This window comes from Porites lutea, chromosome 11, assembly GCF_958299795.1.
Source record: "Porites lutea chromosome 11, jaPorLute2.1, whole genome shotgun sequence".
Lineage (NCBI taxonomy): Eukaryota > Metazoa > Cnidaria > Anthozoa > Scleractinia > Poritidae > Porites > Porites lutea.
In genome coordinates, this window is record NC_133211.1 from 12,561,812 (window position 1) to 12,633,900 (window position 72,089).

The following is a 72,089-nucleotide window of genomic DNA, read 5'->3' on the forward strand; positions in this document are numbered from 1 at the left end:
GGCCTTGTCCTCTCTTGCACCAATCCCTGTCAATCAATCAATCAACTTTATTTAAACACGGTAAATGGCTCAGCAAGCTGGTTTTCAGACATGCCGTGTGATAATTACAATTTATAAAAATTAAGACTAGTGATTAACTAACAATACAATATAACAGCAAGAAATGAATATTAGAAATAAGATAAAAACATGATAAAAGTTATATCCTAAGATATGGCGAGTTTAAAGCTACTAAGATCCCCCATCTCACGTGTTTCATTTGACAGTTGGTTCCAAGCCATTGCACCCCGATAAGAAAATGAACGCTTGAGAAAATTTGTTTTTAGGTTATGGTAGTTGGAGATCATAGTTAGATCTATAGATCTATAGATCTCCTGTGTGGAGAACTTACTCTTGGCTTTTTCTAGAAGAAGTTCCTGATGAGGTGTGACCAGAGTGGGAGAGGGGGAGGGTGGTGAGGATTCAAACCCCATTCTCCTCATCAATTGTTTTACAGATCCCAGTGTCCCATTTGAAGTTTGCTTGAAATCCCAATCCCAAACTGTAAAAATGCACAGGCAATTATAATTCCCTGTGACGTAAATTCCATTTTCCCAGTCCAAAAAAAATTCCTCGCCCTCAGTCAACCTGTTCTGGGAAGAAATAGTTAAGGTCATTGAATTTATCCTGAGTACATAATCTAACACTTGCTATTTGCCCTCACACCCTCTTTCAGCACTCTGTTCAACACAAGATGGCCTACAGCCCTATTCTGGTTCGTTTAGCTTGTGGCACAACATCTACTGAACCTTTTGGCTACTGGGAATTTAATGGTTTAGGATTGATGGCTTTGTACAAGAGTGACTGGGACAAAATTGGAGGAATGAACGTCAAGGAATTTAAGGATAAGTGGGGTGGGGAGGACTGGGAATTGGTGGATCGGTTACTGGAAGCTGGGATGGAAGTAGAAAGAATTAAAATGGTGCATTTGTTTCACCATTTCCATTCAACAAAAGGCATGTGGAATCGAAGAAGAAACCAAACAAATGCTGAAAGTAACTCAAGCAAATATTGGTATTAATGGCTATCATAAATATTGGTCAGTGTGGGTAAAGTGAAACTTTTCTTGTTGGTTAAAACTGCACTGCACATATCCCACACAGTGGAACTTCTATAACTAAGGGCCAGGGAACTTTTTGAAAAAACCTCAAGATATTACAAAGAGTGTATGAGCTCCTTAACGTTTTGCGTCCCAGTAATTTTGCCGTTTTTAATTGTTGGAATTTTCCTAGTTACTGATTTCAACTTGCACAAACCGCATAAATTAACCAGCTCTTTTAATTTTAGCACCTTATTGGTATATACGGCCACATCGTCTATGGATTAACTCTTATTCTAATGAGCAACAATGTAAAAACAATGACGTCACGATGAATCCGCCTATAGTGAGGACTTCGTTACATGGAGGTTATTAAAATAATCAAGGTTCCTTTGCATTTTGAGGTTTCATCATAAAGCACAAAAGTTCTTCAAAGGAAACAGGAAACTTTAGGTAAGCAATCTGTAAAAATTATGTGTACCGGCAGGTCTACTACTATAAATAGAGACTATTACAAAAAAATTCTTTTAATCAAATCAAGGGCTGAAAAGATTCTTTTTACAAGAAAAAGTAAGGTCTGAGTTTTGTAACATTTGAATCTCCAGAAAAATTGTTAGTATATATACAGTTTGACCAATCTAATAAAATCTTTTCATTGGTGCTTTCCCTTTTTTGATATCTTACTGTGAAACTCACACAACCGTGAACACCAGAAATATTTCTGGAATGTTATTGTGTTGCAAGGCAAAAGCCAGTCAGACATGAGAAATGTAAAGCATAAGCAGCAACAGAAGTTTGTTTGTTGTTTTGGGGGCTTCAGGGACGTAGCGTGACCATTTTGGCAAGTGCGCACACGGGTCCTTATGGTCTTTAAAACTTAGTACAAAATAAGGTTTTTGCTTTCCTTTAATACATATTTCGGCAGTTTATGGGTTTGTTTACAATTAAACGTGATATTAAAAAAAGCTTTTAAAACTAGCTTGCGTAGCAGGCGCTTGAAAGTAGTGGCGCAGGAGAGAACGGGCACGTGCGGAGGAGACAGACAAATGGTGAGCTCGTTTTTTCTTGCGCCCATTACTTCCAGGCGCTTGCTACGCAGGCTGTTTTAAAACGTTCTTCTTTGAGCTGGTACTGGAATGTTTACAAGCACAAGGCGGGGCGCCTCCCCTTTTGTTGCACAAATTTAGTGATGACGTTATCAACATTAACATATTCATTGTAAAATCGCCAAGGATGGAAGTCGCTCATCTGTCATCGTAATTACGTAAATCATCTTCCAAAGCGCTAAATAAATTCACGCGAAATTCAAAGATGTTTCGTTCAAATGCTAAACGAAAATTTACCAAAACATTATCTTAGGAATAAAAGATTACACATGCAGCTCTACTGTCGCTTTAGGTTTTTTTTGTTTGTCGCTCAAGAAAAATGACCACTTAAAGCGTACTGTTTTGTGCAGACTTTGGAGTTTAAAAGCATCGGTTGAAAGAATTGCAGCGTGTGTGTTTCTGTTAGACTATGAGTAGTCCCCCATTTTTCCTCAGGGACAGTAGAGCGAGCGAAACGCGAGCGCGCGTGAAAAAAACACTCGCGTTCGCGTTTCGCTCGCTCTACTATCCCTGAGGAAAAATGGGGGACCACTCGTAGTCTAGTTTCTGTAAATTTTCCGCACGCTTAGTCCTTTGTTGATTTTTGAGTTTTCCCCTTATTTCGATCATGAGCTCGAGAACGGAACACAATTAAAGTCAGCATTTATTTGTTTTCAGTTGTTCTGAATATCTTTAAGGTTTGTCATTGAAAACAATATCTCATTTGTGTGCTAGGAGTATTCCTGCAAAATTCTTGTTGATACAGCGCCACACGAGGAATATCGTCGACATGGTCGGGACCATGATTTCCCAGTTGAGCGAGATTAAGGTAGCCTATGATACACTTTTCCGACATTTATAGACAGAGAGAAAAAAACTAAAAAAAAAATGAATAGCTTTTAAATGGGAAAACTTTCCAGATAAATCTTGAAAACTATGTCAGGGTCGATTCTTTGTGGCGAAAAAGTGTTGCATTAATTTCCCCAGTCCCCCTTCGTTTTTTTATGAACACGCAATGCATTGTGGGATCACCTGAAGGCAATGATTTCAAGATTGTTTCGAATTTATCACATTCCATAGACTGCAAAACAGTCCGTATTTTTGCGTATTCGAGTACTTGCGAGCAATCAAACAAAAATGGGAAAGTTTTGGTGTTTTGGATTGGTGGTCGCTAATAGGAGGTGGTTGCTTACGAGATGATGGTCGCACATGGAGGTTCGACTGTATGATTTTATTTTTTGACCAACAAGATATTTGTTTATGATAATCACTATAGTCATAGTCTGAAAAAACCATCTGTTATAGCTTTAATTTTAGATTCAGATATAAAGTTTAAGAACATCTGCTCTCAAGAGAAGACAAAATTTTTGGGCAACGTTGACCTTGCTTTTTTCTTTTCTCGGAGTTGTTCTAACGTCGGAATAACCGCGGTAGTAGTCAGGGCGGATAAATGTTGGGCGGTGAAACGAGCGCTCCGCTCTTCATTTAATGTGTGATGCGGAGTAGGACTGGCACGAGCGCTCTTTCCGCGCTTCCGGTGCGCTTGAAGGCCGGCGAAATTTTCTTTTTTGCAAACCGGAAATCCCATTTTCTTTCTGTAATTTCAGGCTATAATGTTAAATAGATAAATTCGTTTCATAACAATATCAATAAACAGTTTCATATGTTTTTATCTGTATGCCTATAAGTCAAACTTGTTGGTTGTATAATGCCAAAATTTGAGTTTAATTTGAAAGTGTTGAATACCTCCTCCTTCCACTAAATATCACCTAATCGTCTTTCGCCGTTTCGTTTGCAAAAGCTTAACACTTCTTAACCTCAATTTTTACATATGTTAAAGGGGGCTAAATTTTATATAACATAACAAAAAATTAGATTGATATATTTTGATATAGTGGCGTTGTACTGCTTCAAACTTTGCTTCTCGGGTGCAACGCGCCATGGCGATTCGCGCAATGCGTCGCAAATCCGGCAACCGCGTGTAAACAAGATTTATTGAGGTTAGTTGTAAGGTTTTTTTTCCGTTCTTCTCTCTAAAACAAAACAAGGTAAACAGTAAAAACTGAGGGGAAACTAATTTTGAAGTTTCGAAGAAACAGAAAGACGTATGAGATGTTTTTTTCAAAATTAAAAAGAAGGATAATGGTGATTGAAATTTGCATAATTTCACCTTGCACGAGCTGCACGCATTTATAAAATACACGTCATCAAGTTTATCACACGATCTGCTCTCTTTTAGTTTTGCCATAGATGACATTTTTCTTCGTGTTTTAGACAGCGCTTAGTTGTTTTTGTTTTGGAATAACATCGACATTGGCGAGTAGTAGAACGAAAATATAATTCAGTGGTAGAGTCATGGAAGTAATCAGAGAAACCCTTTGAAAGAGATGTTTGTCTACTCCAGGGGGGGGGCCACGACTCCAATAGCGCCCGGTACTTGTTTCGTGTACCTATGATCCACCGATTTATGACATCACATCCGGTTGCAGAGTTGCTCCTCTGTTTTCGCGCGAAGCACCAAGATGGATGCTCGATGCTATTTGGTTTTCTCGTTATTTTAACCCACAGGCTAACGGAATTATGTATCTTGAATGCCGAGAATCTTGAGAAGGTATCTAGCCGGCCTTTCAAGCAAATTTCATGACCAAACAAAGAAGTTTTAGTATTATTTTAACGATAAATATCATGCAGCTGCGTGGAATGTCATGGCGAGTCTTGCGATGTTTCAAAACGAATGTCGTTAACGTTTTTCGGCTGTTGCGGCCTATGATTTAGAGAAGTCATCAGTCAAAATATAATTTCCTGGGGGAATAGAATGGGGAAAACGCCGATGGCCACAGTTTAAAGTGTTCACCGCTGGAAGGCTGGATCACGCCCCGTAAAGTTGCAGAAACTTCCACTCAACTGCATGGTTTTGAGGAATGTCATGGCGAGTCTTTCGCTGTTTGTAATCGAGCGTCACTCAAGAGTTTGGCTTTCGCGGCTTCTGATTCATCGAAGTCATCAATCAAAATTGCCTATCCTGAGCGAAATACCGTGGAGAAAAAGCTTATGGTCACAGTTTAAAGTGTTAACAGCTGGAAGGCTTTATAACTCGACGTAAAGTTGCTGAAAGCTCTTCTCGACTGTACGGTTTGAGCAATGTAATGGTGAGTCTTTCTCTGTCTAATCGACCGTCACTCAAGACTTTGGCTTTTGCATCTTCTGATTCACCGAAGTTATCAATCAAAATACCCTATCCTGAGCGAAATACCGTGGAGAAAAAGCCTATGGTCACAGTTTAAGGTGTTAACAGCTGGAAGGCTTTATAACTCGACGTAAAGTTGCTGAAAGCTCTTCTCGACTGTACGGTTTGAGCAATGTAATGGTGAGTCTTTCTCTGTCTAATCGACCGTCACTCAAGACTTTGGCTTTTGCATCTTCTGATTCACCGAAGTTATCAATCAAAATACCCTATCCTGAGCGAAATACCGTGGAGAAAAAGCCTATGGTCACAGTTTAAGGTGTTAACAGCTGGAAGGCTTTGCCACTCGACGTAAAGTTGCTGAAAGCTCTACTCAACTAATTTCGAAATAGTCACATGTTGCGTGCTTCTGGAAGGTTAGTGTTGGATTTTTAGCTTTTAATTTGTCTTTGAAGATTTATGTTTAGAACAAGCCTTAAGCCCAAAAGTAGTCCAATTGCCATTATCTGAGAGAAATCAAGAAAGTTTGTGTCCTTCCTTTTTTTCTAAGCTTGCAAGTATAACGCACCTGAAAAGAAACCCTTATGCACTACAAGACATATTGTCAAAATGACTAGTTCGAAATTACTCCTAATCTTAACTGATAACTACAACGCTTATTTAAAAATGTATCGCTCCCGAACATGTGTTGATTGGTTCTTGACCTTTACAGTTGAAAAAAATACTACGATTTACAGTTATTATAGTTATGTAATTTTTAAAGACTTCAATATATGCTTACTTTTGAATTTATAAACAATATATATTTAAATCCTACACTGTAAGTCTGGTTGTCAGTGTAGCCTGTGTCGCAGACATAATCTATTGCCGGTTAGTAACATCTGCAAAGCCGTGCCAATATTCTGGGCTGCCAATCACAATGTGTTTCGATATTCCATTCAACCTGATTGGCACACTGATAATGGTATTTTTAAGAGGCCAATCATAGCACATATGCAAGTGCTAGTTCACAGGTGGGCCACAGGGTGCCCAGAAGCAGGATTTCAGTGCTGTCTCACAGGGGGACTTAACCAGAAGTTTAGTTCTGTCTGTGGCACAGGCTAGTCCTCTGGGCATTAATGTTTAAATTATGTATTTTATGTTGCTTAGCTGGGAAGACAAAAATAGATGACAGAAGAGCCCAAACAAGAGAATATCAAGAAGGATTAAAAAGTATATCTACCACACAACTGATAAAGAGAGGTGAAAGTCCATGAGGACAGAAATGTTGTTACAGAGCCATAAAACATTAATGTTAAGTACAACTCACTGTCAAATAAGTTAAAAGGAAGGAAGAATGCTGACATTTCGAGGAATACACTTTGCTGGTTTATGGAAAATCTGCAGCAACAGGAGACACTGAAATCATGTTGAGCTGCTTCAGGATGTCAATTCTGTTTAGATGGAATCCTCTGACAGTGTCTAGGCCAGTGTACAGTAGTGTGCTTCGAAGCTGGTCCTTGGTAAGACATTTCTTGACTTTACATGCCAACTCTCTTTCAAGGACCTCAAGGCTAAGTGTCTGTTTCCCTGACATTTACTTTCTTGTCAGGGATCAGCAAATTTTAACTAGACGACTGTGTTAACTGTAGTTTTTTTTGTAAGACTTAAAAAACTTCACAGGAAAGACTGAAACTAATGATCTTGCACTAAGCAGCTTTGAAGAAATCAAGGTTTCTGGGGGGGGGGGGGGAGGCTGTGCTGCACATATTTCCCTTGGAGATACGAAGGCAAACACCCTAGATGCAACTATAGGAAACCAAACTAACCTTGAATTTAATAGAGAGTATTCACTCACTTGGTCTCTGTTTCATTGTTTTGGGACACCAATATGGCCACCGTGACATCATGTGAATGCTCTCTATACTTCAGTCAGTTTCTAAAGTTTATTTTCCATCCCTAAGCATTCTGTTCCTCCTGTGGAAAGGAGTTGGTGGTTGTGTTATGACAACTTCATCCCTTAGTGTTCTTCATCCCTCAATTAATCAGTCAGAGTAAAGGATGGTTAATATGATCCTGATTAGGAGAAGAAAGCTTTCTATTAAAGGCAACATGGTCTAGAAGACCAAATGTAAATCCCTATCTGACCCCATTGACATGGAGAAACAAAAAAGGGATAGGAAGCATAGTGATGTGCTGTATTAAGCTCAACAAGGATACAGGAAAAATCCACAACTGAGAAACTGGTTTTTAAGAACCTGTCAGGCTAAAATTTTCCAGTTAGGCTGTCTTTATAAAAGAGCACTCAAATTTGAAACAGGTTATTAATCATAACCATTACAATTTCCTCAAATTTGATTGGTGCATTAACTGCTTTATTTTTCTTTAATCATTGTGTATAGTTGCCTGTAATCGGACAGTTATGTTAGCCAATCATATTAAATGCACTCAGTTAAATCCACCAATCGCAGAAGTTATCATGATAACCATAGCAACAATCACTTACCCAAACAAACTGGGGATTAATCCAAAATGGATGAATATGCAACATTTAGGCAGTGTCTCCACCAGTGATATTTTCCCTTACTTTGGACATTTGGTATGAACAAACACTCTTTCACCAAAAAGGAATGCATCTATTTTCTTGGAAATTGTAACGGTTATAATTATTAATTGGTAACAGGACTCTGTGTCATCCAATTCAATCTGTAATCATACTCACGATTAAACAAATCTGACTCCTGCTTCGCGGTTTTCCAAGTTTGTAACACTTGTATGATTACAGACTGAATTGGACTCCCCTCAGTCCTATTACCATTATTTGTAAAATCTCTTAGAAAAAGCTTCTGCACAGTGTACACTTGGGAAAGTAAGATAAATCAACATTCAGGGTCCTCTTTTGAGACATAGGTGTCTAATAATATTTATTATTACTCGGACTGCAATGTGATGGCGTACAGGTTTTACATATACTAAGGAAAGAGCTGAATGCCACTAAATACTTTTAGCTCAAAGCTACAAAGGAATTTTTTTTTTCCAGAAAATAAGTACCTATTTGAGACTGAACCTAAATAGCCTAAATCTGTGCTAATTAGTTTTTCTTTAAGAACCTGACTTGTTTAGGCTTACTTGGGAAAATACAGGTTCTTGGTTGCAGGTTTTTACTAGTAATTAAATTTGATGGAAAAAAAGATTATCGAAAATTAACATAGCCAGATGAGCTTATTTACAACTCCATTTTTCAGACCTGCAATTTATTTAAGGCTGTCTTTTAAAGGAACCACAAGAACAGCATATACTTTTATTTTCAGCTTTAATAAATTCCAGACTATTTTAATGATCTGGGGCCAGTTGCTCGAAGCCTGGTTAGCACTAACCGTTGGTTAAGAGGTATCAAAATGTATAGGTTTCCATGGTATTTAACACTGGTTAGCACTAACCATGCTTCGAGCAACCCGGGCCTGGTTAGAAAATCCTCGTAACAGATGGAATAGCAAAATGTGAATTAATAAATCCTTTGATCAAACTGTCTTCTGCTTTTCTCTTGCCAAACCATCTTTCCCTACAGAGGAGCAAAGGTTGTAGCAAATCAAAAAAATAAAACAAAGACAAGAGGCTACACCTGAAACCCCTCTTTACTGTTACTTTAACACCCAGGGAGAAGGTTATGGTACTTCTATTCAGGTATGTGCCATGGAATAGGGAGTGGGTTTTGAGATGATCAGTCTTTATCCTACACTACTTGGCTTGGCTTTCTGATCCTTTGGTAGGGTTCCTTTGTAAAATTATACTAGCTCACCGTCAGTAGATAACCTTCAGGGGTTTCAAAAATATGTGTTAAAGTAGGCAGCCGAATCTGGAGGCTGGGGGCACTGGAATTGCTGGCAACATACAATCAAGTAGCCGATGGAACTCCGGTGGTCACTGGCTTGTTTTGAAACCACTGAAACATCTGGTAAAAACTGAAGATACATTGATGGGATCAAGATATGAACTTGAGCCGAGAGCTACTGAACAATAAAAAAAACACTCTTTTTATGCAAATCAAGCTGTTTGAAGATTGAAATAGGAGTGTAAACGCTTTTTGACAGAAAAAAGATGTTTATAATTATCTACATTTACCCAATATTTCCTAGACCTTCACTTGTTGGGGGATTGTGTGTTAAAAAAATTGAACATTGCATTGAAAGCCTGTTGTCAAGGGTACAACTAAGAAGAGATGGTATATATTTGACTGTATTTTTCAGTAGATACTGGAAAAGAATCAAAAATGCATTGTGAATCTAAGCACTAAGATTTTGAGCCAAATACAGGATCAAAGGACGTTAGTCAATAACAAGGAATGTGGATATTTTTTTGGAAAAAGGAAATAAATACAGCTTGAATATCTCAGGGCTGGTTTGCACATTTCTAAAATTCATACATGTAATTTATTGAAAATATTTTGATGTTTCTTTTTTTTAGAACAATAATAATATCATTGATCAATCAAATAAAGTAGGTGAATAAAATTTCAGTATTTCCTTTAACACTAGAAGAAAAACTGTTGTATACATACTAATTATACACAGCTGTATATCATTATTATTATGGTTCAATTTTATCCCTGGATAATTTTAGTTTCCTTCGTGTCATACTCATTATCATACATTTTCATACCCAAAAACACAGGAAAAAATTTAAATTGAAGTATAAACCAAAAAATAAAAATACTGTCCATGTATGGCCAAAACAAAAAAAATGATCACTGGCTCACTCAAAGCTGCACTGGGTGACTGTTTGTCCTAAGAAGGTTTGAACTCTCTGTTGGATACTCCCTTTTGCCCCACCAGCTACAGGTACATACCCCTCCCCCTCAGGCATGCCATTCAACATTGTAATAAAAGAAGACCACTGTCAACCTTATTAAAAAGTTACAGAGTAAAAAACATTGTTATTAGGAAACAGAAAAACCATTCTACTGAAGTGAATTATTGAAGTAACCTTCGAATTTTGGTTCCATTGCTTACATGTATTGTTTCTAGTAACAAAAAGTGGAAGTCTTAAGATGAAATTTTCATATTACAGAACCAAAAAAAACCTTCCTTTTTCCAGGGAGGCCATTTTCTCCCAACAACTCCCTACCAGGTAGAAATTTCATTCAAGTTTCATATAAAATACTTTTTGTTTGTTCTGGCCATGAAGACCCCCTCTCCTTACAACTTTTAAGGATCCTAGAATCAAATAATGCAAATATCCCTTATGCACAACTGTCTTACAATATGGATTTTTAAGGTGCGGCAAGGGAAAATTGGCAAAAAATACACTTCCAGTCCTTCACATGTAATTGAACTGTCTATCCCCTACCACACAGAGAGAAAATAACTGTCAATGCAATTTTGCTTATCTGTGCAAATTAAGTTTGCTGTCATTAAGTTTCACAATCCCCCATAAGCAACAATGCACTCTTGTCATACAGTGTAGCTGTGCTGTTACCACCCCTGAAATCCCCTAAGCAAAAACCTTGCGTGCCTCCCTCTAAAACAATAAATTATGATCACAGCAATTGCAGGCATGTGGTATCTTTCTGGTATACTATCGTACTCAAAAAAGGCTACTAGTAATAATAATTGATCAACAAGATTATTGTTTTTGTTATAATATTGTTCTTCTTGGTGTAGGCCCTCTTAATAGAGAGATTAAGATTCACGTTTACGCCAAACGGCAAACGTGAATTTGTACCACGTGACCAAGTTTTCCCCTTATTTTTCGTTTACTGTTTATTGCTTCTACACAAAAATAAGTGGTTTTATACCAGTTTTATCCAAAGGAATCGTTCTGGACTGTTTTTATCTGCTTATTTTCTATTCTGAGAAATTCTCAACTGACGTTTGCCGTTTGCCGTGTGCCGTAAACGTGAATCTTAATCTCTCTACTATCTCCACCTCTCCTGGGGCACCACCTCCCAAAGCAAACGGTCTATTCTCTGTCACATTTTTTCTATTTTATGTGTTTCTTACACAATAAAATACAGTTTTAGAGAACCAGTAGAAAGTGCTGTGAGAAAAAGGGTAGTTCTTTCGGATGTTTTACTGCCCTTTTCTAATAGTAACCACCTGTTCTTTAAGAATTCCCCTGTCATCAATCATTTAAAAAAAATATCTAATTCTCTTATAAACTATTAAAAGCTCACGCTCTAACATTGAATAACTCTAATATTTCGCTACTCTACGCTCCTTGTAATTCTCTCACGTACACTAAAAGAAAAATCAGCAAACCTACTAACCTTATCTATGCGACATCATGCCAGAGGGTCTTCGAACAGCAGAAGACTGAGCCCTTGCAGCAACTTTACGTCGAGTTATAAAGCCTTCCAGCTGTTAACACTTTAAACTGTGACCATAAGCTTTTTCTCCACGGAATTTCGCTCAGGATAGGCAATTTTGATTGATGACTTTGATGAATCAGAAGCCGCGAAAGCCAAACTCTTGAGTGACGCTCGATTACAAACAGCGAAAGACTCGCCATGACATTCCTCAAAACCATGCAGTTGAGTGGAAGTTTCTGCAACTTTACGGGGCGTGATCCAGCCTTCCAGCGGTGAACATTTTAAACTGTGGCCATTGGCGTTTTCCCCATTCTATTCCGCTTAGGAAATTATATTTTGATTGATGACTTCTCCAAATCATAGGCCGCAAAAGCCGCAAAACGTTAACGACACTCGTTTTGAAACATCGCAAGACTCGCCATGACATTCCTCGCAGCTGCATGATATTTATCGTTAAAATAATACTAAAACTTCTTTGTTTGGTCATGACATTTGCTTGAAAGGCCGGCTATATACCTTCTTAATATCCTCGGCATTCAAGATACATAATTCCGTTAGCCTGTGGGTAAACATAACGAGGAAACCAAATAGCATCGGGCGTCCCGGGCATCTTTGTGCTTCGCGCGAAAACAGAGCAGCAACTCTGCAACCGGATGTGATGTCATAAATCGGTGGATCATAGGTACACAATTAGGTACACGAAATTTCGCTAAGTCGTGGGCCCCCCCCTGGTCTACTCCAAATAAACCTCCCGCAAAAATAGCAACTTTTGCCTCTGGGAGACAGCGTACCAGCACAAAGGAACGAGGAAGAAGTGCAAGAAAACAAATCAAGCCGCCATAATTCAGTGACAGCGGTGGTGTCTAATGGACAAACCACATCGTAAGCCCTGACCGAAGTCGAAAACAAGCGACATTTCTAAGCAGAGTCCCAGTCCACTGCATCACACCTTTTTGCTCGGACGCGCTCGCCCAACCTTTATCCGCCCTGGTAGTAGTGTTAGCCGGAGTAGACGTCAAAGCGGTCTTTAGCGATCGAGAGGTTCAGCAAAGCAGTTTCCAATTTCGCCAGCTCTAATTTGGCCTTGGTGATCTCCAACTCCACTTTAAGGTTCTGGTTTTAAAGCCTCTCAAGTTCCAAGAGAGATTCAGTAGACGATGCGGGTGTTTCGGGGTGGTCTAATTTTCCCGCGATGCGGGTGTTTCGGGATGGTCTAATTTTCCCGCGAATTTTGCTGCGAGACGTTTTGACTTCTTAGGACGGGCACCGGGCCCAGCGCTTTCTGTAACCAGGGATGCTATATGCGCGGATAATTGGCCTTCGTCATAGATATAATCATCCTTGTTCAATTGACTGGCCATGATGAAGATAAACAAGGAGGTGCTGGATAAAGGAGGATAGCACCAAATTGACGAGGAAGAACCAGTTGCTCCCTCTTACGAGGAATCACAAGAATGACTCACTCGATACAAAAGTGCCTTTCTAAAAGGGGTTATTTGAATAAACTATCTGTTACGGAAGTTCTAAACATATGTTACAGTCAAGGCAGGTCAAGTGTACCCCCCAAGATTCTATTAATGAATTGATTATTCGAAAAATTAATCCGTTAGCCGTTCCCGTAACTGGTGTCAAATTCAAATTGGCATTTCTGCATGCGTAATGAGCAGTGAATATTTTACGAGATCTCTCTGTATTTGGTCAGATTGAAAATCTTTGAATGCATTAAATTTCTTGGAAGTAATTTACATCAAATTCAGGGAAATTGAGCTGGTAGAAATTTCGTAACTGCCTCGCGTGAGAATTCGCCGCTCATTACGCATGCAAGAATGCAGAGATGACAAATCAGCATTCCTGCATGCGTAATGAGCAGTGAATACTTTACAGTCAACTCAAGTCAAGCGTACCCCCCAAAATTACATTAATGAATTTATTATTCGAAAGTTGAATCCGTTGGTAGTTGTAGATTTCTGAAATTATGGGATTTGTCAGGATATTCTGAAAGAACAATGTCCAAGAGGCCTACTTGCCAAAAATGAGCATTTGGGGGCAAATTGTCTCTGAGATCGTAGCCCAGTTATACTCAGAAAACTCCATACAAACCCTTCTAATTTTTTTTTGGGTCGACCCCAAAAAAATTTAGAAGGGTTTGTATGGAGTTTTGTAAGCATAACTGGGCTACGATCTCAGAGACAATTTGCCCCCAAATGCTCATTTTTGGCAAGTAGGCCTCTTGGACATTGTTCTTTCAGAATATCCTGACAAATCCCATAATTTCAGAAATTTCATTTTTATGACGTCACACTTTAGTACTCTGTTGGCTAGGAGCTCCTCGCAAAACGACCGCGTGGAAAGTTTATGACGAAAGAAGGAGAAAGCGAAAGGTCTTTCTTAAATTGATTCGGATTCATCCGCTAAATCGCACGGTAAGGTTGTACAGCCCATACTACTGCGTACTAGGATCTGTCCCGGATCTGTTTAATACGAGGCAATGCAATTGTGGAGGTATAAAAGAAAATTGGTTTTCGTAACATTGTTGATAGTAACAGTTGTCTATGTGGGCTTCATTGTCCACAAACGTGATAAACCCAGAAGAGGCAGTGAGGTACCGATCTTTCCTCCTTTGATTTCGCATCAGAGAGCTGGATCTTTGAATGTAGACATTTGGGAGGACATTTGCGGACACAAGATGCAATCACTAAAACATTTTCCACTTTTTCCGCATTGGCCATCGACACGGTTACGAACGTCAGATCTGCAACTCCATTTTCGGCCAGAATTCGAAAATTTTGGACTTCGAATATTTGGATATCTGTCCCCCATTGAATCCGGGCTTTACAGTTTTCATGTAGATACAAGTGAGACCTCCGAATTGTGGTTAAGTCCAGATTCAAAGCCAGAAAACAGCGTATTAATCGCAAATACAACTGCCGGGATAGCATCAGAATTAGACAGCAACAGAAATGGGATCTCGCTTCTTGCAGGAAAACATTATTTCTTGGAAGTTTTACTGAAGCATGGGAAATATGAAAAAGGGAAGCTTCATCGCTTGGAAGTCAAATGGAAATTATTTCCTGGAAGAGGAAACGACATGAGGAAAATTCCCCCTGATGTGTTTGTTCATGATAGGTTTGGTCAACTTGATGGAAAAACAAATGCCGTTCTTCCTATGCACACAAAACGCCCGGATCCTAGCTTTGCAACAGATAATCTACAGCACCGTTCAGAGATGTATCTCCTTCCTTTCATTAGTGAAAGTGATTCTAAAGATCTTTTTCCTCCATGTGACTACAATCCTTCATACTTGATGAAAGGACCTTTAAAGAGGTACGGGGCCATTTGGGAGATGCACTATACGTCCATTTATCCTTTTGACTACAGTGATGTTCTTGACAAGGAGAAAGATTTTGTTTCTTTTGGCAATGACAAGTTGGATGAAGTTATCGCAGAAGCAGTTGCCTCCCAAGTCTGGATACAGCTCAAGAAAAAACAACCAGGGTAATTATGTGTGCTGGTGTATTTCAGTGTTGAGGGACTTAATGATTTCTACCCAACTTTCAAGCTCTCCATTACAGTCGAGGGTTGTCCAATACTCACAAATAGACTCCATTGGTGTTAGTGGTGATAAGAAGGGTCTCCACTGGTACCAATGGTACGATTGGTACCAATAAAAAAGCATCCTATTCCGATGGTTCTATTGGTGAATATGCATCTCATTAAGGACAGTTAGATTATTTTCTCATATGGTCTACCTGGGTACAGGGCAATTCCAATGGTCCATTGGTACCAATGGTACGATTGGTACCAATGGAAAAGCACGCTATTCCAATGGTTCTATTAGTGAATATGCATCTCATTAAGGAGACTTAGATTATTTTCTCATGTGGTCTAGCTGGGTACAGGGCAATTCCAATGGTCCATTGGTACCAATGGTACGATTGGTACCAATAGAAAAGCACCCTATTCCAATGGTTCTGTTGGTGAATATGCATCTCATTAAGGAGACTTAGATTATTTTCTCATGTGGTCTAGCTGGGTACAGGGCAATTCCTATGGTCCATTGGTACCAATGGTACGATTGGTACCAATAGAAAAGCACCCTATTCCAATGGTTCTATTGGTGAATATGCATCTCATTAAGGGGACTTAGATTATTTTCTCATGTGGTCTAGCTGCGTACAGGGCAATTCCAATGGTCCATTGGTACCAATGGCACGATTGGTACCAATAGAAATGCACCCTACTCCAATGGTTCTATCAGTGAATATGCATCTCATTAAGGGGACTTAGATTATTTTCTCGTGTGGTCTGGCTGGGTACAGGGCAATTCCAATGGTCCATTGGTACTAATGGTACGATTGGTACCAATAAAAAAGCATCCTATTCCGATGGTTCTATTGGTGAATATGCATCTCATTAAGGACAGTTAGATTATTTTCTCATATGGTCTACCTGGGTACAGGGCAATTCCAATGGTCCATTGGTACCAATGGTACGATTGGTACCAATGGAAAAGCACGCTATTCCAATGGTTCTATTAGTGAATATGCATCTCATTAAGGAGACTTAGATTATTTTCTCATGTGGTCTAGCTGGGTACAGGGCAATTCCAATGGTCCATTGGTACCAATGGTACGATTGGTACCAATAGAAAAGCACCCTATTCCAATGGTTCTGTTGGTGAATATGCATCTCATTAAGGAGACTTAGATTATTTTCTCATGTGGTCTAGCTGGGTACAGGGCAATTCCTATGGTCCATTGGTACCAATGGTACGATTGGTACCAATAGAAAAGCACCCTATTCCAATGGTTCTATTGGTGAATATGCATCTCATTAAGGGGACTTAGATTATTTTCTCATGTGGTCTAGCTGCGTACAGGGCAATTCCAATGGTCCATTGGTACCAATGGCACGATTGGTACCAATAGAAATGCACCCTACTCCAATGGTTCTATCAGTGAATATGCATCTCATTAAGGGGACTTAGATTATTTTCTCGTGTGGTCTGGCTGGGTACAGGGCAATTCCAATGGTCCATTGGTACTAATGGTACGATTGGTACCAATGGAAAAGCACCCTATTCCAATGGTTCTATTGGTGAATATGCATCTCATTAAGGGGACTTAGATTATTTTCTCATGTGGTCTAGCTGGGTACAGGGCAATTCCTATGGTCCATTGGTACCAATGGTACGATTGGTACCAATAGAAAAGCACCCTATTCCAATGGTTCTATTGGTGAATATGCGTCTCATTAAGGGGACTTAGATTATTTTCTCATGTGGTCTAGCTGCGTACAGGGCAATTCCAATGGTCCATTGGTACCGATGGCACGATTGGTACCAATAGAAAAGCACCCTACTCCAATGGTTCTATCGGTGAATATGCATCTCATTAAGGAGACTTAGATTATTTTCTCGTGTGGTCTGGCTGGGTACAGGGCAATTCCAATGGTCCATTGGTACTAATGGTACGATTGGTACCAATGGAAAAGCACCCTATTCCAATGGTTCTATTGGTGAATATGCATCTCATTAAGGGGACTTACATTATTTTCTCATGTGGTCTAGCTGGGTACAGGGCAATTCCAATGGTCCATTGGTACCAATGGTACGATTGGTACCAATAGAGAAGCACCCTATTCCAATGGTTCTCTTGGTGAATATGCATCTCATTAAGAGAGTTAGATTATTTTCTCATGTGGTCTGGCTGGGTAAAGGGCAATTCCAATGGTCCATTGGTACGAATGGAACGATTGGTACCAATAGAAAATGATGTCATTCCAGTGGTTCTATTGGTGAATATGCATCCATTAAAAAATAAAAATCTCCATCGATTCATATGTTTATGGGTGATAAGGAGACATTCAAACTTCTGCTGTTTTCCACGGCGACGGGTGCAATCCTGAAATCATCAGTAGATGGATTCTTCTAGCTCAGTCCTGGGCCTCATCGCAAGCTACAGCCGAGAAAAGAGCACGGCAAATAGAATTTGTCAACGACAACGTTGACATTAAATACGTCAATGGTTTCACTACGACCTTGATTATGGCAAACTGTTGTACCTCAATGGGTTACCACGACAAACCCCACGTCAACAGTCAAAAGTGACTTCAGTCACTTTAATATAAAAGGGCTGTTTTAGGAGCCACCAAATACAATACAAAGTCATAACCAACAGCATGATATAACCACCCTTTTCGGAAACTCTTCATTGAAAACTTGTTTTGGTTTAAACGCTTCCATGTAGATAATGAAATTGCGCTAAGAAATTTCAGAAGTTAATTTCACAGTGAGTTGAGTACAGTTGTTAAAACCTGTTGCCTCAATACCACTTTGCTAGTTTCGCGCCTTTCCGCGTTGTTTCGGATTCTTTTAAACAAGTAAGAATTACCAAAAAATATTGCTTGCGTACAGGAAAGAAGACATTCATATGTCATGTTGTTGTTTGCTCGTGAATCACAATAAACAGAACGAACACGACAGTGACGCGTTACCTTTCAATTTTAATGTTTGTACGATGTTTGTTATACTCACAGCACCTTGAGATATTATTAGCGCTAGATATAAAGGGCGCCCTCGCTTTGTAACTATTAGCGCGTTTCTACTTTGTGTGAAAGCGAACTTGTTTTGCGTGGTTAGCCTATAGGACGAGGAATATTCATAAGAATTATGGCGCGTTTTTAATTGGTGTAACAGCGAACTTGTTTTGCGTGGTTGGCTTATAGAACGAGGAATATTCATAATAATTATTAGTACGTTTTTACTTGGTGTAAAAGCGAACTTGTTTTGCATGGTTGGCTTATAGAACGAGGAATATTCATATAAGAACTATAGTGCGCTTTTACGTGGTGTAAAAGCGAACTTGTTTTAACCTGTTTTGTGTGGTTGGCTTATAGAACGAGGAATATTCATAATAATTATTAGCGCGTATTTACTTGGTGTAAAAGCGAACTTGTTTTGCATAGTTGGCTTAAAGAACGAGGAACGTTCATAATAATTACTAGCGCGTTTTTACTTGGTGTAAAAGTGAACTTGTTTTGCACCAATAGAACTATTGGAACGGCATCATTTTCCATTGGTACCAATCGTACCATTGGTACCAATGGACCATTGGAATTGCCCTGTACCCAGCCAGGTCACATGGGAAAATAATCTAAGTCCCCTTAATGAGATGCATATTCACCAATAGAACCATTGGAATAGGGTGCTTTTCCATTGGTACCAATCGTACCATTGGTACCAATGGACCATTGGAATTGCCCTGTACCCAACCAGGTCACAAGGGAAAATAATCTAAGTCCCCTAAATGAGATGCATATTCACCAACAGAACCATTGGAATAGGGTGCTTTTCCATTGGTACCAATCGTACCATTGGTACCAATGGACCATTGGAATTGCCCTGTACCCAACCAGGTCACAAGGGAAAATAATCTAAGTCTCCTTAATGAGATGCATATTCACCAATAGAACCATTGGAATAGGGTGCTTTTCTATTGGTACCAATCGTACCATTGGTTCCAATGGACCATTGGAATTGCCCTGTACCCAACCAGGTCACATGGGAAAATAATCTAAGTCCCCTAAATGAGATGCATATTCACCAATAGAACCATTGGAATAGGGTGCTTTTCTATTGGTACCATTGGTACCAATGGACCATCAGTTTGACGAATCGTATCCGTTTGTGTATATTGGACATGTGTGTTACAGTCTGGTTTCAACTGTTGGGGCTCATGGCTGGCTTGCAGGGATTACTTTTTGACAAGTACACTTTGAGTAACTTTGGGGAAATTTAAGACATTCCCAAATGCAAATCTAAGAATTTCCTTGGTGGTTGGGATTGTTTATCCATGTGAACGTCCTGAAAATGACTGGTATGGAATGGGGTTGGGAAGATTTGGGTCTGAAATAGAATAAGCATTCAAAGAAGTGTGTTGCACATTGCAACCAGGGCTCAAAAAAAGTGCTGTCTGGTAGTCTGGAAAAAGTAGCTTTTCTTGTTGGGCAAGTTACTGTTAACCCTTTAAGCCTTAGGAGTGATCAGTATCAAATTTCTCCTTGTAATGTCAATGCTTTGTAAAACAGAGTGGTCGTGAGAATTACAGACATGATCACACATGATGAATTTTCTTGATATTTTATTAACTTCTCCCCACTACTTCTGCAGGAAATGAATAGGGCAACAAATGAGAATTCAAACTTTGATCTTAGGGTTTAAAAGGTTAAAGCTTACTTGCCCAAAGGGTAAGGGTCTAGGCAAGTCAACCTCTAAGGAACACATAAACTAAGAGGAGCAAGAAGTGGCCTCAGGTGAGCAAAACGTGAGAGTTTTTTTTGTGTTTCTTGCGAGCCCTTAATCTCATACCCAGATCTCACTCTGTCTTACGCTGAAAAGTGGCTGCGGAAGATCTGGGTACGAGATTAGCGAGCCCTATCACCCTTCTGGGAAAAATCCCTGAGGGTGCGAGAGTCACTTTGACAATAATCAGATTTTTTCCTCTTCAATCTAGGAAATACTCTTTTGTGCAAATCCTAAATGTGGAGGAAAATCGTGACCCAGGAACGGGATACAGGTACTTGGTGGAAATGGAACTCAAAGAAATTTTGAGTGGAAAATCTGTGAGATTCTCAGAATATGTATACAGAACTTGGGGTGCACAAGCCCTCTGCACCCCTGTGGGCGTGACATGGAACAAAAGTGCTGTTGTCAACATTTTGCTTACTACTGGAAATAACCAGGGACGCTGGATTCTTCACTTCCTTGAAAACATGGCAAGAATTTACCATAGAACTAAAGATGCCAATTTTAATGTAGTTATCGTCAATTTTGACAGCAAAGACATTGATATTGATAATGCCTTGAAGAAGGCGGTAATTCCATCTTATCAATATACTAATACAAAGGGGGATTTTTCAAGGGCCTTGGGGCTACAGAAAGCTGCTGAAATGGTCATAGATCCGAATTCAATTCTTTTTGCTATCGACCTTCATCTTGATATCCCTTATCATTTCCTGGATGATGTTAGAAAGGTTAGTGAAGCCTAGTTGTTCTGGCCATTCCATATTACTGTGTAGATTATATAAGAAAGGTTGGTCAGCAGTGCTTGATGTTATTATCGGTGCATTTGAAAACTTTTAGTTGAATTTGCACTATAGAAATGAAAAGAAAAAAAATATAATAATTATTATTAACTGGGCTTGCTGCAGGCTGGTCCAGTTCATAAAACACCTCTGATTTTAAAAACGTCTCTCAAGCTGTCATTGGCTTTTTTTTTCAGTGCCTTTTTCAAAAGATGGTAGGATGGGTCACTCTTGAGGTTTTTCTTCCCCCGACGTTGAAGTTTAAACCCTTTAAAATATGACGTCCAATGTCTCTTTTTATCTTATTGTGATTCTTGCTCTGCGTGAATGTCCTGGGAAATGTGCTCATTGTAGATCACATCGTTGAAATAAATATTTAACAATTATTCCTCGAGCCCAAATGGGCTCTGAGTCAATAGCCCATTTCACCTTTGGCCTCATGGGCTATTGACTCAGAGGCCATGAGGGCGAGAGGAATAATAAATTATTGTTTTAGTAAAATCCAACTAGTTAGTAAAAAATAACAAGAATAAAAAAAATTTAGCTAGTTAAAGCTAGACTTTAATCCTTTTTCATGTGCTGCCTTTTTTGCCACCAAAAAGCCCACGCTTTTTGCTACTAGTGGGTTGTAACACATAGCCTAGTAGTAGCTCAACCAATCAGAACGCAGCATTGATAATAGACCACTAGTTGGATTTTACTAAATATATATATATATTCACTAGGACAGTAAGAAAGGCTTTAAACCCAATATCAGACAAAAACAAAACTTAAATTTAATTTGCTTTGTTAGTGTTAAGAACCAGAATTGAGAAATGTACTTCTTGTTAATAGTGTTTTATGACGCGTAGAATTAGCGACAATAATTTGTGGAATTTCCGGTTAGGTCAAATTAGTCACGTTATACTGTCACACTATATTTTGGCGGGCAGCGGGATTAGGGGAGGGGTGCATGAAAATAATTCTTATTGTTTCCTGCTCAGAATGGCTAACTTGCTTATTTTTATTCATAATGGTGGAATTTGAAAAGTTACTATACAGCCCCGACTTAAAAATGGTACATATTTTCCTTGTTACGAAAGTCTTCCAAAAGGATACAATGTTCAAAAATGAGTTATGTTCAACTCTCTAGAGCAGGCCCTTGCCCACCCTTGCACCAATCCCTGTGTGGAGTTTTTACTCTAGGCTTTTGCCAGAGGAAGTTTCCAATGGGCTGGACCATAGTAGGGGTGCATGTGGGTGGGTGTGTGTGTGTCCCATTTGAAGTTTGCTTAAAATCCAAATCCCGACTTTAAAAATGCGCTGGCAATTATAATTCCCTGTGACTTGAATTCCATTTACCCAGTCCAAGAAAAGACAATTCCCAGCCCCCAGTCGACCCCTTCTGGGTCCTCCTAGGAAGAAATAGTTAAGGTCATTGAATTTATCCTGAGCACATAATCTAACTTTTGCTATTTGTCCTTACACCCTCTTTCAGCACTCTGTTCAACACAAGATGGCCTACAGCCCTGTTCTGGTTCGCTTAGCTTGTGGCACAACATCTACTGAACCCTTCGGCTACTGGGACTTTAATGGGTTTGGAATGATGGTTTTGTACAAGAGTGACTGGGATAAAATTGGAGGAATGAACATCAAGGAATTTAAGGATAAGTGGGGTGGGGAGGACTGGGAATTTGTCGATCGCTTGTTGGAAGCTGGAATGGAGGTTGAAAGGCTCAAAATGTTGCATTTTTTTCACCATTTCCATTCAACAAAAGGCATGTGGAATCGAAGGAACAAACAAACAAATCCTAAAAGTAACTCAAACACATATTGGTATGAATAGCTGTCATAAATATTGGTCAGTGTGGGTAAAGTGAAACTTTGCTTTTGTTAAAATTGCACTGCACACATCCCATACAGTGGAACCTCAATATAACAAAGGGCCAAGGAACTGGGAAAATGTGTTTGCTATAATGAGAGGTTTCATTATATCAAAGTCTTCTTCCATATATTTTACTTTTTTCGAGGGAGAAGAACTTCATTTGTTATAGTGAGGACTTCATGACACAGAGGTTATTAAATCAAGGTTGCTTTTTATTTTGAGGTTTCACCATAAAGCACAAAATTTCTTCAAAAGAAACAGGGCAAGAAAGTATCAGGAGCATGCTGAGCATTACCTTTATTAAGTCAACCACATGGTTCAATATTATTATTGCCTTTGACAAATGCATACTTCTAATATAAAAATATTTGGAGAAATTAATATTATACTTATTAAATCACTTTAAGTAGGAAATCTGTGTACCAGCAGGTCTACTGCTACAAATAGAGACTAGAGTGAAACCGCAATTAAGCGGACACCCTCTATTAAGTGGACAGTAAGCTGGGTCCAGAAATTAATGTCTTATATTTCCCTTTTTTATGAACCCCTATTCAGCGGACACCTCCATTAAGCGGACGAGGACACTGAAATAAACAGTATTTGGCTAATTTCTATTGTTAATAACCTCTATTAAGTGGATACCGGAATAAATTGACAATAGTAGTATTACATTATGTCCTTGAAATACGTACTGTAGTCGATTAATAAAGATAAATCAATACATTTAGCTGTCAATAAACTGTAGATTAGACCAAAAGTCTTGCACAAAGTACAGTAGAGCTTCCTTGTCTTCCTTAACAACGTGGAACTTTATCACAGTACAGAGAAACCGTTATAAGTTAATCGTTAACAAACATTGTGCAATTTTTACAAACCTCTATGAAGCGGACACTTGAGAAGGTCCTAATGGTGTCCACTTAATAGAGGTTTCAAAACAGTTATTTTAATCAAATCAAGGGCTAAAAACAGTTTTTACAAGAAAAAGTAAGGTCTGAGTTTTGTAACATTTAAATCTCTGGAAAAGTTGTTTAATTTATGTATAGTTCGACCAATCTAATAAAACCTCTTCGTCAGTGCTTTCACTGTTTTTGATATCTTTCTGTGAAACTTACTCAACCGTGAACACCAGAAATATTTCTGGAATGTTATTGTGTTGCTAGGAGAAAGCCTGTCAGACGTATGAAATGTAAAGCACAAGCAGCAGCAGAAGTTTGTTGTTTTGGGGCTTGCTTGCATGTTCTGATCTTTTCTGTGATTCGGTTTTCATGGTTTTTGACAGTAACAAAACTGATATTAATTCTTAGAGAATTTGAAGTTTGGCTTCCATAAGGACTGAAAGAGCTTAGGGGTAGTTTTCCTCGTGTTTCACAAGCAAATAAAAGGCAATCGGAAGTAGACTTATAATAATATGATTTTAGTTTTTGAGGAAAAAGATATTTGTTTATGATAATCGCTATAATCATAGTTTGATAAAACCACCTGTTATAGTATTAATTTTAGATTCAGATATAAAGTTTAAGAATATCTGCTTGTCCAATACTTGTGGAACTTTCCAAATACCAAAGTACAGGTGGGGAGATCACACAGTAACCATTGCAGAATAACATCTAACATTACAGTTATGAGCCAGGAGCAGTCTAAATTTACAAAAAAAGAACAGGAAATAATAAAAGATATTACAGCGGTGATCATATTGGCGTGAACACCTAAAATATGTCTGGAATGTTTATTGTGATGTAACCAATCACAGACGAGATCATCACACCACAGAAACCACAGGCAACGAACGGTTTCCTTTCTGTCACGGAACAAATTATTTTCATTTTGTTTTAACATTCAGTCTTTTTACAAGTAAACAATTGCTTTTCCTTCCTATTTGTTTACAGTATTTGCTATAATAGCGAAGAATACAGGTTTGAGCGATTTTGAAGTAAATTACAAAGCCGATGTGCCGGGCCTACGCACGCGACGGTTTGGCGCGCGAGTTTTCAAACTTTTTGTAACGATCGAAATCGGTGGTTACGCCTGATCGTAGGGAGTAGATAGTAGTTCGAAGGTTCAATCGTTAGTTCACACAAATCGAATCCCCTTGTTCTACAAAAAAATATTAGCAAGGATTGTGCTATTAGAAACGAAAACATCACGATTGTTCATTTTTTATTGTCTTCATGTGATATGTCGTTACATGGAAAGCTGGTCGCCGTCGCGTCGCGTTGGCTTCTAACACTTTTCTTTCTAAAATCGAACGATGTACTGGATGCGGTCCTCGGCACTGATCTTGGGGAACAGCGGTGTTTTAAATTTTTAATAAGGCAGTTTGTATCCTTAAACAAAACGAAAATAATTTGTTCCATGACCGATCGGAAACCGTTCGTTGCCTGTGGTTTCTGTGGTGTGAAGATTTCCCCTGTGATTGGTTGCAACGTAAACATTCCAGACATATTTTAGGTGTTCACGCCAATATAATCACCGCTGTAATTAAGCTTTGTGTTTGAGGTTAGTTGTTGTTTGTCTCGCGTCAATCACCTTGCTATTGACTGCAACATTTTAACCTCATAATGCTGGGCCCAGTTGCTCGAAGCATGGTTAGCGTCAACCAGCGTTTAATACCTTGACAACGTATTGGTTTCGATACTGCTTAACCAATGGTTATAGCTAACCATGCTTTGAGCAACTCAGCCTTGGTCTTTATTTCCCTAACAGTCAACTGACTCCTTCACTGCTGGGTGCCAGAGACTCTTCATGCAAGGTTTCTGGTTTCAGTCAAGCCGCTCATGGCTTTGGCCTTCAGGTTGACCCCAAAACATCTCTACTACACTCAACTGCTGCATGTGGTACTCAGGGAAAGATTAGCTCCATGACTGATGAAGACCATAAAATGTTGCAATCAATAGTAAAGTAACTTTTGTGAGAGAAATCATAAATAAAACCCATCATGAACAATAGGGGGTCTCTTTCATCCCATTTTATTAACCCACCCCTGTACCCTAAAGGAGAAGGTGAAGAAAAAAATTGGGGTTAGAATGAAAGGCACATTGGGGAGTTGCCTCCCCTTCATTTCAATTTTGGAACTTCGAAACATTCAGTTATAATTTTAGCGCCACGAGGACCATACTTTATCTATCCACATTTCTTTTTTATGATGTTTACTTCTACAAAATTGCCGAGAAGAAAATATCAAGGATTTATCATCCCTTTTGAAATTGAGAATTGATACGACAAATGACGTCATTTGTGCCAAAAATGCTCGTTGATTCCGATCGACGTATATAGCACATAAAGAGTTCATATTTAGCCACATTGTAGCTTAAAATAATTACAGTGGCAAACCATAATTTATGAGGAAACGTTGCATGTTAACAGTAGCTCAAACAACGCAAAATATTTGAAATTTTATGGTGGGAAAGTCGAGTCTACAAGAAATGGCAACTTTGGCGATTATCCGGGAGATATAAGACTCTAATCTGGAGACCGGGAGATACGGTCCAAAATCTGGAGTCTCCCGGATTATCCGGGAGAGTTGATAGCACTGCGTTTAGGCGTGTATGAATACACGAAAACCAAGGGCCTCGATTCAGGGGAAGTTAGATCATTGCCAAAATGCCCACACGGATAGAAATGATCGCCGAAAATAAACTGCATGCTGCACCCTGACTCCACTTTGGTAATGACCCAACACTGTTCGGTGTAGCCTGCGAGCAAGCTCTCCTATTCGGGCGAGTGAAGCGAGTATCTCGAGAACGCGCGAGCGAGCGGCCTCTCGCTTGCGCGTTCTCGCGAGGCTCACTTCGCTTGGGTCTAGTTTGTGACTTTGAATGATTGACGTTGTCATATAACGTTAGCCAGAAGTAGCGATGATTGTAGCAATGCATAATTATTACGGTAGTTTCGAAAACGAAGCACTCGAAAACGAAGACCGAAGCACGAAGCACCCAAATCTCGAAAACGAAGCACCCAAAACTCGAAAACGAAGCACCCTAGATCCAAAACGAAGCACCCAAACTCGAAAACGAAGACCCCTAAATCTCGAAAACGAAGCACCCAAAACTCGAAAACGAAGCACCCTAGATCGAAAACGAAGCACCCAAAAATTCGACACCGGTCTGTCCTTCATAAACACGAGACCAATGCTAATACAGCAGGAATCAAGCACGATAACGAATCGAATGCAGTTCAAATATACTCAAGTTGTAAATGCATTTCCGCCGCTGCGTGGGAGGCCCGGTGGGAGGCCATGTTTTTGACGTGATCAGAAAACCGAGAACGCCCAAACTGTTTCTAGAATGTTACTGTATTGCCAGTAAAAGCCAGTTAAATTCGCAGGCTTGAGTCGATGATAGAGAGCTTTAGATTTTAAGACGAGTACGAGATTTTCTTAGTACTAAGTGGTGCTCGCGCGCGAACCAGCGTCATTTTGGCGGGAAAACGTGGTAGCCGTCGTCATTACGAGTCTTAACGATATCGAAGCGGCGAAAACAAGAGAACAAATGTTAGAAGTTTGATAATTTTGCAATCGGGAGGGGGCGTAACCTCTTGCATATCCAATATGTTAGACTGCAAAACAATCGGTTTTTTTCTCAAAATCAGTAAAGAAGTCGGTGAAGCGTGGCGTAAGAGTAATACGCGCGAGCCTCACACTCCGTTTTTAGCCTCGTTTCAGACCTTTTGTGTTACTGCTCACGCGTACTTGAATACGCCAAAATCTGCTGACGGACAGTTTTGAAGTCTACATAAACATGTTTATTATATATGTACTGAGATTTACTGCAAAATGAATATGTCAAATAAAAATGATGCGTTGCAGAGTACACGCAATCTGATTGGTTGTACGATTTTTCTCACTAGTGAAAAATACCGTATGACCAATCACAACCCGCAGACGAAAGTTTTCACTAGTGACAAAAATCGTATCGATTTTCCCGCCTTTCACTGACGGCGTCACTAGGCAAAAGGAAAACCATGGCGTCTTCTTCGAGCAATTCAAGGTTTGCAGATATAACTTCAGTAGAGGAATTTATTGAAGGACAAGAAAACGAAAACACCAGGAAGAAAACTGAACAGAATGTTGCTTTGCTTAAGGAGTTTTTGAGGCTAAAAGATGAGTCAAGGCCTGTAGAAGAAATTCCCCCACACGAACTGAGTTCATTCATCAGCGAATTTATCATAACAGTAAGAAAGAAAGAAAACAACGAAGATTACGAACCCACTTCCTTGCGTGCTATGATGGCCAGTTTTGAACGGTATTTAAAGAAGAAGAATTACGGCTACAGCATTATGAGAGACGTCGAGTTTGAAAAAGCACGAACGGCATTAAAATCAAAACAAAGAGATCTCAAGAAGAAAGGCAAAGGCGATAAACCAAACGCTTCAGTTCCCCTCACAGAAGACGACATAAAACTACTGTATGACAAAGGATTGTTAGGAAAGTCAACTCCTGAGGCTCTACTGAATACAGTTTGGTTCAACAACACAGTCTATTTCGGTCTCCGTGGTTGTAAGGAACACAGAGACATGTGTTGGGGCGATGTGCAACTACGCCAAACTACAAATGGCGAGGAATTTTTAGAGTATACTGAGAGACAAACTAAGACTCGAACCGGAGAAAATCCCAGAGATGTCAGGCAAATAAAACCGAAAATGTTTTCGGTTCAGGGAAGTGAAAGAGATCCCGTCACTGTTTACAAATTCTACGCGGAGAAAAGACCGTCGGAAATGAACGACAACAACGCGCCATTTTATCTAGCAGTAAATAACTGTAAAAAACAAGATTCTTCTAAACCATGGTTTAAAAAGTCAGCCGTTGGCGTGAACAAGCTGAATTCGTTAATGAAAAAAATGGCAGAAAAAGCCGGGCTGGGGCCCAATGTAAAGAACCATAGCGGTCGCAAAACAATGATCCAAACTTTAACAAACAACGACATCCCAGCGACAGATATTATTCAACTGTCGGGACATAAAAATCTTCAAAGTGTGACAAATTATTCTGTAGTTTCTGAAAAACAGCAAGTAAAAATGTCTCGTACTTTAAGTGAACTGATGTCCGGGAATGTGCATAGCTTAGAGAAAACTAATTCATCTCAAGTTGGAGAATGCTCCACTGATCCTTCAGCTAGCTCGGCGGGTCGCTCGGCGGCAGATCATCACCAACAAGCGATGTCGCTTTTCACGGGCGCTGTTATTCATGGAGGTCAATTCAGCATTTCTATTAACAGCCTCAATCAATCCCCGAAGTTGGCAATCCAAGAAGTTGAGGTAAAGTCTTCTCCAAAGAGGTACAAAAGGCTAAAAGTACTGGACTCTGACTCTGATTAGAATGCATGCATTACTATAATTAGATTTACAAAACAGTCAACTTTTTCAAATTTTATATCTTAGTTACGGTTTTGAACGGCGATATTTAAAGCTGAAAATTTTCATTGTTATTTAAAGTTAAAGAATCGTTTAAAAGTAGACTTTGTTCCACTTTCTTCAGAGTCATTGAATAACTTTAATGTTGTAGGAAGTTTTGTACTTTCAGTTTGCTCGAATAAAATCATTCGCAACTCGTTGTGGTCTTTGTGTTGATTTCACCGCGCAATTGATAGTTGTTAACATTATTTTGTAATATCTCAGTACATATATAATAAACAAATTACCTCATGGTTGGTTCGCTTGTACGATTTTTATTCACTCGTTGTGAAGAATCGCAAACTCACTCGTTCGCTGCGCTCACTCGTTCGTTTTCGATTCTTCACAACTCGTGAATAAAAATCGTACGCACTCACCAACCATGAAGTAATCTCTATATGTGTACCGAAAAAATGCATATTAAGGTAAGATGTATCAAGTATAGCGAGACCAATAATAAAATTAATACAGTATATCCTATCTAGAAAAATTCAGTTAAACAGTTGGCAGGCTCTTATAAAACCTTGGGATGGATTTTGTGGACCTTTGGAGGTGTGGACGCATCCGCTGCCTCCACCTGATTCAGGTGCTTCGTTTTCGAGTTTTGGGGTCTTCGTTTTCGAGATTTGGGTGCTTCGTTTTCGATCTAGGGTGCTTCGTTTTCGAGATTTAGGGGTCTTCGTTTTCGATCGAGGGTGCTTCGTTTTCGAGTTTTGGGTGCTTCGTTTTCGAGATTTGGGTGCTTCGTTTTCGAGATTTGGGTGCTTCGTGCTTCGGTCTTCGTTTTCGAGTGCTTCGTTTTCGAAACTACCTATTTTCGTTTTCGAAACTACCAATTATTACCTCAACCTCTGATTTCTCGTTTTTCTGTACACCGTTCATATTGTAAGTTTTATTGAAAATGTTGTCCCGCCTGGACCTTCTTTTAATTTGGTTTTCAATTACCGTACGGGTGGTCTCGCTCAAGTTTTAACTCCCTTGCTATGCTTACAAAAACGTTAAAACATGAACAACAGATTTTGATCACGAGCAAATTCTTGCCTTGGCACGTCACAGAAATCGCCTCCACATCACGAGGCTCATTTGCATACAATGAAAGTTTACACCACTTGACCAACCAACCAACCAACCAACCGACCAACCGACCAACCCTGAGTGCTCCTTATAACCTCGTGAATAGATTCACGAGTTAAAAATGAATTGAAAATTTGTCCTGATAATGGCCTTAAGCATCCTTTCACCGACTAACTACATGAATTTATCCGAATGTAAAGTGCAGAATGGATTGATTTACAGGAAACCCTATATCTGCTTTCTGTTAAATTTCCAATTCTTGAAAAAAGTCGAACATGTTTAACTTCTGTAAATATATATGTTATCAAATATTTTTTTTTACATTAGGAAACAATGAAAGTAAGTCACACACTAATATTCTGAGGAGATCTGAAATGCAGATGTTCTTTTTGAATAATAGATTCGAAATGGAAGGCAAGCAATACAGCTGTGTTTATGTCTAAGGCTACTACATGTTATATTTTACATGGGATGGTTTTTGGGACGTAAATGTTACGAAAATTTGTAAATAAAAATTTTGTTATGTAGGACTTGTTTGTTGACAAATTTTACGCTTCCCTACAATGCACATGTCACACATTATATTCTAGACTGTTCATATATAGTAACCTTAAAGTGAAATTTTACCATTGATCTCCGATCACTATGAACCCGTTTTTGCTCATGGTGCAATGGCTGATTCGCTGTTCTCAACTCAGTCTGTCGGAAAGATATCGCTCACGCTCGATCGTGTAATTCTTGCTGCCTATCGTTGCATCGAAGAACATAAGCTGAGTTTCGACTGCAAACTTCCAGGAATGCACTGCCTCTCCTGATCGCTTTCGTTGCGAATCCATTGCGTATTGGGCGCATTTTCTGGAAGCGTCTGCAGTTCCCTCTCTTCCTGGGTTTTGTTTAAATTGTAATTGCGGTATTTTGACCCTCTGCATTCAAAAACAATTGAATTGAATTGAATACAGAGGCAGCGAAAAAATACCGTCATAACAGCTGTCTGTACACGTACTCTACTCGCTATAGCCTCTCCTTGGTCTTCCCTGTCTCTTGTTGACGGCTTCTTCTTCGCTGGGCAAAGCTAAAGCGTTGTTCTCTCTGTTGCGGGGTTTTTCGCTGTCGTCGTCTTCTTTGTTGCTCGCGCTAAATTTCAATTCGGCGTTCTGTTGATGCTCCAGAGGAGTTCTCCCCGGCGAGGATTTGCATCCACTTTTTGAATCCAGAGTTGTTGTGTTTGCTTTTGTGGGTCATTGGTATTGAAGGAATTTGCTCGTGATTCACCGATGGTCTAAAAATTTCTTTCACAGACGATAAATAAAAATCAGGCCTTGAACTTGAATGCAGCACGAACCGGAAATGCATATACTGCGAGACGTCACACTGGATGCGGATACCAACTGAAAACGACCGATATATATGTACAAAAAAATATATATAGATGGGCCAGCCAAGTTCGCACGCCGCTAAGACCACGCGCGGTTAGCCCGCTTCGCGCAAACGAGGTTATAAACCTTGCGAAAGCGCCTCGCTTCGCTCGGAATTAGATCAGAAACCTTCTGACAATATTGAATTAATAAACTTAAGGTTAATTTGTTTTGCTGCTAAGTGAAGACTAGCATGCAGTAACAGTCGAAACATTGCGATCTAGAAAAAACGATACTATAAATTTTGTCAGTGCGACACTAAGAAACAGTTAAAAAGCTATGATCATAATGACGTGGTTGTATGTTTTTGCAATAATATTCAAGCTAGGATTTAACTGTACTGCAAACCTAAATAGTGATATTAGCCTGAACGAGACATTGTGAAGGTGATGCTAAGACATGACGATGACACTCACCACTTCCAAATCACCTGCTTGTCCCTTTTTGATCAACAATTCGGAGCTGAAGAAGTTAATAATATGGTGATAAAATTAAAGAAAAGAAGTGAATTCTTTTATTCAAGTGCTGACTGAGTGGTTGCTTTAATGAGAACTTGATATTTTACTTACCCATCGTAGAATGAAATTGTTCCTGTCTTGTTGTTTGCCATGTTATGCTTTATTCTAGGGAAAAAATTAAAGTACTGGTCAGTATATTTAATTAATGGTTCCATCATCACTTTTACTTAAGCCTTAACTGTGGACTTCAACTAGTCCCACACCTTTAATCCTTCCATCTGTCAATTTTCATCCACGTTTACTTACTTTACTTGCTCTACTAAAATCCCTGAGGAAAATGAGAGCTTGCTCGTCAAAAAAGTCACAACATTCTCACAACAATATGCCTCACACCACCATACTTTATTTTCATATTCATCGTTTTGCCATCTTCGCCCGCAAATAGCAAAAATTAGACCACGCGGGCGGAGAGGAAAGATTACAGCAGTCATAAGCTGATTATAATGTTAACTATGTAAATAAATAAGAATTACAGAAAAACAAGCTTAAGCTACAAAATAGTCTTACACAACGGAATTACGAGACCAATTTACTGACCGCTTGTTAAGAGCCAACATATTAATGAACTGATTGTTTGATGCACTCTAGCCTGCGTAGCAAGCGTTTCTGTGCGGTTTAGGACCAAAGAACGAGGAACAACAGTCAAAGACCGCGCGAAAAATTGCCAAAAAATGGCTCTCGTTTCATTTCTCGCACGGTCAAAACCGAAAATCCCCTTCCTCGGTCTTTTTTTGCTCCGAAACTAAACGGAAACGCTTGCTACGCAGGCTAGATGCACTCCTACAAGATAACTTGACCAATTTAGATTTCTGAGAAAGTGCCCGCCTACCCCTCCCCTAAAAGTGAGAAGTGAGTGTTAATGTTGGTTTGGGGGAGGGGTAGGTGGGCAGTTTCCCAGAAACCCAAAAGGATCATCACACACTGACAGTATTGCAATCTTGAAAGTAACTGCTCACCGAATAAAGTCATGGTAGTAAGTGCAAAGACAATAAAATCTTATCCAGACTTACTCTCCTGATTCAATTTTGAGGAGCTGGTTGTTGTTGAGAGCTGAGAGGATGTAAACTACTGTTTCAATGACATAAGTGCTTGTAAGAATAATATCACCCTAGGGAAGTTTGAAAAATAAAATAATTAGATGATGGTGACAAGGGCAAATCCAGTCAATTCAAAAAAGGACACTTGCCAGCTATATAGATACTATCTAGTTTTTTTTTATACAATTATGTGAATGCTACTCCCGCTGTGATTGGTCGTTGCCCATGATCTATTAGAGTACAGATACAAGGATGACGTCACCGGAAACTTGTTTTCTTCAGTTGTTGTGTCCAACATGGCGCGTGGTTTTGAAAATGTTGGCGAGATTATTTTGGATTAAGCAAGTAAAAGCCTTGAAAAAGTTTAGCGGGAGCTGTTTGTGAACACGAAATCATGGAGAAACGGAGACGAAAAGAGTTCTTGACAACTTGAGAATGTCTAAACTGCAAGAAATCTTCACAACAGTTACCATCGTGTGACATCGCCACGAAAGACTCGCTGTTTGCAAAATGTTTTCACCATTACTCTGCTTCGAGCACGAAAAGACGTCGAAAAAGTGAATGCAAGTAAGATAAAGAAAAAAGAAGCAGAGACGACAAGTAGGGTTTGGGACTTAAAAAATGCCTAAACTAGCACAAATCCTTGAACAGTCAAGTGGTACGAGGCACTAGGTAAGTTTCTTATGTGCATTAGTCTTTTGTTTTTCTTTTCTGATCATTGTATAAAACCAGAAGCACATGCTTCTGATAAAACAAATAGATTCCATTTTGCCGTGGGTAATAAGTAATGCCGTGGGTAATAGTAATAGATCACAGAGGACGTCAAAATGTGGTAAAAACATCAGAGACACACTCGCCTGCAGCTCTGTGCCACTTCTTTGTTTTTACCACGTTTAGCACATGTCCGATTTAAGACACTTTTTGGTGTGTTGACAGCAGATACAAAGAGCGTCCTCACATTAAATACTTCAAACAAACCTTGTCAGCCTTTTCATCAATTGGCACGTGAAGAACGAAGACTCCATCATTTTTTGAACTGACTGAAATACCTGAAACAAGTGAGGGCATTAAAAAATAACAAGAGGTGGGAGACTGTTGAAGGAAGTTGCCAAGTAACATAATTTCAAAATATGGTCAGACTGATAATTATAAATTTCAACTGTATGCACCTATGAGACTCCCATTTGAAATTCTGTGCTTGAGTTTGTAGTTCTTGTCATCAAGGATATAGATGGCCTACAAAAAACATGGAGTATTTAAGGTTTCTGGGAATCTGACCACCTACCCCCCCTTTAAGCCAACATTTTGCCCTATGTGAGAAGTAAGTGCTAATGTTAGCTTAGGGGGGGGGGGGGGGGGGTAGGTGGTCAGTTTCCCAGAAACCTACATTGATCCAAAAACATTACATTAGCATTAAATCTCATTGTTGATTGTTGAAGTTTTCATACAGAACAGCATTTAGTGAAAACCTGTCATAAAAATGATGTGCTTCAATTCCTTCAATAACAATTGCCTGTGCCAGTTACATATGATTGTGTATCAGGAATACCGGTAGTTTGCTACTTGCAAATGTTTTTTTTTGGCAGGCAAAGTTGTGGCAAAAATAAGAAAGGATGCATTTATTTGGCAAGTGCATGGGTAAATTTATTTTAATTAATACATTAAAACATTCAATTAAAACATTCAAGTTTTTTTTTTCGTATGTATCTCGTATGTATGTATGTGGGCCATAGAAATTATATACCTTATACTACTACATTCTTCAGTTTGATTTGCTTAGAGCAGGGGTATTTCAGCTTAATTTGAAATACAGTACCTACATGTGAAAATTACAAAACCTTTGCGGGTAGTAGTATAAACAAAAAATAGCATAATTTGTACGCGATATTTGGCATAAATACCACTCGTGATATTTCAAAATTGTCTCAAATTATGTATACCAATTCCAAAATATCACTCGTGGTATTTATGCCAAATATCACTACAAATCATGCTATTACCTATACTAATTCCCATTCATCTGTGCGTAGATATCAGGGCAACAGTGTTCTCTCCAGTTAATACTGACAGTTTGTCTGCAAACAACATAAATGTTTCACAATCTATTTACCTGGTCTGTAAGTATAAGGATGCGTGTCCTGAGTTTATAGCCATTTCTGTCATACTTGTGTACTCCAGTGCAATACTAGTAAGAGTAGGTTGGAAAAAAAAATGACAGAATTATGAGACCTAACTACAAAAATGCTTCTAAAAGACCAGATTAGCTCTGACATGCTGATTATTGTTCCTTTACCGTAAATTGCATGATACCAGTACTCTCTCAAGAAATATTTTTACAGCTTTTTGATGAAAAAAGAGTGCATATGGGCAAATAAATCATGACTAATTCTAAAAGAAAAAACTTCCTAAAGAACAGCCACATGACATAAAATGGAGTAACAAGATGAAAAAAAAAGAAAAAGTGTCATTGATAGATAACACATTAATCATATTTGGAATAAGAGTGAATAGAGTCCAATTCAGTGTGTAATCGTACAAGTGATTAACCAAATCAGACAACATGAACTTCTGTTACCATAACTATAACAAAATTTGTGATATTTTAAGCTTTTTGTAAACTAAAACACAAATAGACTAAAAACTCAACTCCTAAAAACATTGACAGGTTTTAATTTTTATAGGTTAGGCACATTAGACAACATTCCAATCATTAAAAAAAAGATAGGAAATTATTTAAGGGACAATATTAATTTATTGCATGAATATCCACTCATTAATACATGTGAAAAGTAGCATCACTTCACAGTATTTTACCACATTTCTTCAATTTTCCTATTTGGCTCTCAAGGAAGCTGTAGGAATTAGTGATTACCTTGATTGTTTCTGATGATGGCAAAATCTGCTTATCTGCACTGACTTTTTGCTTGAGCATTTGTTGTTCAATGTCTAATTGGATCAAAGGTAGGATGTTATTGTCAAACTATTTCCTTAAAAGTAAAAGCAAATATTATGTATATATGTCAAATAGTGATAATAACATTGGAAATGTAAAATAGTTAATAAAAAATTACCAAGTCTGTATGCACTGAATGCTAGTGGAATACTTGACTCATAATTAGCTTTCTTCCCTTTAAACACTTCACTGGCTGTCACCTTCATGCTGAGCTAAAAGAAAAAAAAACAGAAATTTGTTAAATTTAATTTTAGTAAAATTTACATTGCATTGAAAAATTTAAAGCAGCCACAAACTTCCTACATTAACCAGTACACAACCATCCCTGAAGACAACACAAAAAGGAGAAGACTAAAATGAAAAGGGACATGCATGGTTACTTACCTGAGTTTTTCTCTCAACAGTGATACTTCTTATATACTTCCTCACCAGCAAGCGAGTGTGCACCTTATGAAGCTGATCAGAAGCCTGTAAAATGAAATGTTGAAAAATAAAAATGATCGAACACTCTACTGGCAAAAAGGTACCTAAAATTTAACACTAATGTGATAGAATGGAACATATTATCATTGGTTGAAGGAAATATGGGTGTTCATAATTATTTATGGGCAAACTACAACACTGAAATTTTAAAAAGAGGAGAGAGAGAATGACATACTAAATCTCCCACTGGTAGCCTCATTAAAATAGTAAACTTTATCACTGATGTCACCGATTCAAACTTTTATGTGTGGAAAAAAAGCATGCTTTATGCTGAACTCGTGACGACACAGTCATGTGGTAAAAAAAATGCTGTAACCTCTATCATTGATCCAGGAGGCTTTGGCCATTTCTTGTCCAGTACAGTAGTGGGTAGACTTCTGGCCAGAAGTAGAAGATGAGATTTTCTCACATATGCCACAAACTAAAACAGATGGGACAGTTAATAATAATATAATTTGCAATAACTTTCAAAAGTCACATAACAGTGGCCATTTTCACACTAGAGATGGATAATACATCTTCAAAATCCGTCAAAAATGATCGAAAAACAGATGGATAAAGTCAGGCGAATTGCCCATCCAAAATTAAGAGTGTTCCATTTTCAAATTAAGACGTATTATCTGCCAGACGCGAATTATCCAACGGATAATCCATCTCTAGTGTGAATACAGCCAGTCATCAATAAAGATATTAACAAGCAAGAACTAATTACTGTAACAATAAAATTTACCATCTTTGATTCTTTCACCAAGAATTAATTAACACTACACTTACATCAACATTATCTTCATTGGCAGGCTGGTTTCTTGTTATGAATCCCTTGATAAACCTTTACAAAACAGCAGATAAAAAAATAAAAAAGGTACCTAGTTGCCAATGGTAAGCTGTGAGTAACCTGTGAATAACCTACATGTACAGTGTAAGCAGTTTCAATATAAACCATGTCTGAGTTAACCAACCCAACCTACCCCTCCCTTGCTTGCCTGACAGGAAAATATAAGCTAGATATTACAGCCTTCAAAAAATATTATTTGAAGACTGAGTAAAATAAGCACAAACCAGCTAGTGCAAGAAAAAAGGTGAAATTTTAATCTTAGAAAATCTGGTAATGAGAACTTGAGAACTCTAGAACTGTTCTGACTTTAAGATATGCCCTCAACATCATGAGACATTTTATTACGCAAGTATACCCAATATTGCTTCTACTGTAGGAATTGTGAATTTTGAGTTGTGAGAACATAGAACTATGTTCACTAGTACAAAAAGGAGGATTAAAAACACCCATGGTGTTGTGAGAGAAGCAAAATATATCAAACAATACTTACTTGCGAATCCGCTGTGTGGCCTTCCTTCTTCTCTCAAGAAGTCTTTGAGCAAGTACTCTTCTCCAGTGTGTTGCTATGGTGAGAGCTGCGACTTGCAATCTAAGGTACTTCTTGCGCTGATAGTAACCTTTAAATTGTGTTTGGATAATTGTTGCTGAAGAAAAAATTACAAAGTTAATTGACCGACAAAATCACAGAAGAGGAATTAACTTGCAGATTTAAAAGTCTACAGATATAAGGTCCAGAAACAAATTTAAAACATTCTTACATTCTAAGAAACATACCAAGAGCAGGCTTTTTGGCTTGAAAAGCATCTTCAGTAGCAAACAAAGTTTTTGGAAATCGAATAAAAATCTTCGTCCTGTAAAGCAGAATATTGTGTCATTTAATATCGCAATTTGCCCATTAAGGCATAATAACAATATTATTGGGACAAGAAGTTATCCTCCAAATTTCTTTTGGTAAAAAATATATTAGTCATGGGGCACGTATATCTTGATGTACATAATAATAAAATATTATATGTGCCCCATGACTGTCTCCCTTCCCTCTCAAAATTTCCAACATGGGGGACCCTCCTTTGCTTGGTTATGGTGCACAATGCAATCAGAGAGAGTGAGATATTGAGCTAAGTTCAAAGAGGAAACGGTGACAACAAGACTACCCACTTAATCAAGCTAGTATTTAACTATGACAAGGCCGTTTATATTCCTGTCTCTTTAAATAATCTTTCAAAGAGTTCAAGGGAGAATACTACTTACTTCCCAATCCGGTATTCATCTGGTTTATAGTCCAGATGCTCACAGATTTTTTTCACTCCTGCACCAGGATCATCTAGAAACAACAAAAAATATTGCTGGTTTACACGTGAGTTCACAGTGGCCATGTTGGTGGTCAAGAACTAAAGCATTTCTCTCCTCTATGAACTACTTGAATACAAGCATGTAAGTGACCTCAAATTTGATTTCTTTTTAAACATTTTGAATAAATAAAGAAACTTTTTTTTTACAGCCAGCAACAATTCAAACCCAAAACTAAGAAATTTACATACCATACCAAGTTGGCCAAGTATCTGGACACAAACACTTGTATCTGTGATGTTTACAATGAAAATGAAATATTTATTTTGAGTTAGAAATGACCATAGCAAATGATAACCAGAATGCACTGAGTATTTTTAAAGCAAACTAATATACTTTCACTAAAGTTGAAGCGTCTGGTACATCACGCACAGCCTACCTTTGAAGGAAAAATGGAAAAGGTCTGCGATAAGCAAAGCCTGCTCTTCTAACTCTAAGATTCTCCATCAGACCCAGGTATTTTACCTGATGTTTCACAAGATCATCTTGAAACACAGCTGCAAAAAAAAAAAAAATGTGAAAATTCCAAATAACACAGGTTTAAATTTTTATTAATTTTGTAACTAGGCCCAGGGAGAATTTAAACTTTTTAGCCTCAGCGGAATTGAATGGGGATGCACATTTAAGTGAGAACAAAGTTGGCAAGTTTTGTTTTTCAGAAAAGTAACACTTATCAATGTTCACTTGTTAGAAAACACCAAGAATCAGTTGGAAGATACCGGTACTGATTATGAGAATTCATTTGCAATAATTAAAAATACAGTACTGGTAAATTAACTGATCAAGCTTGAATCTTGACATCCAAGTTGCATTGTTATTGGCATGACAGCCGACACCTCTTAGAATGCTGTAAGTATGTTTACTTCCAAACTTGAACTATTGGACTACTATCTTCCTTCTCTTGGGCCAACTGACACCCAAAAATATCGAAATCACAACGCTGAGTTTTTTTTTTATATAAAAATCATTAAACCAGGAGAGAAGGCTATTCATATCAATAACACCAGCCTATGTGTTGTGGGGAAGGTGTGGCTACAATAACACTTGACAACTAAACTGAGGTAACATGACTAAAAATCTAAATAAACCAACAGGGATATATTTAAAACCACTCTTGACCTCAAGGTGAACAAGAAAACATGCATTGTTCTTCATTGACCCTCAAGCTTGCTTTCCAAGGTCAAGGCTCTCACTTGCAATGATGTTTTCTAACTGCTAAAAAAGTGAATTGACCAAGAATCCTAACCTGCTTTCTTTGAATCATTTGGTTTGATGCATCTCACATAGGATGGCTGCTTACACATTAAGATTGTCATCAGATTGTTCAAACTTGTCTTGAACTGTGTTCCTGCCTAGAGAATAACAAAATCCAAAACAAAAATTAAAGACCAATAACTAAAATGCATGACCTTCCCTCAGTAATTTTTTTATTATTTTATGTGCAAGACTTACTGTTTCTGGCCTTTTCAAAGACAGCATTTCTTTCTTAGGAAACACTTCTGATGTGATGCAGTTTGTACTGTTACACATTGCCTGGTCCATGAAAAACAATTAAAAGAGGTGATGTGTGACTGAAAGTTTAGCATCTTTATTTATAGAAAGAAAAAATACTGAGTAATGATGTCACACAAAGACAGTGGCATTTGGCAGCTCATATGTTTTGGCAAGGCATGGCAGATGCATGTAGTAAAATAACAAATTAATACAATTTGGAAAAACACTTATGAGATGTAAGATTGCATTAAGAATGACCCACCTCTTTCAGATCTCTGAACAGAAGATTGTTATTCTTGTCTACAAAACCTGGGTGAATAATATAAGTATATGAAATGTGAACACCACAAACAAAACAATACATGTTCTGGTCTTAACTTTTCTGTGAAATTTTTATCCTGTGAAATCAGGAGCCTATGCCTGATCATAAGAAGAGCTCATGCAGCACTTGCTGATAAAAAAAAAAACAAAAAACATTAAGTCGGTAAATTTACTTAAACTATAAGTTGCATACTTGCAGTGAATATAGTGAGGAAAATTATAGCATGGATGTTAAGAATCTTTACCATTAACATTGTACGTAACATCTCCAGCATAGTGTTTCAATCTGAATTCCTGTCAGAAAGAAAAAGGAATCAAATCAAAATGCATATACACTAGGTGAAATTTTCAAGGGACAAACAAATAAACATAACAATATCTTGCTGTTGATTAAAATCACACCTGTTTGGTTGCTTCCTTAAAGCAAATTGACATTTCAGAAATAAAAAATTCTACTGTTGAGGGTTTTCATGGTCCAAAACCAATTTAATTTATCATCATCATCATCATCATTATTGTTATTATTATTATTACTATTATTATTATCACTTTCATCATTATCATTATAACTTTTATTTTTTTTGGCAGAACATGTACAAGGTCAGCTTGAGTGCCACCTTGCCATTTAACAATGAAAATGTTATTACATAAAAATATTATAAAATTATAAAATATGGCTGTTAAAAAGAACAGCCAACTGAATGTGTGCACAAACCCACAAGTACTAAAAATGGAGTGGTTTGTCTTATGCTTGGAAAAACTACAGAAGTGAAACACCAAAACCAATGACACACACCTCTCGTTGGATGGTTTTCCGCTCACTGTACCCAGATGTAGCATGACTGTCAAAAGAAAAAATTGTAAAATATTTTGTTCAAAACATTACTGTTACCAATATAACTAAAAATACTTTTGGATTAGGGAAACAGAAAGAATGAAACCTGTATCCTAATTCTATAAATAAATACTTGTTATTGATAAGTGATTGTATTGGGTTAATCTGACAGTCATGTGTTATTATAGCAGCACCTCTATGAAATAAAATGAGGCAGCATTACACCCCTCAATATTAAGTATTTTGCTGCTTTGTACTAGCAACTGTGAGGTTAAATAATATGAGCTGTTAGTAGCAAAAGCATATAATCTGAGATAAAAAATCACCCGGTCAAACAAAAACAGTCACCAGCTACCTGATGAAATGAGCATGCTCTCCAATTGTCTTCTCCATCTTGTCCAGAAATGTCATGTCTGATACTTCTCCAGGTCTAAGGCATTCCTCATCCTATCCATTAGAATAAAAAAACTGAAAGTGTACCGTCTGCTTTTGTATCTGACCACAACATTGAGTAAGTATTCATTCTGCCCTTAGGGTCTCTTAGGGTGCTTGGAAGTGGGCAGTCACCTTTGGTGACCTCCTATTTTCAGCTGAGGATCTTGAATGCTGCCCTCCTACCTTGCGTAGCTACATTAACAGTACCTACTCTCCAAAATTTCTGTTAGCTTAGAGTTTAACCAAAAGCCCTTTAAGCCCCAGTATCCACATACAAATTGTCCAAACTGATCTCCATACATTTCCATAAAGAATTAGTTGAGAGAATTTGATACGAGATCAAGGGATTTTCTCTTGGGTGACCATTTTAATATATAGATTTAGCCAGGGCTAAAAGCGAAGCTCCAATTAATAAATTTATAATTTAAATCAAAAAATAAACTTTTAATCTACAAATCATTTAACTTAAGGGCACATTCATGTGACGTTTGAGGGAAAGGCTAAATTATTTTAGAGTGAGACATCTTACATCGAATTGATAACCTTATATGTACACCCAAAAAATAGCAAACATCTTCGATCACATTCAAGATCACAGTAGATTAGGCCTCGAAAACAAATTCTTGGAAAACAAATCACGCCGAATTTTTTTGCGTTCGACAGGTTTACTTTACAAATTCTTGCCAACAAATCTGGGGGTGTTTAAACCAACCTTTTATAATTTTTATACATCACCTTTGAGGTGAAACAGTACTATTTATCATACAGACCTCGGACAGAATGCAGTACTTCACAGTTTTTCAAGACAAATTGCACTCAGTCAATATTCAGGACGATCAATCGTAAAGCGAAACCGTTCAAAAATTTCCAAAATCACCCATATGGGCAGCCGGTTCTCGTTTCTATAGTGCGAGCTGTCAGTGTGGTCGAGTGTTTGAATGAACTTTAATAGAGTTAAGCTTCAACATAATAGCGAATTTATTATTATTTTTTTGTTATTTAATGGTTTCAGTTGTAACGATGTGTAATCTTATAAAGCGTTTGATACGCACGACATTTTTGAGTACTCCTGCAAGCGATGTTTATGAACGATGAAAACAAACGGCACAGACAAACGATTAAAATTGCAAGAGAGACTACTAACAATCAAAAAAAGAAATATAATTCGGTGAAACATTTACAGAGATAACAATTTTCATTCATGAAGACAAGTATTAAAGTGTCTCTAAAAATCCTGAGTCTCGGCGTGAAGCTTTATAAGCCGGCTTAACGGCGCGGGTGTTTACTGTTTTCCAAGGTGAACTCCTCGAAGCAAGAAAATCGCTCAAAGTTTTCTTTCTACAGCCAAATTTATAACTAAATATTCTTCGGAACGTTTTCTTTCTATCTGTGGTGAGCAAATATATCTGAAGGCTTTTTAAAGTTCTGTAAGCTTATATCAAACCGTTCAAACCTGATACTAGGTCAGATCATTGACTCAAACTACGGCTACAAACGTGCATAAACTTGCCGCATAAACTGTCAGCGTGAATGTGCAAGACTTCATGAAATTAGATATAACAAAAACAAACATCAAATACAGTAGTTACTCAGGCTTACCATTCGAGATTCAGTTCCTGAAAGCTATCAAGGAAGGCCACAGTTGCTTGAGACTTTTAAAACCTCTTACGCATTAAGCAAGGTGACTGAACGAAAACGATGCCATCCGAAATCGAATTACCAAATTTTGACAAGCGACGCGTTCCTCAACCAAAAACCCAGTAAACAAACCAGCCATGAATAACAGAAGACTCTTGATAGCAGCTGCATTTCATTTTGTACATCCAGAAGAAAAAGACAGTTAAAAACATCACAAGTTGACACAAAACTCTTCAGCTTCAGCTGTCAAAGTAAACAATTTTCAAGATGCTGCATAATTTTTTCGCATGAACTCACCTGTCAAATTTTGACCAATCAGAGTATAAAAATTGGACGTAGAGCGTGACCAACGCGTGACCATGGTAAGATAAGGTCTTCCCCACCTGTACTTTTAAAAAAACTGGCTGAATTTTCGCTTCCGAAGTCAGTTTGAAATCAAAATTCTAATAGTGCGGGGCCATAGTGACATAAACACAACATATTTGATATGAATCCTTGGAAAAAATAAACTTGAGCCTGCGATCATTTCAAACGGGTAATTAATCAGCGGATAACTTCAAAAAATACTAGACCTCGATGGGTCAACACTTGAGCCCGCGGTACGGTCAGGTGATACTGGTCAGCAGATGTCCTGTTTTGACAGCTGTCAATTGATCACAACATTGATGTGAAATTAGTTTTCTCTTGGGCTCCCAAACTAGTTAAAATGTGAGAGTAAACATTGGTTTTCCTGTGGTGCGGACGGACGGTCGGTCGGCGGTCGGCAGTCGGCGGTCGGTGTACGGTCCCGTGATTACCAAATTTTCTGGGATGGGTAGATTTACTTAGCAATGGGGCTCCGCCCACGCGTGCGCGAAGCGCGCGTGGAGCTCCGCTATTAATTCCCATAGCTTATCTCTTGACAGTGTATGGATATTGTCAGGAGAAAATTGATTTTGGTCACTATTGGGACTTTAAGGGAAAGACTACATTACCATTACAAAATTTAATGTCTGCCACAACAGTAAGTGTAGCTGCATAAGATAAGAAGAAAAGTTGCTTACCAAAAGAGCAATAATTCCTTGGTGCCGGGCTTCAATAAGATCACATATCACCTTGTTGTCAAAGAACTCTACCTCCTCCCACTACAACAAGATTAAACAATTGTCAAAGCTATTCAAAATAGTCAGATACAGTTCATAGCTATCAGTAAGAAAACACAAAACGCCTAAACTTGTACAGTCCATGAGGACAACAAGCTTTCTCAGGTTTGTCGCTAGTATAGAAGCAACCAAGTTTCTTGTGTGTGCCTTTCAAATAATATTATGGCTAAGACAGCTTTACATTTTATTCAATTTTTTTTTCAAAATAAAATTCTCATCAGGCTAAAAGGCTTTTTAAAAGTCTGTGACTCAAATCCTATTCCTCTGAGTTCAAACTTCTTTGAGAGCACTTTTGAATGGTAATATCAGTTTTTTGGCCTCTTACAAAATAAATGGAGCATGTTTTTATGAATGGGGTATGTCACTCTCAATATGAACTATACTTTTGTCTCGTGAGCCAGGGGCCTATTCAAACCAGCAAACAAAATTGGAATTGTCTTTGAAACATCTATACCAAAAAATTGTATGATGACAATTTTTGTTTTGAAAAATATTATCCACACTGGAAACTATTGACTCTTATTAGGCCGTTACATCTGACAACACTTGCATTTGTCAATGGGAAGAATAATGGCTTTACAACAAAATAATGATTGATAAGAAAAACACATTTCTGTTTATTTGGTCGATTTTGTCCGTGCCTCCTGTGTGGGACAAAACTTTTAAAATCGCAACAAACCATCTGTATTTGTTAAGTGTTGCTGATGACAGAAAAATTGTCTAAATAAACAGCTTCTTTGCTAGTGCGGATAGGCCCTTAGTCTTCTTCATTAAAGCTGATATCGGTTAAAAAAAATAGGACTAGTAAGGAGCAGTGACAAATTTGATGGTTTAGGCAAATGGTTACAAGTGCTAAGATAGTGTGTTAATGTAAAGTTACCATTATTCCTTCCTTTCTGTACTCATCTTGTTCTTCCTTCAATGTTAGCTCAATGAATAACTGTTGAAGTTTCTCGTTACAATAATTGATACAAAACTGCTCAAAACTGAGAAAAAAATTATATTAATATACTGCAAACGTTTTTATAAATAGATAAATAAATATTAAAATTGATTAAATGAAAAATAATGATTTAGTGGTAGGGTTTCCAAAAACTGGTTCTTTATCTATTACTAATTCCAGATTACATTGGAATTTGGAAATCTTGGTTTTTGAGGAGAGGGCAAAACCAGAGGGCCTGGAGAATAAAGGCGCGAGCAAGAACCAAGAACAAACTTGTCCCACTATGTAGCAGCTCATCCTTGATTTGAACCCTGGCTTCATTGGGAGGTAGTGAGTGCTCTGACCACTGTACCAACCATGCTGCCCCATACATTAACCCTTTAAACCCTAATATCAAAATTTTAATTCTTATTTGTTGTGCCTATACATTTCCTATAGAAGCAGTGGGGAGAAGTTGATAAAGTATCTGCAGTTTCATTCATTTCTTGTGTGACCACTGACATTCTAAATAATTAAGGACCTGATCACACAAGACTACTTTGTTTTGAGCGTAGATACATGTATTACAAGGAGAAAATTTAATGTTGATCACTCTCTTGGGGCTTGAAGAGTTAAAAAAAGTGTTTTCGAGCTGTTTCCCTTTCATAAAGGGATATAGAATGTCCAGTTTTTTTACAGGTATAGCAGTTACAAAGTACCTGTTTGCTTCAAAAATTTCAAAGCCATAGATGTCCAGTATACCCATGAGTGTCTTCTTTCCTCTGTAAGACTACAACATTGGCAAAATAACAGTTAAAAACAAAATAAGATCTTAGCAGTTAAACAGTTGCATGTCTCCTAGCATTGTTTATTTTTTTCTACAACACTCACCAGGAGAGTAATTTCAGAGAGCAAAACACAAATTTGTTTGGCAGGGGAGGGTGAATTTTTAGGGAGGATGAGATCAAACAGACCCTTCTACATTTTTTTCAACTTTAACTAGTCCAGTATTTTGGTGTGAGGCTGGGTCCTTTTTACACAAAACACTAAAATTATGGTGCACAAAAGCTGCTAAATGGAATAAGGGACAAGATAAGATAGGTGATGATGTGGTATCTGAAAAAAAATGGTTATTTAAACCCCTTCTTAAAAGCTTTCTTGACAATTGTTATAAGAAACTATTTTAAAATCTTTGAGCATTTATAATACTTTACCCTTTATCATAACGGCGATGCAATTGTCCCTTAACTCCGTAACTATTTATTTAATAGGGTATGTCTGGGCCAAATTACCTGGCTGACAAGTGATGTATTGATTCGCTGAACAAGCCAAGTAAACATACGGTCATATACAGCCTTAGCCAGTGCGTCACGGGCGTAGATAGCTTGCTCACTGGTAAGTGGTGTCCTCACCTACAGACAAGACAATGATGTATTAAAAAACTTGCATTTAACAAAGAAAAAATTAAGCTAGTAACCCACTAGAAAGATTAGTCTTTATTGTTAAGTAAAAAATCCCCGAGGTCATGCACAAAGACATGTGTCAAAAAAAGTTGCTCACATTTTGGTTTCATTTTCATGGAAGCAGCTTGTGGCTCTGAGCCTATTTTGGATAATTTTATTGAAAAACAACTAAACTAACCCTTAACTGTGTGTGTGAAGGTTATAGGATTTTGTTGAGCCATAACAGAAAAGGTGCTATTACAGAGATAATGTGAATGCCAAATGTTCCTTGTCTGGTGTAGAAAAGCTGAGAATTTTATCAGTACCTTATCTCCTCTAGTCTCTACTGTCCGACTTGTGAGAGCTTTCTCCAAAACCTCTTCTGGACAGCCCAGAAGCTATGAAAGATAAGTGATGGACAGAGTGAAGGACAAGAAATAAAATTGTACAGGATTTAAAGTAGAAATATTTTTTTATTTTACTATCTATTTTATTTAGATATTTTAACACATCATTACACAAACATACTAGCCAACTTTTAAATAAATAAAAACACTAGTAGGCCTAACAGTAAAGGGTTTTCCTCCCACCAAAAAAGTGTGTCACTTTAGCAAATGGATAAAAAAATTAAACGCCAAGGAATAATATGATACCATGCATTTACATAATGAAACCATGAATGCCTAAAATATTTTTTCAGTGTCACTGTCTTTCAACAAAACACATATGCATGTAGTTCAATGAGGACACAAACAACGTGCAAACCACAGTACAAACTGTAGCTTGCTGTCATCTTGCAACTCAATAATATTCAAGAAATATTTATTTTCTGTTGTCCAATTAGGCATTCTCAGCTTGCCAATAAATTCATATAGTAAAATGTAGCTCACCAAATATAATATTTGAAGATAAAAGAGTTGCTGTCATTCGAACCTATGCAGTTCTAAACACTCATTAAGGGATTTAAGTCATAAATAAAACTTATGATTTCTGTTGCTTATGCACACTTTAACAAGTCTAGGGCACTGTTTATATAGCTCTAACTGGAGCATTTTCTGGTAATATCATTTTAGCATAGCATTAGGTCAAAATTTTTGGAAAATAAGTCTCATATGAGCAACTAATGTTAATCAAGGTCTAATATTGACCTCTTAGCAACTCACTCTTTCATATTAGTTATATATATTCTAGTTTTTATTTTCAGTACCTTTGACACAACATTGACAGGTCGACCATTTTCTAGTTTAACTTCACCATGTTCAATTTCTGGGTCTAGAAAACCAATTGTTCCCAGATGGATGACAGATGCGATGATAGCAAACAATGCATTTTGCTCCTCTTCAGTGAACTCAATAATAGATAAGGCTTCCTTCACATGCTTGAAGTTGGCCACATCATTAAGAGACTCCACATGAGTGTCACCACCCTAAAATTTGAGATCATAAACACAAGGGGCACCCAACGTCAATTTTCCGAAAAATGTCTGTTTGGAAGATGATTTGAGATCTAGAATTTTCAGAATATTAATTTTGTTGTAAAAGTTCTTGCTTGCCTACCTCTCCTAGCATTTTCGAACATCTAAAACATGGTACAATTGCCCATTTTTAAGGGATTTTTACCCTAAAAAGGTCACCTAGAATTTTCGGGAGCCTTTTTCTACCTGAAATTTTCGACAGGGTAAGTTTTGATCCCTATCATTTTCGGATCACTAGACTTTCAGCTAGGAAATCCAAACAGATGAAAAACTTTTAGGACATGAAAATATGCCTATATCTACCGTTTAAATACTAAAATACGTTTAACAATGCTATGTTTTAGTGGTTTTGAACTATATTCTCGTTGGGTGCCACTGAAACACCTCCTGCTCTAGAATGAATCACACTGATACCAGTTTTCTGATGTTGTTCTCAAACTCATTGAATTATTCTTGCTGTTGAAAGCCAATAAATAACAACCATTTGGGTCAGGTGGATGAATCTTGATACTCAATGAAACACCAGATCTAACACCACAAGGTTTTTATTTGAGATCAAAACACTTGCAGTTGCATTTTTATTGTTTCATTTGAGAAGAAAAGGCAAAAACTTGGGCTTTGTGCTTCATCATGGGCTCCAAACACCTCAGAACAGATGGAAGCACTCGGCCTACAGCCCCATGCTTTCATCTGTTTCTCAGTGTTTGGCATATTACATTATGTTCCAGGGGCCCGTTTCTCGAAAGTCCCGATAATTAACGGTAAGCTCTCTCCGTTTACATTAAAAATCAAGGTTTCAATAGTTTTCCATCTAGCATGATAAAACTATCAGTTAGTGAAACAAAATGGAGTAGTTTGCTTGCCAGGACCCACGCTCCTATTCTTTATATTTTGATTTGAATATTTGATTTTGGGCCCGAAAAATAACTGGGACTTTCAAGAAACGGGCCCCAGGTCAAATGTGATGTCAGGTTTATTTTAATCTAACCTCAGTTAAATCTCAATTTCCTTTAGCAGGCAAAAAAATTAAGAACAAACCTGGGCTAACACGATTCAACCTGAAATCAAATTTGACTTGTAACATTTACAGGGTTGGATATGTACTAACAGCATAGTGGTGTCATCTTAAGGTAGCTGAGAGATATATGTCATTTGCCAAATCACGGCAAGAGAAAGGTTGCGGCTCACAAGCTGAGGTTACTTGGCAAGTGAATAAAATACTGATGAAAGATTTGTATTGACAAGTAAATTTTGACATTTTCATAGTTTCCATGGCAACATGAATGATTGAATGCAACTTTAAAATTTCACTTTTGCTCAGTTTAAGTAAAATTCGCCCATTAGATTTTCCTATAAACTTGCACACAGCTTACTATAATTACTCATTACCATTTGAAACTTATTTAACCAAATTTTAACAGACGGGTTTTTAGATAACCAATAATACAATTGTATCGTAATTATCAAATGTGTCACAAAATTTGTCTGTTTAACTTCCATTTTAAAGTTCTCGTTATTTATTATTTTAAGTAACAATTCTGACAAATATCACAAAATTTTAATGAGTAGATTTTGAATAATTGTCCTCTGTGTAACATTGCTTTTTTGCCACCAACTTTGTTTGTCTAATTTAAAACATGTGCCGTCACGCCAATTACCGCTGACAGCCTGCAAAACTGTGTTCAGCCACCTTAATAAGAGGTAAAAATGAGACACATCTAGGCATACCTGACTGAGATAAAAATACTTTGAAGTGTCTCGTTCCAAATCAAGAATGTCCAGTAACTCATTACTGCCACCTTGCAACAGCTGATAAAAGATGTGAAAATTTCTTTCACCTAAGGTGAAACAATAAAATCAAGAATCAAAAGCAAGTTGTCGGTAGTTTTTCTGTAGGAAACATACTGCTGTTCACATTTTAATTCAGCCAAAACATGATGGTAGCTGTGTTGGTGCAGTCAATTAAATCCTACAACCAGTTGCAAAAGTACTTGAGACACTGTACCGTATTTTCGCTTACATGGGCTCTCCATGATCTTGTGCTTGTGGTCCCCCTCCACCCCTTATCAAAGTTAACAGCAATACAAGATCATGCTCAAAACTTGGAGGAACAATTTTGAATGGAAGGGAAGGGGGAGGTTGAGTATTATATCTCACAGACTTGTGACTAGCAGCGATTTGAAGCAAGGAAGGTTGTTTTTTCTTTGGAGTGTCTCAACACTTTTGCCACTGGTTGTAAATTAGAGAGAATTACTGAAGCCTAATGGTTAACAAAATGAGGACTAAATAAACCTTTTGCTTGATGGACAACTCTGGATTTTTCCAACAGATAGTTGATAATATGCCCACCAACAGGAGATCCCTAAAATTGAAACATTTTAAGTGAGTTAGCATGTAATGTGGCATACAAATGCATGTAACATTCACAGCATTTCTACACTTAATTACATACTCTCACCTTGAAATCAAACTGAATATCCATGTACTTGCCAAAGCGACTTGAATTATCATTTCGATTGGTTCTTGCATTGCCAAAAGCCTTTAAAAAGGATAGTTTTGGGAAATATCAAAAACCAAGAAGCTATCAGAGAGTACACTTAGAGGTCATGGTATCATGCATATGTGAGGATTTTTTGTGTCAGGCACGTGTGACTGACACAGTGTTGTTTATTGTTTTGGGTTGGTTGAAATGGGTGAAAAAGGAAACGTGGAACCATAGTGGACGTTGCTTAGTATGTAAATAGCATGCATTTGTCCTCAGAATTCCTAACGTAAACTGCAGTGGCTCATTGAATAGCGAATGCCCACAACTACCAAGAAATATTATGGACTGGTAGCAATGTCTCTATTTCAAGTGGCAAGTGGACATGCAAGTGAGCTGTCACTTTCTTTGCCAGGCTATTTCAAAAAGGAAAACCAAGGAACAATAAAACTTGAACAGGTTATTTTTTTGAATTTATTTCTTATTTCTTCATAGAAATTCTACAAAGCTTAGAATTCTAGAGTAAACCTTACTTGGATCATTAATTTGCTATTATCTAAACACTAACAGATAGTACAAAAATTAACCACAAGGGACTGCAACAACAACAACAACAACAACAACAACACTTTATTTAACCCCATAATATGCAAGAAATAAAAATTTATAACAATAGTACAGATGATGATAGGGGCGCTGGCTGCCCGAAATAACCTAAGAGTTAAAAATGCCAGGCAGCCAGTTAAAAGAAAAGATGTTTAAATGTTTAGGTCAGGGACACAAGAACAGAAAACAGAGAAACACACACAAATAGTTAAGTAAACTACCAGTATATAGAGAGACTAAAAATTCATACATTGCAAAACAGTATTATTTCCATTTTAAAGTTACCCAGACAACGTACAGATGTCTAGTAATCTTTGATAAAGTGCTGTTTCATTTTCTTTTGCAAAGGACCGCAAACGAATATGCCAAAGAACGTAGGATCTATAAACACCTGATCAGCAAAAATAATAATGTAAACATATTAAATTCTGCAAACAGAACACTGCAATGCTAATCGTAAAAGAGGGCCCAAGCTGTTTATGGCTACAATCCCGCTCTGTTTTGAGTTCTTTTGGTGTCGTGTTGATGTCTTGCAGAGTTAACTTTTCACGTAGTACAATCAGCATTGCAGTATTCTGCTTGCAAAATTTAATATGTCTACTAACAGATACTTCAATTTTTGTAGCAACAGCTTGGCTCAAGTAATTTTAGGTACCTAGCAAGAGATCACAATAATATCATTATCCTATTTGAGTTCCTCAAAAAACCATACCCTGATCCCACTATACATTATCCTACCCACTGAGAACTCACCTCCAAAACGGGGTTACTCTCAAGGAGACGATCTTTGATTCTCTCAACATCATCTGAGGAAGTGCTTATTGCTGCTAGGTATTCCAAGATTTTCTTTGATGCCTCTAAAAATATGTGATAGAATAATAGCCATAATTACCATTGCATCAATATGATAATGACAGCCCCATTGAAAACTGTCATAGCAAGTTAGGCTCCCTTACTTATAAATAGTAATAATAGAAATAATAATAATAATGATGATGATGATCTGAAAAGTCATTGTAGTTCCTGTTGTTATTAGGGCCCTCAGAGCCGTATCATTCAACTTTAAGGAGTAGATGAAGCGAATCGGCATCAACGTGAGATTGGAAGTTATCCAGAAAATAGCATTGTTGGGGACAGCAAAGATACTAAGGAAAGTACTGTCCCTGTGAGAAGAAGGAAAAGAGAGACCTGGGACCCATGGTGACTTGTTGTAACCTGCTCCAAAGGACTATAAACCAGGCCGAACATCCTACCTGAGTCTACAAGGAATGGGCATGATAATAATAATAATAATAATAATAATAATAATAATAATATTAATATTAATAATAATCAGTTTAAATTCCCTAAAAAATATGACAATTGCTTCACATAAAAAAATAAAACAAACTCATCCCAGTCACATTTAGAAACCCAAGGCCCTTTATGAGCCAAAATACTCAGTGATTTTACACTTGCACTGACTAAATAACAATATAATATTCCTATACTTTCTCTCTTCTGCTAAAACATCAGTAATCCAATTCAATAATGTTACTCATCCAATCAGTGTGAAATTGGATCTCTTATCTTGGTTATATAGATTGAACGAGCATCTGACTTTGCCACACCCATTCAAACTGAACTTGTTGCGGAGCATTTATTAGTCTTAGCTGAAATCAGACCACCATATTTGACCGTACCTGTCTTTCCCGCTCCACTCTCTCCAGAAATTAACACACATTGATCAATTCTCTCTTCTTTCATCGAACGGTAAGCTGCGTCTGAAATAGCATAGCTGAAAAAGTACATAAATAATGTTTAAGCACTGAAATGTGGATTCAAACTAGACCATGATAATCTGCTTACTATATTAATATTACCACTACTGAGATATAACTCTGAAGAACTTTCTTGTTATGGATGCAAGCGGGAGGTTTGCTAAGCATGACGGATGTAGATCGATAAGGGTGATGGCTAAGAGCAACCCTAGCTTCTTGAGCACCTATCAAATCTCTAAAATGCATTCATAATAAATTCTACAGCAGCCACCACTGACCACGTTTTACTGATGACCTATAAATGGGATAGTAAGAGAAGCACAAGCATTCGCTTGCTGAACTAAATAATTGATGAGGTAGTGTATTCGGTGATGTATGTGTGCACTCATTTATGTTATGGTGTGCTCTACAAACCACGTTTGTTAAAGAATTGTCACTGAAAAATTATTTTCCCTCCTCTCGATTCTATGCTCAAAACCCTGAATTATCACTCAACAGGTTTCTGGACTTAACAATTGACACAAAATGGAACATGGTTTGGGATTTAGAACAAACATAATGTCAAGATGAAGTCACTCACTACTCCCCCAAAATATTCAAACAAAATTGGCCAAAACATTTTGAAATTATAGAATAAATAAAGAAATAAAGAAGTAAATTGTGAAACTATGAAATAAAATTGTGCGGGGGGTCACAGAAAAGAATTAACACTGGCAATACTACCACAAAGAGACATCAAAATAATAGTCAACAGAATCAAAGTCAATAATAATAAATATTAACCTTCGTGCAGATTATGGCTTGAAAATCTTCTTATATTTGACATTTTGACAGTCATGTATAAGAATACACTCAAAAAAAACAAAAATGTGTGGTTGACAGATACAAGATCTTTTTAATGCCAATCAGCTCAAGCTACAGTTAAATGTACTAAGTGCACTTGCTCCTCTATTCAGCATAATGTGATGTACTCTCAAATCCTTCAAGAATAACCAGGATCATCAAGATTCCTCTCTCCTCACTTTCAGAGGCAAATATTGTTTATAATAGGTTATTCCTAATGATTTTCATTTCATTATCCAATTCTTGAGGAAAAATGGGGAGACAAAACCCAACTTTAACCCTTTAATCGCCATTTATACCCACATACAAATTCTTCAAACTGATCTCAAAACATTTCCTTACAAAATTAGTTGAGAGAAGTTGATACAAGAAGTTGAGAAAAGAATTTTTCTGTAAGTGATCATTTTATTGATTCTCATTACCTTCCCTCTTGATTATGAAAAGATAATGTAAGGAGATAATCGATGTTGGTCACTCTTGGAACTCGGAAGAGTTAAGACAGAATCCATCGGGAAATTGAGTAATTTTCATTTTTAGTAGACAAAACCCTTGTACCAGAATAATTTAAACAATGTTGCATTCTTTTTTACATTTTTCAAGGGCTATAGATGTAGTTAGTTACCTGTAATAACATCAAAGAAAATTTCTTACGAGAGCCTGGGAAAATAAATGTCAAATTTCACAAATGACACCTTACACACAAAATTTTCAGAATTTTACCTCTGTTTTCACAATTCTTGTTATTTTCTCAGGCTCCTATAAGAAATAGTCTTTGGTGTTATTACAGATAACTAGGCCTTGAAAAGTGTAAAAAAAGAATACAACGTTGTTTAAATTATTCTGGTACAATGTTTTTGTCCACTGAAAATTGAAATTTTTCATATTCAATTTCCTGATGGATTCCATCTTAATTTGACACCTTTAAAAAACCCTATCAATAGCTTAAAAAAACAGGTGCCTACTTGTAAAATAACAATAATAAAATACTGGTATTGAGTAAAGAGCCCACAACATATAGAGCCAACAAATTATAGATTTTTTTGTTTTATGGTTTACACCCATGGCAGCTGCTTTTTATTATAGGGGCACTGAATATTTTAAATTTTTCAAAATTAATGTTAATTATATTAGCAATTAAAGAATCTAGCCTGTAGCAACTTGATAATAATTACTTTCTTAATAAGCACCACAAATTTGCAAAAGAATGTAAATCTGACATGACTACTTCTAATCTTCTAACTAAAAATCATTTTACAAACCAGTGACTTCTATAATATCATTTCATTATAAATTTTATAATATTAAATGTTATTATATTATATTATGATTTGTTATTGCCTCTTAACAAGAATCGAATTTTCTTTTAAATTTTCACAAACTTAGAGCATAATAAAAATTGAGGACACATAAACTTACATGTGTGGAGGCAGCTCATACAAATTTTCCCCTCTGTATTTCTCTATGACATCCTGGCTATAAATTGGCAAGTTCTTATATGGATTCACAGACACTACTACAGTTCCTTTGTAAGTCTGCGGAAAAAGAAGGATAAGTAAAGGAATTCGAACAAATATGTTTAATGCGGTATGACAAAAGAATAACAATTTACATGTTATAGCCTTGAGAACAATTATCGGTTGTTTACTTTAAGCGAATTAACTGACATGGAATTTTTTTAATAAATACTTAGCTAGTTACAAGAGAGGAGTGCTACTTATGTAAAATAGACCAACAACAGGATCGCTAAAAGAGAAACAATTACTATAAAAGCCTTGATAACTTTGAGTAGCTAAAAGAAAAAAAGTTAACTACACTCGTGCTTTACAAGTTAAGCTTAACTGCTTGAAAGTGACACTACCTGTGTGCACTGCCGTTTGACGAATTGAAATTTGAACAAACTTTAAGTATTCCTTGTACTCACATAAATCAACCCAGAATTGTAACGTTTCTTTAGGTTTTCCAGAAACGCATCCTCGCTCTGGAAGTCCTCGAGAAGGACAAAGTCTTGCACTCCAATGCGATCTCTGGCCTGGAGCTCGCTCTCCATTACGGCAACTGAACAACACCGTCACGCACTCGGAGGAAGAGAGAAAACCTTCCTGTTACCGCTGAGCGATCAACTACAAAGAAATAACGATAGAAAAATCATATGAACGTCATCTTCATGCAAGAATCTTGTATTCACGATCGAAATATCACAAATCGCCCTATACGGCGCGGATGGTAAGTTTTTGGCGCTTTGCTGAACCGGACCCAACCCACTGTCGGAAGTCGCAGGCGCATGATTAAAGTGACCCCGGAAAATGCTGCCCGGTGACTGCCTGGTGACATCGAAACACTGATATTTTCTCACCGGCTTTACTGCTGTTGATAATATTTTTCTTTTCATGGAGCTTTTGGTAGAAAGCTGTGACCAAGAGAAAGCCAGGAAACAATATATTCCTGCGGGCTGATGTAGGGACGATATATGTTTGACCTGTAAAACCAATCATAATCTATCGCTAAACATGACTTCCGGTGTACATGTCAAATGAGCATCGAGATCAGACTAAATATGGTTATTATTTTTTTAGTGTTCTGAAAAGGTAATAGATATTGTTATTTTTAAAATACGCCAAAACAAAAATATTTTTTTTGAACAAAAATACTTTTTCGGAAGCGCCAGCTGCAAGTGGGGCAAACCAGCCGGAAGAATTTAGTAGCTCTGATCAGGAGAGAACTGAAAAACCGGAAGTCTCTTTCTTCATATATTTTTATATTTATTTGCTTAATATTCCTTTTGACTTTTTTAAATGTTAGCTATTCTTTTTCTGGACATCCGTATCTACTTCGATCATCCTTAAAGATGAACAGTACACGAGCAAAAAATTCTCCACGAGACAGCTTGTCTTTTTGTGGTACTTTGTGGCTTTTTGCATAGAATCAATTCAGAAGCCTGTTCAATAAAAGGCAGAAATAAAAGAACAAACGTCCGTGGATCTAAGTGGACAGGCCCCAGGGGTCGGGCCCGGGGAACAATCTACCTACGGATCGTGGAAGCCTCTTTGGAGGAGGTCTGGGACGACTGACAAAAACAAACATGGCACCATGCGGATAACAGAGTTTTTGCTTGTGTTTCTTCTTCGGTTTTCTTCGGAGTAATGGAACAGCTACGTCATCTTGAACTTTGGTTAAGTTCCTGGAGCATTTGGCTTGATCCTGTGCACATATTTTCGAATGCAACCGAGAAAATTAATGGACTAAAGGAGAGTGTTAATGAACTTTGGCGGACTGACGACTGGCAAATTCGTTTGTCGTGGCTTCTGTTGATTTGTACGGCTTTTAACATTGTGTTTATTGGCATAGCGTGGCACATTTATAGGGAAACCATATCGAATATGCTCTTCAACAAGTCAAGAAGTCCAGTGCATCAGAGATCGAAGACGAATGTTTTGTCAAGTAGTGTGGAAGACTTAATAGTAAAAAAGATTCAGTAACTAATATTGTGGGGTGAAAGTAGTTAATAAACTCCTGGACTGACTGTTTCATGGGCACTCGGTGCTTTGGCAATAAGTGAGAAGTCAATCAGTCATGATTGTCATGAATGATGATGGTGATAATGATGATGGCAGCGATGATGATGATGATGATGATGATGATGATGTTGATGAGGAGGAGGAGGAGGACAACGATGATGATGATGATGATGATAATGGTGATGATGACGACTATGATGATGATGAGGAGGAGGAGGAGGAGAAGGACAACAATGGTGATGATGATGGTAGTTTTGGTGGTTATGATGGTAATAGAACTGTCCCTGAATGACTGGAGGCAAAACAGCAATTGTTTCCATGGCAAGAGTGGTGTTGTTGTCATTATTGTATCCCACAGGTTTTCAGGCAAAAATACAAAATTCAATAAAATCTTGCCGTTGATAGACACACAAGGTTTAAACAGTCCTCAATACATGTGAAAATGTTACCTATTGACAAAGATATTAAATATTTTATCAGACAATGTGACAAGTATGGGATAAAGCTAATACTTACAGAAGTTTGATTGGTTTAAAAATTACTTAACCTTACCTAACAACAGTTTAAACAGTTAGAAATGGTATTCTCAGCTGAAGAAAGCAACACTATTTTGTCTGCTGAAATTTAGATATTTATAAATAACAGGCCAATTTATCTGAGGTTAAAAAAACCCTCCCTTTCAAAATGAGACCAAGTGCAAACCTTTCTTGTGAAAATGAGTTTATTTGCATGTTAATTTGCCTATAAAGACAGCCAACATTTTGTGACACTACCAACTGTTTTCCCACAAAATGTCTGAGGAACGAGCACAGAAATTCTATACTGACGACGTGTCACTACCCAGATCTGGATAGTGCTTCTGATTAGGTCAGGAAAATTTCCCTTGTGACACAAAATCTGGGTAGTGACACTTTATGAGTGTGGAATTTCTGCACACATTTCTTAGACATCATTTCACAGGAAAACCAGTGGTGGCATTGTGAAATGTCGGCTGATTTCTCAGACTATATGTTAATAAATAAAATCATTTCCCAGGGTTGTCATTAAGAGCCGGGGGCCGGGGATTTTCCCGGGCTACTAAGAGAGTGGCCCCCGGCTACTTTTATTGGAAAATAGAAGAAAAATCGAACCAAAAGAAACCCCTAGCCGTTTGATTCTCCGCCCACTTGTTGTATTTACCTGGCAACTTGAAATCTTAGTGACAACCCTGATTTCCACGACAGAGGCTTTGCACTTTCCCTCGTTTTGAAATAGAGGCTTGGGGCATTTTGGAAATTGCCTTTAGGAATTCCATGTAATCTGATCTCTAATAATTTCTCAATTAAATTTGGGGAGTGAGAGGCTATGGATATCTCGGGCTGATACCAATAGCTTAACTGGCAATGATGGAGATGACACGATGGTAAACTGGCAATGACAGCAGGCAAAAATTTTGCAAACTTGTGTTTTCAGTAACATGCTTGACAAGCATTGCAGTGTATGCATACTATTCATATCACACAACCTGTATTTGCCAAAAACTTTTCATTATTATGGGGGCACTCAAATCAAAAAGACAAACCAGAAGAAAAAAAACAGACTGGAGTTGCAATACTCTAATTCCTGTTTTAGTTATGCACGTTTGAGATCTGTTAGTCAGCCATTGTTGTAAAAGATGCTGCAATCAAACCAATCACTAAGTAAATAATTCTACTTTCTTTATTTTCTTTGATTACCTAGTAAATTTTATGTATAAAATAAAAAATTATTAACCCCTTCATAACAACGTTTACAGCTGCATATATTTTAAGTAAGTAGGTAACCCTTCATTTGATAAGTGTACAAACTTTAGTGCTCCTCATTGGGTCAGCCAGCATTCATCTGGCTTAAAGTTTAAACATGTATCTTTCCCATTTACGAATACTTGCAGATCAAAGGACTGGCAATTTAATGATTAAAATCTGGCTTAATTTCTTTATTTCCAGGTCCCTATGATTGGTCAACTCACAATCATTTTCATTGATACTAGTGAACATACATCTATGGAAATGAGACTTAGAGAAAACAAAAGTCAATCTCAGTGATTGTTGTCATGTAGAGGCCAGCCTATAATACCTAACGAGGAATAAATAATCTAAATTAATGGGTGACTGCTGTTTGACAATGTGTCATTTACTTTTGTTTACAGTTTTTTTTAGCGTGTCACGTAACAACCATCGCGGTACTGTGAGACACTGGAGACCAGAGGAAGTGAAATAGACTGCCCCTCGCCCTTCTTGCATCTCTGCTTTCTAGTCCTACAACCTTAATGCATCTTCCAACTCAATACAGTATCTAGCTCAACTCAGCACAGATCCTCCACTAGGATTTTAGGGGTGGGAAATGGTATCTAAGAAATCACAGCTCTCTAAAAACTCTTGATCAATCTCAAAGTCTCAAAAACATTGGTCATGAGTCAAAGTCTTGCTTTTTCCATCTAGGTGTTTAAACAAGTAACTCTGGGCTCTTGGATGATCCAAACAGGTCTCCAGCATCTCAGTGAGTCTTGTTATATTTTTACCATTATTTTGTTCCGACCCTAATACTGATTTTGCAGGATACCTGCAATCATGGTCCTCAATAATTAAACGTGATTCTTTACATTTAATTAATGTTAAAAAAATTATACTTGATAACTGATACAAATTATGCATGAGATAGTAAAAAACCAAATTTCCCAAATCTGTGATTAATACAGACTTTAAATATTATATATTAAATAATTTTATAAATAAATACAGTGCATTTCCAAATCTACAAATTTTAATATATAATTTTAAGAAAATAGTTAATAAATTACTGATAGTTTCTCTACAGAACTTCTAAAATCTTCCTGACTGTCGGATTTACCTGAAAAAAATGTAATAAAAATATTACAAATCAGCAAAACAGTTTATAAAATCACCACTTGTAGCTAAAAAGGGGGACACAAATTCAATTCAATTTTATCTGGATTATAACACCAATATTATATCCAGAATGCATTCAAGTGGTGTGCGTCTCCTATAAATAGGTCTTTGTTTCATTAATATCAAAATTATTATTTACTTATTATCATTATTACAATTTTAATTTATTTTTAATTATCAAGGCTTTTTATATATTTTTCTTCATGATTTATGTGAATATTTCAAAAACTGTTACACACAAGCACACAATTCAAAGCTATCAATTCCTACTTACAGGGAATCCACTCAGCTTAGATTTAAGGCCACAGAAGTCTGCTTCCTCTATAATTTCCTTTGAGCTATATATGCTCTTCTTTTCTGTGATTCTAAAAGGAAATTGATACACATTCAGTTGCTTGATGGGATGCAAGTAGTCAAACTTGCTTAACTGAACTTCCCCTCCTCCCACACAAACTATATTTTGTTCCCGGTGGGGGAGGGGGAGGGGTACTTTAGGAATTTCTGGGTGAGGTTGTGCCGCTGGGACCCTGGAAGCCTTAGCCTCTACCAGAGCTAGTTCAGCTGAATTTTTCTACCCTATACTAGAATAAACTCCCCCAACCCCCCTATCATAGGGTAGCTGTTTTCCAGAAACTACTGAGGTCACTAGCACAGTTTAGCCAAAACATAACCTTATACCACAATCCCTAGTCTAGATAAAATCTTCAACCAACTGATCAGTTTCCTGAAAAATGATACCCTATTCTAGACCCAAACGCTCCGATTTATATACCTTATCCTAGAGTAAACTGCTTGAAAACCATACCCTTCACAGCGGCACATACCTATATAGCCCATATATAGCAGTACCCCCCACCCCCCGGATTTTTTTTTCTTAGAAGTTCTACGTGTATGTCATTAACACTAAAATGGTATTAAATAAAAAGATCTGACACAAAATTATTTCACTCACTGTGTTTCTGAGAAGAGTAACCTTTCTGAAAATGCTGCAATTGCTGAGAACTGTGCCAAATTAAAAGTAGACTTCTCATTTCCTTCAACCATCTGTAACAGGATGAGACAAAGTGATCATTAATACCCAATAAGTTGAACGTGAGCAGAAACGAAAGTAATAATATTAAAGTAAGTCCATTCATAACATTAATGCTTGTTACCTCTATAAGTTTCTTGACTTGTTCTGTAGTTATGGAGTCTACATGAATTTCCTTCAAGCCTCTATCCATTTCCTTTGACAAAAGTTGCACAAAGAACAGCATGAGTAAATTCACAATCACTTTTCAGTATTCATCATCATTGTGATTTTTTGGGAAAAAATTTATTTGTTGGGTAAGCAACATTGTAAGAATCTGAACAACACCAAAGATACTAAATGGGTTGATGTATAAGCTTGTAATATCCATTTTGAAATCACTGTACTGGTGATCTCTGCAATCTGATTGGCTCTCAGCAGTGTGATTTATTCACAAATCACACTTTTTAAACTCTAAATCACATCTGTTCTAAATCACTCCATTCTTGCTCTATATTGCATCATTTCTGTTTCAAATACAAAATGAGATGTAAAAGCCTTTTTGTTTCCAGTTTTCAACAAACCACCTTCTTGATCAATAAAATATAGGTAATGACTGAATTCTGCAATTTCAAAATGGCTGTAAATAAAGTGGTTATTGAACTTAATGTCTTGCAATTTTGGTCTGAAATCACACTAGTGATTTCAAATCGTATTCGTGGTGCATGCTGGTGCAATTTTGAAATGATGCGTATGATTTCAGGCCATATTGCAGTACACTCAGTTCCATAACCATTATATACATATACACGTACCCTGAAGGTTATTAAATTATCTCTGTCTTTATCCACCTTCAGAAATATGTGCTTGTAAAGTGCTTTCCTTCTTGTGCTGAAATTGTCAAGAAGAGGAAGTTAAGTTATTTTATGGCTTATAAATGAAGACGTTTTTACACCATTAAATTGAACAAGAACCTCAAATGATATCTGCACTCCTGACCTGATAATGCAGTACTTGGTTAAGTAATCCATTGGCGTCATAGCTTTACAGGAAAGAAAAAAACGGAGAAATCAGATTTTGATCACAATTGTCAAAAAATACAAAATCACCTATTGAAGTGGTGAATATAGCTAGGGAAGGGGCCCCTTACTTTAAGGAAGAAAGTGAGGCCCACAGGACAGAAGATTTTTTTGAAGGCTGTGGACTCCTCTTCATACCATCCTTGATAGTGGGACCAATAATTATTAATGATTTGTTTTTCTAAGGTGCTATTTTAATATTTTGTGTCCAACATGATTATTATTAATTTTTACACATTATATCAAATTAACTTTTAGTACAAATTACATAGATGTATGTACAACAACATGTACCTTCAAGTAATCTAACATCCATGGGAAGCTCAAAGCGACTAGTTTGTTTAGAAAGTGCCAATCTCCCTTGCAACCATGGCTTCATGCCCTCTCTCTTCCGCTGGAGAAAACAGACAAAAATACTTCTATAAAATTAACAGACCGACCTCAACATGGCATGATGCCATGCCTTTTTGTAACAGTTCCTTTCTTTTTCTTGTTTTATATTTTGCTGTACTACTAAAAACAACTTCATAAGGAGGGCTTTTAACCGCTTTTTAAGCTTCAAAATGTTGTAAAAATCAAATTCATTTCAATACAAGCTAGAGGGGCACTTATAATGTATAAATCTGGGGGGAAGGGGGCTTATAAGGGGATTATTTTTTGTTTAGATGCAGGTACAAGTAAATGGGCCTATAACTTGGGGGGGAGGGGCATATAAGCGAAACTTTATGGTAACTAACTACCCTTTGTACTTACCTTCTGTTCGTCCAAGATGGTTGTCATGACTTCAGTGCTCTCAGGAGATGGTCTGAACTGAGGCATAACTGTAGGATTAGTCAGGGACTTCTTAACAGGCTTAGACTCTCTTTTCTGTTCCAAATGATACTCTAGAAGGTCCTTTAGGAAAAATAGGTATGTTTCAATTCATTGAGTGCTATGATGCATTGTAGTGTAAAGAATAACACTGAGAATAAACCCCCTTAATCTTAGCATTGACCAAAATTTCCAAACAATTTGATTTGTAAAATGCTGAGAAGCAAGAAGTGTGATGTGAAAATTTTACTAAAGAGAATTCCTTTGAATTGTAACACAATGGAAATTCATCTGAAGACTCAAAAGGTAGAACCACCTTAAATGACTATACCATTAACTCTGGTAGTAAAAGGTTTAGATTCAGTCTGATTATTGTAAACATGTTGTGTGCAGTCAAAAGAAAAATAGACTGTGGAATTATGATTGGTTAAAAGAGAAGATCAGAGTAAATGAATTAAATACTGCAATGTTAAAAAAAGTGAAAGCATTTTTTACCTTTTGTCAATCAGAAGGCAATTTGATGATTGATATTTTTAAACCCGCATTACAGTCTCCAAAATATGCATGGTCATTACCAGAATATCAACATTAGTCAAGAGAACAAGAGGACATCAAATATCATTTTCCTTGCAGGTGGCAGGATAATTAAGGAGTAGAAACTTTTTAGAGTCATAATTATACCTCTTATCCGTGTTTGGAAAAGCATTACTCGTTTTATTTTTTCAAACTTACTTTTTTTGCGATGACTCATTAACAGTGGAGACTAAAACTTTTTATTTTTGTTATTAACCAACAAAATGCCACAAATTCAAAACTTCACCTCACAGTTTGAGTACTTTTGGCCACAATGAACAACATGATTTTGGAGCATAGAGGAAAACTTTCATAGAAAAGAGATCAATATTTTACTTCACACATTGAAAAGAAAAAAAAGAGAAGAAGCTGTGACCATCTAAACTAAACGGATAGTTTTGGCAAGTCAAAGGGTATTCTGTCAGCAGTTCAATAATTCATGCAGAATGTAGATGTTTAGCTGATAACAAGATAAATTATTTATAAACATCTGGAGAAGTCAGGTTAGCTAGTTCCTTTCTTCAAGCAATGGTGAATATAGTCAAATAAAAAATGTTCCAGCAGGAAACAATGATTTAAGTTATTTTCTGAATGTTACTGCTTTCCATGCCAAAAGTACTCATGTTTTTAAACCCACTGACAAAAAGGTGACTTAACTACCTCTACCCAATAATCTCACAGCCCAAAATGCATAATAGTTCTGTAGTACTAGTAATTAACATTAATGCAAATCTACCTCTCTGACAAACTTCTGAGCTAATGATGAATTTCTTAATGATCCAAAATATTTTCTTGCCTCATCTTTTCAGAAAGGGCAACAAATTCCCACCACTCCATGAGAAAAACATGAAGCAAATAAAGCTAACTTTTTACCTCCTAAGTTTTGCTCCATATTCTTCCTGCAACCTATATTTCCTGTTGTTCCCTAACAGTAGCCTATCTTTAGACATATAGATACTAAGCAAAAGCTACAGCTTAGACTTTCTTTTGTAAAATAGCAACATATTTTTTGTGTGTGTGTGTGTGTGTGTGTGTGTGTGTGTGTGTGTGTAATCCATACCTTTGGATCATACATCCTGTATGCACCAGGAGCTCTAATATACTCTGGCTTGGGTAAACTATAAAAACAAAAATAAACACAAAGTTTAAGTAAGATACTGACTCAAAAAAGCAATTTCCTTTGAAAGTCATGAGAACCAAATTACTCACACTGAATTCATTTTAAGCTTAAGAGCTAAAAAACTCATTGTGTCACTTATTTAACCACCAAAACTCTCTTGAGTTATTAGTTAGGCAAAAGAGTACATGTAAGTCGAAGAACAAACTCACAGAAACTAACTAATGGAGGGTCTTTTGTTTGGTAATCATATGATAGCTTATGCATGATAAATTGCACCTTCATTCCTAATAATTTATCAGTCACAAAATATCCTAGAAGCTTTACATACCTCTAGCCCTTATGAGGTCAGTCATGTAAGAAGACTTGGAATGATTTTTTTTTCTGTTAAAATTTTTGATCCTTGCATATAATAGTGTCAAGCTTTTTTATTTGAATCCGAAGCAAAAGTGAGGTTTCCTAGATGACATGCAAGTGGGCCATGGAAAAATGAAAATGAAATTAGGCCTGTGGCAAGTTTTTTTTACAGTGTAAATATTAACATTTTAAGTTATTAAATTAATATAAATGAAGGACAGCTTACACTTCAGGTTCCAATTTGGGTGGTTCATCAGTCCTTTCCTCCACAACTTTTGTTTCTTCCACGGGAGCTTTCTCATCTTCTATTGATACCGTTTTTTCTTTAACCTCTCCTTCTGGTTTAACAGGTGGTGGTTTTACCAGCCTGAGTGGTTTATCTGGCACCTTGCGCTGAACAGGCGAGTCTTTCTTCAGTGGGGAAACTACTGGGACTTTTATAGGTGCCTCAGGTTCATTTGATGGAGACTCCACTTTACTTGCAGCAGGCTTTAAAATTGAAACAGGTTTCTTGGGATGCTCTTTCTTTTCTTTTTTAGGTGGCGGTGGTTTATAGCTTGTGAGAATAAGAGAATCAGCAAACTTAACTTGATTCATTTGTGGTTTTGTCTCTTCTACTTCAAAGTCCTTATCCTCAACATCCTTTTTAGGAGGTCCATCTTCCACTTCATTAACAGGTTCCACAGGCTCCACAGGCTCCCCAGAGTCCTGGGTAGGCTGTGGTATAATCTCTTGTTCTTCTGGGACATTTTTATTTTGTTCTTCTTCCACTGGTGCTACTTCCTCCTTAGTCGCCCACTGTGGAATGTCAGGAACAACTATTTGTAAATCACCATCAAGTTCATTGTTTGGCATGCCTGTTTCAGGTTCTTGTTCTGTGACATCAGGGGATGGAGTTTGGACTGGTGAATGTTCCACTTTGGTAATGATGACTTCAAATCCCTAAACAAAGAAAATACCATCTGGGTCAGATTGCAAAACCAATTATTGCAAATTAAGTTATTAAAGTTAAAATTCTACAATGCACATCCACATGATTAATAAGAACAAAAGAAAGAAAAGAAGCTCAAATCTTTCATACGCAACCACCACCCAAACACAAACACTAAGGGGACAGTAGACTAACTGAGCAGCAGAGAGACACATGGAAAGCAAGGCCATACACTGAGTTCATACAAGAACTCTTTCTCTATGCATCCTGCATGTATGTAATTAACAAAGAAAGATGGTAAATTTTAAGTGGTGAATGACAGATGAACTTGAGACATAATGATTATAGTACATCTTTCCAAAGTGTTAACCACTCATCAAATACCTGATCGATAGGATCAGTTTTCTCATCAGATTGAGATTCTTGTGTCTTTAGTTCCGGTGTGGCATCGGATGTCACAGGGTCACCAGTCCCAGCTTCCTCATCTCCTATTAAGTACTCATGAACAAGATTGATTGTTCGACTCATCGTTTCAGGTTCTCGAGCTTCACTTGGTTCCTCGCCGTCTATATCTGCCAGTAATCAGAAACAAACTTATAAATAATTTTAATACTTTTGTCTACTGGGTAATTTTAATTCAATGATTTTTTTCAGCTAGGACTCTCTTACTTTTAACCCTTTAAGTCCCAATAGTGACCAACATCAATTTTCTCCTACCAATATCCATATGTTGCAAAGAGAAATGGTTATGAGAGTTAATAAAATGATCACTAAAGAGAAAATGCTTTGATCTGTTATCAAACTCTCTCAACTAATTCTTTAAAGAAATGTATGAAGATCAGTATGGAGAGTTTATATGTGGATATTGGGGCTTAAAGGGTTAATATATAGTAAACTAACAAAAATGGCTGGTTTGTTTTAATAATTAGCTAAATCCAGACACAAGACAAGGAATGTGCCTTGAAAGGGCATACAGTCAACTCCCTTTACAGAGAGTCCGTAATAGTGGGAGTTTATTTCAGTCAAGCGTCTGTAACATGTTTTTGCCGGGGATTTAGCTGCTGTCCGTAATATGGGGGTGTCCGTTATAGCGGGGTGTCCGCAAGGCGAGAGTTGGCTGTACCATGAATTTCCATTTTATAAGCCCCACTCTAGCTACCCCCTTCCCCTAACAAGACCACCTACATGCAAAGAAAATAAATGTTATTCTTATAACACCTGCTTCCTCCACAAACCAAACATAAACCCAATAATATTGTTTCCTTTCTTCCTAGATACCATGTATTTGTTACAGGTCAAAACTGGATTCAGGTTAATTTTTTTTAACCTAGGTTGATTATCTATTTCCTTTGTCTCCTAGCCCTAATTATTCATGAATTAGGGCTAGGAGACAAAGGAAAATGAGTAGATTAAAAAATTTTAAACTAAATTTAATTTTGACCTGTAACATACATTGTATTCATTACATGACCACTGTTAAGTTTTTCATTATTTTGTTTCTGCATTGTTTAAAATGTTTGTACCAGTGTCTCCTTGTTGTTAACAAATCAAAACTCTACCAAGCTTAAAAAACAACTCAGACAAGGTCAAGTCCAGAAGAAAAAGCTTCATAAGGCCATATTAATTTTTTTCTCATTGTAAAGCCTTGCCAAAAATCTTGAAATCCAGGCGAAATAGGTAGGCCTTTGGGATATATTCCCGATGCAAGAGAATATCCACACCTGGCCAAGCTCACCCCAACTTCCAGGAAGGCCTTAATTTGGCCCTGTTCTGGTCAGGCCAGGGAAGACCTTCTGATCCTGGCTTTCCCATATGTTTTTATCCCTTGGCAACCCCGTCCATGGCTGGGGTTACCCTGGATTTTAGGCAGGCGGCTATGACTCTAATTTTTCCCCAGTCTGGCCAGGTAAGGTAGAGCAAGAAACTAAGGAAAGGTAGCGCATGGGTGGATTAAGGGGTAGACTGCGTGGACTTGTATTATTTTTAAAGAATTCTCAGTAAAATAAATTAATAGTATCTATGTAGCTGGCAAGTGTCATGGTCGCCCCCTTTCTAAATTTTCTGGAACCACCCCTGTAGTACACTATTTATGTACATTAAAACCAAAATTTAATTAATAAAATTATCCCCCTAAAGTATTTTTAATCAGTACCTTTTGAATCTGGCATTTCTTCTTGATTTTCAAAACATTCTCTCTCTGAAACAGATGCTTCAGAAGGAGTGGCAGGAATTAAAAACTGCTCTTCATACAAAACTGTTCCTTCAAGGTCATCATCTCCATTAAACAGCAAATCTGCTCCTGCAGAAACATCAAAGGGGTCATCTGTTCTGACAAGATTATCAACTGGAGATGTACTACAACAAATTTCCTCTCCTTTTACCCAGAGACCTGCTGGCTTCACAAAATGAAGATACTTTGGAACATCTCCTCTGTGGAACTGTAGAATGAACAAAATATATCATTTGAGTTATGTACAGGGATACAAAGGAGACCATTGATGTTAGCTGTTGTGATAGAATGTTAAAGATGGCCACAAATAAAAGGAGAGTATCTCAAAGAAAAAATAAGAATTTTTGGTGAAAAAAAAAATATATCCAAGGTATGTAGCTCTCTCTAATAAAAGCTTTTGATTTTATTTTTTTAATTTTTTAATTTACTGGTATTCCATTCCTCTGAAAGGGTTTGAAGATCAATGTAATAAATTATTGTCTTTTTTGATAAATATAAAAATAAATGTAGCAAATCCTGATGACCAAAAAAAAAAAATATTTTCTCCAACCAGAATGTCTGTACATTACTATCTTGTTGGATGTTTCTTTGGGAAATTAACTGAGAAAACAGTAGCAGTATTTTAGCTTACCACTGCTGGTCTTGCTACAGGCCAAAACTGCTGTCTCTGTCAATTCAGGGGAAAGAAAAAAGCGTAGTTTAAAACTCATAGGAAATTAAAATCAAACATATTGCAAAGGGTCATCCAGTGCAGGTATTTCAGACTGTGTACTAAATTATAAACCACAGGGCTCATAAAAAGCAGGTTTCTAATCAAAATCCAAACCATTATTAACACCCTAAAAAGATATGTTGAATATTTTTTTCATGCATTAAATAACTCTTTCCTGCATAACTAATATAGTTGCCTTTCACCATCTTCATTTGAAGCAGGAACTATCAATATCACATAACATAGAGGGCACATTTAATAATTACACCTCAGGTACAGCAGTTGACCTGTTACCAACCAAATATCCATACCCAGTGAGTCACTTGGCTAACAGGAAAGTAATTATTAAGGAAAGCTTTTTTATTTTAGTAAACATTATGGTGAACTTAATTAGATAGGGATTTTGATTTTATCTTCTGTTTGCAAATCATTGTAAGGTGCATTGAGCTTTGTAAATGCATCATATAAGAATGTATTTATTATTATTATTATTGTTATTATTATTGTTAACAACCAATACACCTGGTCCAACTTAATGTACACTGGTAAAGCAGCTCTCAAATTTTACTTTTGTGGGGTAGTTGCATGCTTTACTTTAATTTCTATGATTTAGTTAAAAGACTTCTTGTCTTGGTCCAGGCCAATCAAGCAAGTAAGCATAAAATACCTGTTTGAACCCAGCAAAAACTCTTTTTGTCCTTAACAACTGACACTGAGGACTTGAAAAAAGTCCTGTCTGTTCATGATCATCTGGGGCAAGGAGGTTTCCCTGCTCAGCCAGTAACTTTTCAATCTCCCTGACACAAGTCATTAATTGATTTATTCTTTTTTAACTTATTTAAGTGTCCCCACTCAGTGGTTATACACCGCTATTACAGTTTTGACACTTTAATATAAAGGTATCATCATCATCATCATCATCCTTTAATATTATTAATGAGTAAATCATATGTCAACAAAAAGGTTGCAAGATCTACCAGTGTTAAAACATTAAACTGTTAAGCCTACTTGATGACAAAGAACATTGTAGAACTCAGGCTTTTTAAAGCACTGTTGGTTACATTTTACCTTAATTAGTTCATACTTGAGTAATGCATATATATGCAACTAAAATATATTGTGTTTAAAGGCAAATTAGTGTGAATAATGAGATTGCTGCATTCTGTTACCAAACTCAACAGATTATTCCAGAAGATTAGTTGTTAATACTGTCGTTCAACAAACCAATGCATATAGGATCATAAAAGCCACACAATAAAATTTAACAGAATAATTAAAATAGTTATTGTAAATTTCCTTTAGCACAGACAGAGATTGTAAAAGTCATCCCTTGGGCCTATATTGATACATTTTCAACCCAAGAAAAAAATAAATTAACAATATGTTCACTTAAAAGGTGGAGGGAGGAGGGGGGATTAATTGGCAAACACTTTCAAAAATTTAGGATCCACACTGTAACTCCAAACTAACAATGACATTTTTCTAAAATTTTCAGGAATAAACCCTGCTGTAGACTGAGCATCACTGCCACTGGTTTAGGCAGTTTGAGACCTACCGAACTGGAAGCTGTTTTAGGTCTAGGTTGATACGCAGAGCAGCAGTGTCTTAATCCATTGTGTGAAAGGACATTCTGAACTACATCTGGCATACATGTCAAAGGTCGTGTAAAAGCTTTCAGTCGCTGAATATCAGACCCATCTTCAGGCACAGATGTCACAACATCAATAGAGCTAAAATCATAAGGAAGTGGAGCTGATTTGCATCGCTCCCGCTGCCGTTCCACCAGTACTTCTTCTCTTGGTAAAAGAGAGTGCTGGCTTTTTGCAGAACTCGTCCTATTTTGCCAAGCACGTTTTGCAGCAACCCTAGAAGATGCAGATGCAGATCCTACATGAGATTTTGCAGTTTTAGGTCTCTGGGGCAGGTAATAATCAGCTGGCCTTGGTGGAGCAGATTTGCATCTTGCTTTATGAAGTCCAAGATACAAAGCAGAAGGTGACATGCTTTGAGTTGGTTTAGCTTTGCGTACTGATCGTGAGCTATATGAACTTATGCCACTTCTTGATGATAATGGGCGTGATGTTGCTGGTGTCGGCGATGGATCCCTTAGACTTGCAAAGCTTCCCAAATGACTTCCAACAATACTATCACGTTCCCTTCCACCAATCCTGGGAGCTGCACTTTTAATGCGCTGAATGGGCCTTCCATGCCGAGCTCTTGCTGCATTTGCATTGCTGAAGAAATGATAAAGTGACTGAGGATCTAAATGTTGTTTTGAAGCAGTTTTCTGTCCCCTTGTTGTCCACAATAAGTGATGATCATGGGCCATTGTATCTTAAGTGCCTTGACAAAAATACAAAAAATGACTACAGCTGATGTAGTAAAAGTTCCTTCCTAAACACTGCCTGATTCAAATAAAGAAAATAGCAGTGATGAAAAATTCTTCAAGGCATGTAGATGTTATAATCTATTATTGACATGCTTGTCACTCATGTCACTGTCATTATCAAAGGGTTCCATTGCCGTAGTCTAGAATTGGGGTGGTCTAGAAAGAAAACACAACAATTATCAGAAAAATAATGACAAAGAGATTGACATAAACTAAGGGCGCTTTCCATTTGTTAGAACTGGCTGGCCGGACCATTGCCGAACAGTCATTTTAGCTATGAAATCGGCTTTTTCTGAGGGTTTTTGCTGAAAAACTATCTCCTTCGTGCCCCCCCCGGGGGGGGGGGGGCAGATTTTATCTAGACTAGGGAGACAGCTCCTCTAGGATAGGGGGGATTTGGGGAGTTTACTCTA

At 37.3% G+C, this 72,089-nt stretch overlaps 5 protein-coding genes across 5 annotated transcripts in view; 3 read left to right on the plus strand and 2 right to left on the minus strand.

The window, feature by feature from the left end:
- The window catches only part of LOC140952649 (beta-1,4-N-acetylgalactosaminyltransferase 3-like), a 5,721-nt gene extending 4,015 nt beyond the window's left edge, over positions 1–1,706 (plus strand). The window contains exon 3 of the mRNA XM_073402083.1: positions 716–1,706. Within this exon, the coding sequence (XP_073258184.1) occupies positions 716–1,060 (345 nt within the window). The 3' untranslated portion in view covers positions 1,061–1,706. The remainder of the gene's footprint in view (positions 1–715) is intronic.
- Positions 1,707–13,961: 12,255 nt separating this feature from the next.
- Positions 13,962–23,673, plus strand: LOC140953048 (beta-1,4-N-acetylgalactosaminyltransferase 3-like). The gene is made up of 3 exons (XM_073402531.1): positions 13,962–15,128; positions 20,147–20,666; positions 22,195–23,673. The coding sequence occupies exons 1-3, from the start codon at positions 14,122–14,124 to the stop codon at positions 22,540–22,542; spliced, it is 1,875 nt and encodes a 624-aa protein (XP_073258632.1). The 5' UTR covers positions 13,962–14,121; the 3' UTR covers positions 22,543–23,673.
- LOC140953047 (unconventional myosin-Ic-like) lies at positions 22,855–56,479 on the minus strand. The gene is made up of 37 exons (XM_073402530.1): positions 56,381–56,479; positions 55,949–56,147; positions 55,444–55,559; positions 53,107–53,201; positions 52,178–52,281; positions 50,795–50,875; positions 50,629–50,698; positions 50,065–50,174; positions 48,070–48,288; positions 47,189–47,260; positions 46,713–46,832; positions 46,140–46,210; positions 45,379–45,484; positions 44,400–44,480; positions 41,639–41,730; positions 41,245–41,290; positions 40,694–40,742; positions 40,390–40,436; positions 40,086–40,166; positions 39,880–39,985; positions 39,013–39,130; positions 38,825–38,865; positions 38,535–38,607; positions 38,058–38,134; positions 37,774–37,927; positions 37,223–37,277; positions 36,765–36,869; positions 36,350–36,433; positions 36,084–36,177; positions 35,885–35,958; positions 35,123–35,197; positions 34,182–34,248; positions 33,991–34,061; positions 32,986–33,083; positions 32,027–32,080; positions 31,874–31,919; positions 22,855–24,218 (listed from the first exon to the last, which is right to left on the minus strand). Exons 2-37 carry the CDS (start codon positions 56,072–56,074, stop codon positions 24,201–24,203), a joined length of 3,096 nt encoding a protein of 1,031 aa, XP_073258631.1. The 5' UTR covers positions 56,075–56,147; positions 56,381–56,479; the 3' UTR covers positions 22,855–24,200.
- On the plus strand, positions 27,326–29,344 carry LOC140951940 (uncharacterized protein KIAA1958-like). The gene has a single exon (XM_073401320.1). It carries the CDS (start codon positions 27,541–27,543, stop codon positions 28,891–28,893), a length of 1,353 nt encoding a protein of 450 aa, XP_073257421.1. The 5' UTR covers positions 27,326–27,540; the 3' UTR covers positions 28,894–29,344.
- Positions 56,480–59,218: 2,739 nt separating the features above from the next.
- Positions 59,219–71,616, minus strand: LOC140951590 (uncharacterized). Its single transcript, XM_073400876.1, has 14 exons — positions 70,843–71,616; positions 69,207–69,242; positions 68,498–68,783; positions 66,730–66,917; positions 65,641–66,356; positions 65,001–65,058; positions 63,311–63,451; positions 62,852–62,951; positions 62,478–62,520; positions 62,294–62,369; positions 61,624–61,695; positions 61,422–61,513; positions 60,744–60,834; positions 59,219–60,410 (listed from the first exon to the last, which is right to left on the minus strand). Exons 1-14 carry the CDS (start codon positions 71,614–71,616, stop codon positions 60,372–60,374), a joined length of 2,712 nt encoding a protein of 903 aa, XP_073256977.1. The 3' UTR covers positions 59,219–60,371.
- Between the last annotated feature and the right edge of the window lie 473 nt (positions 71,617–72,089).

Coding starts and splice junctions, on each gene's coding strand:
- LOC140953048 (XM_073402531.1), top strand. CDS start 14,122: ATGCAATTGTGGAGGTATAAAAGAAAATTGGTTTTCGTAACATTGTTG. Junction 15,129..20,146: donor CTCAAGAAAAAACAACCAGG/GTAATTATGTGT, acceptor TCTTCAATCTAG/GAAATACTCTTTTGTGCAAA. Junction 20,667..22,194: donor TCCTGGATGATGTTAGAAAG/GTTAGTGAAGCC, acceptor ACCCTCTTTCAG/CACTCTGTTCAACACAAGAT.
- LOC140951940 (XM_073401320.1), top strand. CDS start 27,541: ATGGCGTCTTCTTCGAGCAATTCAAGGTTTGCAGATATAACTTCAGTA.
- LOC140953047 (XM_073402530.1), bottom strand. CDS start 56,074: ATGGAGAGCGAGCTCCAGGCCAGAGATCGCATTGGAGTGCAAGACTTT. Junction 52,282..53,106: donor GAGTGGAGCGGGAAAGACAG/GTACGGTCAAAT, acceptor ACATATTTTTAG/AGGCATCAAAGAAAATCTTG. Junction 40,437..40,693: donor TGTTACGTACAATGTTAATG/GTAAAGATTCTT, acceptor TTATTCACCCAG/GTTTTGTAGACAAGAATAAC.
- LOC140951590 (XM_073400876.1), bottom strand. CDS start 71,616: ATGGCCCATGATCATCACTTATTGTGGACAACAAGGGGACAGAAAACT. Junction 68,784..69,206: donor CTGTAGCAAGACCAGCAGTG/GTAAGCTAAAAT, acceptor TTCATTCTACAG/TTCCACAGAGGAGATGTTCC. Junction 60,835..61,421: donor TTACTCTTCTCAGAAACACA/GTGAGTGAAATA, acceptor ATTTCCTTTTAG/AATCACAGAAAAGAAGAGCA.